General features: G+C 42.9%; 2 protein-coding genes across 2 annotated transcripts; one reads left to right on the top strand and one right to left on the bottom strand.

The window, feature by feature from the left end:
* Window positions 1-16,249: 16,249 nt before the first annotated feature.
* On the bottom strand, window positions 16,250-30,117 carry MTPAP (mitochondrial poly(A) polymerase). The gene is made up of 9 exons (XM_065832345.2): window positions 29,905-30,117; window positions 27,251-27,423; window positions 26,461-26,694; window positions 25,918-26,142; window positions 22,433-22,644; window positions 20,291-20,517; window positions 18,996-19,088; window positions 18,817-18,890; window positions 16,250-17,125 (listed from the first exon to the last, which is right to left on the bottom strand). The coding sequence occupies exons 1-9, from the start codon at window positions 30,077-30,079 to the stop codon at window positions 16,787-16,789; spliced, it is 1,752 nt and encodes a 583-aa protein (XP_065688417.1). The 5' UTR covers window positions 30,080-30,117; the 3' UTR covers window positions 16,250-16,786.
* Window positions 30,118-30,135: 18 nt separating this feature from the next.
* On the top strand, window positions 30,136-51,611 carry MAP3K8 (mitogen-activated protein kinase kinase kinase 8). The gene is given in 13 exon segments (XM_065831622.2): window positions 30,136-30,971; window positions 31,368-31,559; window positions 32,147-32,260; window positions 32,262-32,488; window positions 32,491-32,519; window positions 35,204-35,328; window positions 36,190-36,550; window positions 39,304-39,468; window positions 40,982-41,243; window positions 43,720-43,826; window positions 47,702-47,854; window positions 48,476-48,722; window positions 50,229-51,611. Coding segments are annotated over 12 exon segments (1,998 nt in total). The 5' UTR covers window positions 30,136-30,971; window positions 31,368-31,485; the 3' UTR covers window positions 50,363-51,611.
* Window positions 51,612-60,948: the final 9,337 nt, after the last annotated feature.

Genomic DNA, 60,948 nt, shown 5'->3' with positions numbered 1-60,948 from the left:
TTCACACGAATGGTGTATGATGACTGTGATTTGTGCTGTACCGTTCTGTAAGTGAAGGGATTGTGTGGATAGAAGATCCAACAGGGCAGAGCTGAGAGAACATGAGTTATCATGCAACAATTTGGTTTTGGTGGTGGAACCACCAGAGGGTGACACGGGTCTGAAGACAGAGTCCATAATGAAGCAAACACAGTGTTACTTGGCTCCTGGTGCAGCCAGGTAAGGTGTCCAGTCTGACCTTTCCTCCATCCCCCCAAAGCAAATAAACAATCTGTCACATCTCCTTGGAGAAACATGGAAAAAAAAATACTAGAATCATAGAATCAATTCGGTTGGAAGAGACCCTCAGGATCATTGAGTACAACCATAACCTAACTCTAGCACTAAACCATGTCCCTAAGAACCTCATTGAAATGCCTTTTAAACACCTCTAGGGATGGTGACTCCACCACTTCCCCGGGCAGCCTGTTCCAATGCCTGACAACCCTTTCTGTGAAGATTTTTTTCCTAATATCCAATCTAAACCTCCCCTGGCACAACTTGGGGAGGTTTAGATTGGATATTAGGAAAAAATTGATATATGTGTCTGTAGATATATGTGTCTACTGATATGTGTGTCTACAGATCCACACAAATATGCCACTTTTCCAGACACCTTCCAGTTCAATTTTTACTTCTCTTACATGGCAGCAAGAATGTTGGGAGCCAAAAGCCTCTAAGAACTGGGCTGCAAAAAGCAGCACGTACCACCATGTCTCTGCACTTACATTTCCAATATCCACCATGGAAAAGGACAGCAGTGGTGCAACTGTCACTGCTCATCAGCATCCCAGCACCAGGGAGAGCCAAAGAGCACTGAAATTTACTCTGATCATCTCTCCCCATTGAGTGTGGTCACAGAAAGTCAGACATGATCAACCTCAGAGCACAAGTGACTGCTGCGGCGCTTCTTCGTCACGTCAGAGGCAAAGCAGAGGCTGTGCACGGATCTGGCTCATTCCCCCCAGCAGCATCCCAGCTCACAGTGGTGGGGCTGCCCTGCCCATGGCTTTTCCTGGAGTAGACAACTGCATCGTTGGTTTAGTTTCCACCCCACCAGTGTCCTCCACATCAGTTTCTGGCACTCTGCTGGGCAGTCTACATAGGGGCTGGCCTTGGCAGTGGGATTAACCCACTGGATTCTGTAGAAATCACTCTTTGGTCATATGCAGATTAATAGAGAATGACACCATGCAATTAATTTTCTGTTAAATGCAGAAAAAACAGCATATAGAATGCATCTCATTTCTAGTCAAGCCTATATGTAGGACTTTCTCTCCAAGTTGAAACTGCATGCTCTAGAACATGGAATTTAATTGAAATATTTTAAGAATCTCAAAACTGACAGGGGCATGGGCTTGGAATCAGAGACCTGCGCTTCTGCCTGTTTAGGATTCAGTATGCCCGTCGTGTTGGCTCTGTACTTGATTTTAGATGTTGGAGATGAAGCCTGGGTCTCCATGCTCACTGTCAAGGTATCTCACAGGGTGGGGGTATATGTTCCTAAATTTTTTCTTTTTCTTTTTCTTTTTCTTTTTCTTTTTCTTTCTCTTTTTCTTTTTCTTTTTCTTTTTCTTTTTCTTTTTCTTTTTCTTTTTCTTTTTCTTTTTCTTTTTCTTTTTCTTTTTCTTTTTTCTTTTTCTTTTCCTTTTCCTTTTCCTTTTTCTTTTTCTTCCTTTTTTTTTTTTTTTTTTTTTTATGTCCCAGAGCAGTGGGTAATATTTTCTTGGACAGAAAATACTTCCATTGAGGAGTGTCTGAAATCCAATTGTCACGCCATGTCTGAAACTACGGAAGGATCCAGTCTCACTGAAAGAGCTGAGAAGCAAAAAAGTGTCAGCACAGGGCAGAGAGGCAGCTCTTGGCACACAGACAAGGTGGGAAGATGGGGAGCAGGCTGAGGCCAAGGCAGGTTGCTGGGGTGATGTGGACACATGTGGAGAGAAACAAGGCAGGAGACTCGTCCTTTCCACCAGCTGGCTGAGGGGCTCTGCAGACAGGCAGGCAAAGGCCAGGCCAATATTTCTGAAAAAGCTGCAATGGTGTATTAATGCAGAGAGTGTTCTTCTGCTTGAGGAGGCAAACATAAAAGGCAGACAAGCACTTTGGAAAAAACCCTGTCATTTCAAAGCACGCCTGCTCTGCGGAAACGTGAGGACTGGCACGCTTGACAGCAACCACTGGGAACTCTTCCCTGAGCCTGCTCGAGGCTTGTCAGGAGCACCATCAACTTGTGCTGGGCTCACTGTGGTGGGGCAGGTGGGCTCCTGTGCCACACTGTGCCACCACAAGCCTGGGACAGCCCAGGTGAGGGTCCCCAGCCCCAGCAGGGAGCGAGGCGGAGGAGCAGCTCAGCATCCTCTGCCACCCTCTGACAGCTGTACAGTTAAAAGCTGCTCTTTCGTGCCATTAGAACCTTTAAACATCATAAATCTTTCAGGAAAATTCTGAAGTATTCTAAAGCACACCCTGGGTAGACAGTTAAATTTGTAAGTTTAAGCAGAATCTTTTCACCTTTTCACTGCAAAGATGCAGCAATGGTACCCCTTGCTGGGGATGTCATGATGTCAGTGCTGGGGCTAGGATGGAGTATGTTGACCAGAACTCTCCTCCTCTGCACAACAAACCCGAAATTTTCAAGTATACATCACAGGGGTTTAAGCACACAACCCTTGTGCCCCTGAGAGCGGGAAATGCGAGCCCATGGACATGCTGTAAAGCCCATCTCCTCCTGTAGGCACTGAGGGAGGAGGAAGATTTAGAAACAGGGTGCTGGAGGCAAGTGGGAGGAAAAGGGAGGGGAGGCAGGTAGAGGTTATAATTAGACAGAAACACTGCTGCTGAGATCATTCTTTGTGGAGATGACTACAGAACTGAATAATAAAACCAAACCAACTAAACAAACAAAAAAAACCTCCAAACCAACCAAACAAAAAAAATGCTGTGAGCACTGCAGAGAATTAACAGGGAAGTGCATCCTTGATATAGGATATTATAGACTTTCCTGAGACTGGGAGAATATCTGAAGTGGATCAGGTTAGGGAACATTTAAGCAAATTGGACATGGGCCCATGGACACATGCCCATGGGACCTCACGGGATGGACCCACGAGTGCTGAGGGGCTGGCCAATGTCATTGAGAGGCCAGTCTCTATAATCTTTGAAAAATCATGGCAATCAGTAAAGGTTCATGAAGACTGGAAGAAAGGAAATGTTGCTGCTTCTTCAGGAAGGGCAAGAAAAATGTTTGGGGAACTTTGGCAAAGAAGGTCAGTGGTGCCCTGGTCTGCATTAGACAAAGCATTGCTGTCAGCTTGAGGGAGGTGATCCTGCCCCTCTCCTTGGCACTGGTGAGACCACACCTGGAGGGCTGGGTCCTGTTCTGTGTATAAATACCTGATGGGATGCTTTAAGGGAGATGTAGCCAAACTCTTTTCAGTGGTGCCCAGTGATGGGACCACGGGCAATGGGCACAAACTGAAATGCAAGAAATTCTACTTACGTATAAGAAAAAACTGCTTTATTGTGAGGGTGGTAAAACACTGGAGCAGGTTGCCCAAAGAGGTAAGCAGAAGCGCCATCCTTGGAGACGTTCAGCATTAAAAGGACACGGTCCTGGGCAACCTGCTCTAGCTGACCCTGCTTTGAATAGGGCTTGGATTGGATGATGTCCAGAGGTCCCTGCCAACCTCATCCAGTCCATATTTCAAATTGCTATGATCTTTGTCTCTTCGTCTGACCATTGGTACAAGGATTCACTTTTTTTAGTGAATGACAGATAAGCTTTTTGTTGGTAAGAAGCATCTGATATACCAGACTTTATCAGCTCTCAGCCCAAATGGAAAAATCTATAGATCTTCACGGGCAGTAAACAACACAGCTACTACATGTACCCCACAGAGCTTGAGAGAATTGTCCTGGAATAATAAGAATTTTATAGGAAAATGCCACAGAACAAATGGCATTATTATTCTGCTTCACACTTACAAGAGTATGAAAAACCTTCTGGGAAGACTCTTTAAAATTCAATTTTAAAGAAATCTGTGGAGGTATGGGAAAGGTTTCCCAGCTCACTTGGCACTTGAGCAAAGCCCTTTCTAATCAATAGCCTCCTACTTCAGCATCAGGAGACAAGGCCAGGCAGGTTGGTTCAGAGCTTTGCAAGGAGTGCTTTGGTGCCCTGGACGTGTTCTTCTGTAGAAGCAGCTATTCCACATTAAAAATACATATTTTTTACACAGTCTCACTCTGAGACAAGAAAGCTGAGCCAAGGGAGGGCCAGTGCTGTGAGGTCTGTGGCAGGCAGAACAGATGCGTAATTTCATCCTGAAAGAAACCACCTCCTTCTACGAGTTGCCTCTGTTATCCCTCCAACCACTATTGGTGGCATTTGCCTTTCTGGAAAGTGAGCACCACACACAGAAGAAGTAATTTATCTTCTCCATTTAGGAAATGTTTTTGCTGGCAGAGCCAGACACCTTCTTCACTTTACAAAGTTTTCCAAGCAATGTGGTAGAACATTTCTAAACACACACCAGTGAAGCCCATCAACACAGTTGTTGCTTGGCTGGGAGCACAGGCCCTGGCAGGGAGATGTGCTTGGTGTCACCAGCCACTTGCACCTCAGCTGGTACCCTGCTGGGTACCCTGACAGGGGGACAACCTGCACCTCGTGGTGCCATGTGTGACTTCATGGAGCCATGAGGAGGCTTGGCTGTGGTTCAGCTAAGCAGTAAATGTTTTTTGTCAGGGAATAACACTACGAAGTTTAGTCTCCTGTGTTGCACTGAGTCATCCAAAATTATGATGTAGAGCATCTCACCACCCACTGAGTTGCTACTCCTGGGAGCAGACCACCCAATCTGTCTTTTTCAGTGTATCACAGGCTACTGTGAGGCCAAGTTCTCATGTCATCCCTATGCACTACAGGACAGAGATCTTTCCAACCCATCACCTTTGCCATCATCAAGGACTGGTTATGGTTTAACTCTGTGCAGATATAAGTTTTTTTTCTATTAATACTAGGGTTAAATTCAGAATCAAGACAAGAGGTGGTGGTTTTCCATCTTCTGACTGTCAGGATCTGCTCTTTTCCCTGATGTTGAACGTGCAGAAGACGGACAACATCTGTGTAGGACATGAACTTAACACCAGAAAGGTGTGATGCAGCAGTTCAGCACTGAATAAGCTGGCAGGTGAAAGAAAAAGTAGATAGAGAGCAGGAATTATTTATCTCAATAAAGAACCTACCCAGGACCTTTCCCAGCACAAGGGAGAGAGAAGATTAAGGTTCAGAGGTAGGTGTGAGCAGGCCAGAGGAGGAGGGCACAGCATGCAGCCCAACGCTGACTTGTGTGCTTTTAGCATCATGAAAAGCATGAAGCAGAAGGCAGAGCTCTGGGGGGTCACAGGGCAGCGCTTGCCCTGAGCTGCTGCTGGGCATCCGAGTACCAGGGTACAGATGCAGCAATTGCTTGAAATGGCACTGGTTCATGCACACAGGGCAGAGCAGCAACGGTACCAAGAAGGAGCGAACTGCTGAGGAGCCTGAGGATCGCACTCCAGGGCAGCAGGGCTCCAGCTTGCAAAGCAGACGTGTCTCAGATGGGTGATGGATAAATGGCCTGTGTTTATCCAGAGTGAAGCTAATTACTTACAAAGGTTAAGCTTCACATTTACATACCACTGTCTCACAAACGGCTGCTTCAGGTCTCACCTCATCAAAAAATGAGCCTCTCTGAAAGGCAGAGGGGGTTTCTCTTGTGGGCTATCCCATGGCACATTCACCAACCAACCATTTTCCCTGATGGAAAATATTCTCTTGTTTTGAACTGAAGTGGATGATAAGAAAGTTAAATCACTGCAACCTGTTTCAAAATCCAGGTGCTTGTGGCAGGTTGATCCTCAACCCAAGTCCATCGGCTGTGCTTAGTTACAGCTGTATGGCTCTCTTAGGCATCGTGTAGTATGGAGTCACTTGTGCTAACACCAAAATTCAACCTGCCTTTGTTCACTGGTTTTGAAATACAACCAAAAATTCTCCAGACTGTTTAAATGCCTTAAAAGGAAGAAAACGGATTAGAACACTTTTCACACTGTCCACGTAGAAAGGAACTTCTTCTTCCAGTATCATACAAAAGAATATGTGCTTTGCGTTGTATCCCTAACAGGGTTGAGCAGCACAGGAACACTCCCACAGACTTTGCAGAGGAGATGGGCAAAGGAGGGAATCAAGCCCTTTCCATGCTAACCGAAGTATTCACTTCCCTGGGCCAGAATTTCCATTTCCAGGGAGAAATGGAACACTTTCCCCAGGGTTTCGGAATTGGAGAAAAATCCAGGAGCATCACAGCAATCAGAGTTTCCTCTCACCCTTATTGGAAAGTTGGGGCTGATTTTCTCTGCCAACAGACAGCGGAGCAGCAGCTCCCCCACCCCCGGGGACCTTGGGTGATTTGGGGAATGCTGCTGCTCAGGAGGTTCCCCGGGGCGGGGCAGCAGGGAGGATGCTGAGACATGGTACATACCCTAAAAACTTTCTGATACAGCACAAGACATTTTAAAATACTCCAAACAGAGCTGCAACTTGTTTGAGCATCGAAGCATAATTGCTCCCAGCTCCAAAGTCACGTTGGATGAGGACAGAACTTTCCACATCATCTCTTCTACAGCTAGAAAACCAAAAGCTACAAGGTCTGTGCTCTTACACAAGAAGGACTCGCTTATGCATGGGGATTTCCCAACGAGGAGTGCAGCTCGCTGAGCCCAGCCCTGCGAGAAGCTCCTTGCGTCATGGGATGCCGTGTGGGCACCAGCCACCGTACAGCGATGGTGGGGGCGGTTGCCTTGGGAATAAAGCCCACGTCAGACTGTTCCGAATTAAAACATAAAAAGAACATAAATTATTAGAAACTGTTCTGATATTTACTGCTGACAGGCTGGAGAAGCTCATAAAAGTGAAAGAAAACCGAGCTTGTAGCTTCCTGTGCTTGTTAAATAGACACAGGAGGAGACAAACTGCAGGTTTTGCCTGGGACGCTTTTATGGCCCGTCTGCCAGGGGAGGTCACTGCATGGCCATGCAGATGCCTGTGCCCATGCAGGAGTAAATGCAGGAGCAGGAACGAAGGGAGAGCAGCTCCCTCCGTGGCAGCCGCAGCTGCAAGGGTGCGCAAAGCTCATCTGAACGGGTGTGCAAAACGCATCTGAAAGCGTGTGCAGATCTGATTTGAAGGGGTGTGTAAAACTTAGCTGAAGGGTGTGCAAAATGCATTCGAAAGTGTGTTGAGCAGCTGCAGCTGGAACCGCTCAGGAAGGCGCTGCACAAGCTCTGTTCCAGCAGCACGGGTAAATCGAAGTCTCCTACATTTTCTTGCCGTAGCCTGTGCTGAGCCACCAGAGCACATGTATTTTGCTGTTGACAGTTTTCACTAGAGGATGAAGTGGTGGAGCCACAGGCACTCCCTCATATTGCAAGAATAGCATGGGCTTAGACTATAACAGAATTTAATCAAAATATTTTTACTTTTACTGATTATGGGTAAATTCCTCTAGTCTACTTCCGTTGATTATCTATGCCAAAAAAGTGAGATTGAATTTGCCTTTTATCAGCCAGGTAAATAACACTAAGAAAAGGCTTTCAGTGGTATTACAGGACTATTGTCACAGCTGACCCACATTAATAGTTTAACAGCCTTGAGCTTGCTCTTGATTCAACATCTGGCCTTGCTAGGGAGGAAAGCACTGTTCCCTCTGAGTTGTAACAGTGGTTTTGTAAATCTCAATATGTTTTGTCTGGTATAAAGAGGAGCTTGTTTCTGAAAAGGGTACCAGCAGGATAGGCTGTTATAGCTCAACAAGAAGCTTTCACATAGATGTATATGAAATGCCCTAGAATGGTGAGGGAGGTACAAAAAGACTTTCATGAACAACTGAGAAATCCAGCCTTGAGCTTTTGAGCATCTTCTCAGCTGCATCGTTGGTGCCAATGGAGAAAATCAAGGCAGGGGGGCTCATTTATCTTAATTTTTATAGGAATCAGACCAAAGCAAATGCCTTTTAAAAGTAGCTTTATTTAAATTAGTGCATTAAATAGATGCATATAAAAACAGCCTAATATAACAATAACTATTATACCATCCAATCTAAATATGACCTTTAAGCCTGACAGTAAAAGTGTGTGTGGTAAAGTTTTATAAAAATGCTGTCATGTTCCTCCTTATTCTGATGTTATAGATATTTAAATCAGAAGATTAGAGTGTCGCTCGGGATCGATACTCCTTTTTTTCTACTGCTTTCAGCAAAAAACAGTAGTGGTAGTGTTAAACAAGGTTATAATATCTTGTTTAATTAAAAACATCACCATTATTTGAACATTTGGAATAGTCAGCTATGCTTTTAACACAGAATCAACTGAGCTATTTGTTGGATCAGTTGGATCAAGCTTCCAGACGACTTCCCATTCTTCCAGATACACACTGGCTCATTTACAGAAACAAAGACGGGGCTGGACGGGACGACTGGCTCACCAGACCTACTGGCCATTCATCACAGCGCGATGCTTCAACAGAGGACACGCTCTGTCTCTTCTTCCCAGCATAAACTGCTGTGTAATTGATTTTTCAGTGATTTTTCAAAGATGCCGAAAAGATTCAGGATTCGACACTGGAGCCCTTTGAAAATTCGAGCTCCATTTACATACAGATGCTGCTCTGTGTCAGAACACGGTGTTCTCTGTGTTTGCATGCATTTCACGTAAGAGTGTGGTAGCAGAAATCAAAATCCCTTTCCATTATTATTCTTTACGCCTTTTTTCATAATGAAGAACAATCAAGATCCTTAGTCAGTGACTTCTGTTGAAAGCCATTAAGCTACAGATACACAAACACTGACTGGGGTTTCAGGCCTAATAGAAGAGAAATCTGACCTTTAGGCAGGTAGACATTATTTCCCTGGCTTTTGTTTTTTTTTTTTAATTCAGCCTCACCAGCAAGTAAAAAAAAATAGATTAAATCAAATTCTCATTATGAGGCTGCAATAAAAATATCAGAGTTACCACCCACTTCCCTTCTGAATTGTGCTGCAACCTAAAATCTTTGATTGCACATATTAATATTGCAAATTCATTCTCACCTGTCTTGGTATCTTTCCTGTATGAGACAGATTTTCCTAAGATAATTAACCAAAACCCAGAGAAAAGAATTGCTATAAATGGTTATGGCTGATAGAGGGGGGAGAACAATCTCATAAAAGTCCACATTATGCTAATATACATGCCAAGAAAAAGTATGATCATTAGACAACATCATGTCCAGCCATCAGGATTTATTTCCTTCTTTCCAGAGGGGAAAAAAAAAAGGGTACATGATCTGATCTTGGAATGCTGCCTCCCACGGCTTCAAAAATCTATTCAGCTCTCGAGATATGGGACAAAGAGAGTAAATTTCTCCTTGAATGTGTGTGGCTTGGAACCTAAAAAGTGTGAGTTTGGCTATAATGTTTGCCATAACACATTTCTCCCACTGGTATGAGAAGAAGCCAACAGTCATTTTCAATGAGATGCATCATTTGGGAAAGCATTGTTCTCCCCAAAACTGAGAGACACAATATGTGCCCAAGCTTCTCCCAGCTCCAGAGTAGTATCAGCTGTGGTGCTGCTGTTTATGTAGATAATGGTAACTGAGGCCCAGAGGGACAAACCTGGGAACTAGAGCCTGAGGTGTTTGCATGGGCACACGCAGAGACACAACGTGCTCTGAGGGGTGGGTGATACCATCCAAACCCACCAAACAAAAGCAGCCCCAGTGCCCCTTGGAGCATTCACATTGGGAAAGAGATAAAACTTGGTTCTTCATGTTCAATAACCATAGGCTTTCCTGGAAGGAAGAGACATCAGGGGAGAGCTGGTAGACTCCCAGAAGAAATGTCGTTATGATGTGCAATGAGGTGTCCAATAAAATCGTATAACGTGTTACACAAAATTATGTCCCCTCCTGCCAGTTTGCAAAGCCCAGGTTGACTGAATAGGCAAACCGCAATCTGACAGGTGAGCAAGTTTCTGAAGCGCTACTGCAGACATTAAAAGGCACAGGGCTACAAAACAATCCCAAGCTAACCAAGTTACTGCCAACTTCCCCTGACTCTTAAGTACATGAAATAACTACATGAACATAAACTGCTGTCAGGAACTCATGCTGGAACAGCATGACTGAGTATTTCTAAGGGCCTTCTCCTTGACACAGACCCAGACTTTAATTGCAGTGCTTGAGTAAAGAGTAAATGAGCTGTTTAATCTGAAAAATTAAATATCCTTGTATACAGACAGTATCCAGCTATGCCAGCTAGACAGCAAGTATTTCACAGCAAACTGTTTATAGCCTACCTCTGCCAGGGGAACAATTTTAGTATCAGAATAGGGTTTTTCCTGTCATGCTTCCCATTCCCAGACTTCTTTGTGAAGTCTGCAAACAGAGATGCCAACATACCCCATTCTGACCTACATAGCAAACAATTGGACTTGTGTTCCTGCTGCGTTATCACCAACATGAATCATTGTCGTGTCTCCTCTACGACCTGGCAAGATGAGGAGTTTTCTGCTGGGAATTGTCAGTTGAATCCCGCACCTACTGCTCTCATGACACCAACTGCATATTTTGTGCTTATCGCAGAAAAGAAAAACACCCAGCAGAAAAAGGCTCAGCTTTAAATCTTGCTCTTTGCCAGGACAAACATGGGAGCAAGTGAAGCACAACTCGGACAGCTCTAGCTTATTAAACTCCAGGGAAGAATAAAAATGGCTTCATCAATCTTTTTTAAAAAATAGAATGAAGATGCTAGATAAAAATGTGCACCCCCCAACAACATAAACTACATAAATCTGAGGAACAGAAATAGCTGTGCTATAACATCATTATTGACTCTTTCTGCACATGAGAGGAATTTTAGTGTTGTGTCTTGCTGTTACTGGAGTCAAGAGAGAAAAAACTTGCTGGGAAGGGGGAATGGGGATCACCAACCATTCTTTGCCTTCTCAGGCTTCCCAAGTCCCTGGGTCAGCTCGGCAATGAAAGGTCCCCACTGAATCAGAAAGATTAACTCCAAGGGAAGGTGTCCCTATTGGGAGCGAGCAGCTGGCAGTAGTTAATATTTATAGTCTTGGGCTGCAATGGTGGGTGAGGTAAAAAAAATGTAGGAGATTTGGACTAGGTGTCTTTGAATCAAGTCTACATTAACCTATGTGATCTGAAGCTTCTCTCTTACCAGCATTTGGAGCATAAAATCCTATCACTTATGCCTAACTGCCACATACTTGTAACCCTATACATGTGGGATAAAATTAAATCAAGACAAACTGAGATGCTCATATTCTCCCTTTATAATTTATAAAGATAAAATGCAGGTTTTTTGCCAGGGCAGGGTTTGGGAACTTTAGATATCCTGCTAGAAAGAAAATTATTCTCTCCCCATTAAGAGATATCTTTCAGAGCTTGTCAGACATCCAAAATATTATTTCTGCTCTCTTCATTAGAAACCATGTTTTGTAAGCAACAGAGACATACCCTTCACAGACCACCAGTTACTTAAACAAATTATTAATCATAAAGCAATGTTGGAATGCAAGAAATGCTACATCTCCAAGCACGACTCAACAGCAGTTGGTTTGACCTTTGTTTTGTTTGGAGAATCCCCAAGGTTACAAACCTCTGTTGGGTGAATTGAAGCTGGCTGACAGGTTGGCTTTCTCAGGGTTTTGTTTTCTTGGTTTTTTTGGTGGGCTCTTCAGACATAGTAGACACTGAGAGGTGCCGAAATCAACAGTTCAAAAACATTGCTCTGCAAAATCCATCCTTGTTTCATTATGCAACAAACCTCTGCCCACATCTGAGGAAGGAAAGCACCACATATTTTATTCTTTATCTCATCAAAGACTTCAACAGCGTGATGGAACAGCAATGTACTGAATAAATACAGAGGGGATCTTTTACTTTATTATTTATCTTCTAGAATAAATATAAAGTTAACTGCTGCAAAACATTTCAAAGACTGAAAATATTGCCTACAGTAAAAAAAGGAACTGAAGTCATACAACTGAAGTGGGAGAAGTGTGAAAGTCTGTTGCTATCTGTAAGTATTTGCAATTTTGGGATAAATGAAAATGATAATATTCCACATTCCTAAGCCAACTGCAATGCAAACCCTCTTAAACATGGATTTTAGCGCAGAACTGTAATAGCTGAAGTCTTTAGTGTCTCAACAAAACAGATCATGGTCATTTCAGATGAGCCCTTACTGTGCAAGCTCAGATATCCAGCAACTGCAGCAAACCCTCTTTTGACAGGTGTCCAAAGAGAACGTGCAAAAGGTAGAAGTATGAATCACCTAAAGAGCCACAGAACAGTTCTCTATATTGTGTTTTCAGAGACACAAAAATCTCTGAATCTCCTATCACGATGGAGTTAGTAATGCTTCTTTTTTTATTTACTCCAGCTGCTAAATATTCACCCTCCCATGTCTTGGATATTGTAATTTCCATTCAGTATGCTCTCCCAAATCCCATCCTTCTATAAATGTAGTGCACCACTGGAGGATTACAGAAAATTAAGGGAGGAAAATTGGTTCAAAGAGGCAAAGCAGTGTTCCTTGTTATTGCTGCATTGTTACATGTATTACTTTATACTACATAATTTTTTTTTTTGTAACTAATCTATTATTAATTACCATTTACCTAATTACTTGAAATATGAAGCCTTCATGTATTTGCCCAGTTCCTTCTCTCACCATAAAAATCTCTAGCAATAGCTCCTACAGAAGGACTTTAGAAAACCAAACTGAAGATGTAAATATTCAGAAATAATTTAAATTATACTGTTTTTCAACCTCAGATCCCAGTTTCCAACATATGCACCTTTTCTCTGCAGGAAACCAGAGTTTTGCCTATGCCCAACATGAGAAAAAGCAATAGAGAATTATGGCAATTGTTCCATCCTGTGGAGTCAGCAACACAAAAGGGAGGCTATGCCTTGGTAATTCATGGGCCTTTTACCTCCCCTGTTGGGCTGTGGGGATAATACCTAGAAGACATATTCTGGGAGTTGTTCCATGCAAGATTCCTGTACAGGGCTGCACTGTTTACACTGACCACAAATCTGTGTGCATAAGAGAGCTCAGCATGGGAACAAAAACCTATTTCTGAAGTCTTTCTGTGAAACAAATTGAACGTTTTTCCCCATAACAACAGGGGAAAACAGAAATAATTTTGAACAGTAAATCTTTTCTCAAAAAATTTGCAGAGAAGTCCTGCTTTCTAGCACTACTGTGTTAAACAAGTCCCATAAATGAGCAGACTTCCTAAACATACATGCTCTGTATAGGTAAGGCCATCAAGTCCAGTTAATTGATCTCTCTACAAGCCATGGAAAAGGCAGTGTGGAGAGCATCTGCTACCAGCCAAGAAGTCTCAGTTTTGTGACTGTGTTTTAGCCGCGAGCATCATAAACAGATGCTCACCCAGCAGTTGACTGTAGACCAAGGCTGCCCAGGAATCTGCAGAGGAAAGATGGAGCAGGGGCAGTTGCAACAGAACCCATTCCTGCAACTCCTGTGAGCACCAAACATCTAGGAAAAAAAAAACAACCCTGTCAACAAATGTTAACTTGAAGTTAATGTCCCAAAGAACATTTTCTCAGGGCAAAAGAACGTTTAGATATTTTCAGTTTCCCTAACCAGTAAGAGCCAGGGAATGTGAGACTGCACTAAAAAGTATTCCCAGCAAGGGGAAGGGGCAGAGGGGCAAAAATCTGTTTAATTCACTGATGTTCCTTATATGTGGCCTCCCCAACAGTCCTACCCTACAATATAGCATATCATCGCCAAGTTTTGAGAACTAAAACTTACTGCCTCCCTCTTGCCAAGACATTGTTTACATATCTTCAGACCATATGGACAAGTTCTCAAATCCAGACCATCACCATAGTCCTTTCTTGACAAATAGCCAACCCTTGTTTTTACTGACAGAATTGCTTCTAGCCACCTTTCATGCAATAAGACTGCTGCCCTCAGGAACTTATAATCACACCATCTCTCTTGATTTGCTAAGTACACTCCCTCAAATCTCGGTCCTCCGCTGTCTGGTTCTCTTCCCACAGGTGGCCCCAGTTCCACCAGTGTCACACAGCTCTTCTCACAGTCATAGCTCACGCTCTAGGGAAGCTTGCAGTCCACTCTCCCTCCCAGCTACCAGCCTTCCCTACAAAAGCTGCTGGTTGGGCTTATTTAGATCACTAGAGCAGCTGCTCCTCCAAGTCTCCAGGCTTCACCCCACAGCTGGCTTCCAGCTCCCTGGACTTGCAGACATCTGAAACGATCACCTGTGTATTTCCATTGCTGCAATGCTGCTTTTGGCTTCTTTCTGTTCTTTTCAGAAATGGGCCTGCAGCCATGGCAAGAGTTCAGAATTATTCCCAAAAGAGACAGGCAGTCTAAACAGAGAAGTGATGCTGAAAGGTGCTGCACAGACACAACCCATGTTCTGCTCAGCCTTTGAAGGACTAGGCAGCTTGAACGCCTGTACGCATTTACAAATGAAGCACGTGCTTCAGCACAGCTCAACTGTATAAGCAAAATGCAAAGTTTACTGCTATTTGACTAAAAGCATCCTGTGTATACATGTTGAAATTCTTATAAAATCTTTCCTACCTGTGACGGAGTGAACCACTGTGAATATAATGCGAGTAGGAATACGCTGCCACAGTTTTGCTGTGTGCTTCTGGCCCCAATAAACCATTTCCTTATTATTGCACTGCAGTATTGCCCATTTTGTTTAGCTGGAAAAGAAGAAAACTCAGAAATACTCGAGTACTGCCCCAATCTTCAAAAAGCTTCAAAGTATATTGCTGGGGAAAACAGAAAGCAAATTCTGTCAAGATTAAGGTAAAAATATGCTCCTTATAGCATCAGTGCCAAGCTTGCTATCAAAGGCTTTGGGTCAGCACCAAAACCAAGTTACAAGAAACTTCATACCAGCCTCCAAAAAGAAGCTCACACACTAGCACCAGGATTTAGGTAGAAAATAAAGTTTGAAATTCAAGGCTCAATCTTGAAGAAGTTAATACAAGAATTAATTCCTGTGACCAAGATAATGAATATGTTAATCATTATTTGAGAAAACATTCATGAATCAGAAATGGACACGTATTATTTTAAACTCCAAATAAACTAATACGGAATCGATCTGCAAGGTCCTTCTGCCACTCAAGGTCTAACCATTTAGTTAGAAAGTGCTTTTCCTTGCCCAGTTTTTACAAGTACTTTGGAAGTATGCATTAAAGCCCACAGTATCTCCAACAAATAATACTTGAGGGAAAAGAGAAAACCATTAGAAAGTCTACGCATAACCATAGACCCCTGCAACATTAAAGAATCTAAAAATCCTGAAAATGAAACAGTAATCATAAACATTGATGCTACATCTGTATGATAATCTGAGATAACGGAAATTCTGTACAAGAAATTACTGTAATAATAAAGACTACAGCATGTAGAGTGGTTATCACTGTTGCCATTTAATTTTAATGCATGAGTGGCTTTTGGGTAGAATATTCACAATTTTACCTGGAAAAATCTATCTGACATTCGTGTGCTTTCCACTTCCCTTCCGACTTCCTTCCTGCCCTCCCCTCTCCCCCTTCCTCTCAAAACACTCTTTTGTGGCAGATGGACAGAGAACTCAACGCTTTAAGTCAGCAAGAAGCACTGACTCTCACTGACTCAACTGATCTTGAAGGGGAACAGTCATCGTTGTGCTGAATATCTGAAGAACAGGGCAAGAATGGGAAGAGGACTCCAGTACGATATACGATTCCTTAAGGACCTCTGCAGACGACAGATCACTCTGCAAGAGACAGCATGAGGAAGGCTTTGGTGTCACCTAGTACGCACCAACTTTGAGGGAAGTGATGAGGCAAGAAGAGCACGCAAAAACCCCTGCCTGAACCTGAAATACAGGTTTAAAGTGAAGTTGAAGGCCAAATGAAGAACACGAGTGCACAGGCAAGCAGGGGTGGGAACCAGTCCTATGGGTACAGAAAACAAAGGAGAGTTGACTGAAGAAACTTGAGATCAGGTGGCAAACGCAAGAGCAAAACCACTTTTCCAACACAAAACAGTTGCACTACACTTGGAAAGAGATACTTTATGAAACTGCAAAACCCTACTATCTACTTCCATTCTCTTTATTTTGTCTTGGCATTATCTACATGAACGGAAAACAATTGCAAAAATAGATCATGCATTTTGGTTTTATGGGCTTCCAGAACATGATTGGAATGGAAGCAAAGGTTCTAACACATTCATCTTATTTCAAACTGTGGTTTCACTGAAAGTTGGTTGTTTCTTGAGCTTTTATTTAGCACATAATTTATATTTTAGCCAACAGAATTCCCAAAGGCTTTTTCCCATGCTGCTTCTGTATTTCTTATTTTTTTAAGACCACCCAACTGAAGGCTACTTCCAAAACGCACCTGTAAAACTTGCATTTGAATGCTCTTCATTCATAAAACAGATGTAAAAATGAAGAGTAAGGAGAAAAATGTACAGAAAGCAAGCAGACCTGTACAAGAAGCATCACGATGGAAAACAGAGGTCATTTATCTCTCCATTTCATCATAATTGAAACACTAAAAGTAATGTTCTTAGTACTGTGTGTCACATTCAATTCCTAAAACAGAATATTGTGTTTCTGTGCTGAAAAGTCACTTTCCCACTGCTTTTTGTAGACTGTTTGCACTGTTCAACTTCAAAGAGTCCAAGAGGCTTCTGATTGTTTCACTTCCTATTCCTTTCATCCTATTCTTCGTCTTGCTGGCATTACTTTTTCCAAATGGTATCAGTAGAGCTGCCAGTCCCCAAGGCTCCTTTTTGATCGTTTGCTGAGTTTTATCTTCATTCTGTAAAATCCAGGCACTTTCTCTGGCCACAGCTACAAATTTCTCCAGCTGTGGCTGATTAACATTCTTGCTGATATTAAGGTCTTGTTCAAAGGGATTCCAGATATAAAGAGGAGACGACTCAGGTTTATTTACTTCCTTTCCCTGCAGACAGTGCAAAGAAAAAGCCAAAGTTGCATACATGCATTATAGGGTGACCAAATAACAAATCATTTGAGTTATTACATTAGCAGTAAAAGTATTTTGACCTAGTAGAGAACTTTTTGCAAAAACAACAGTCATTATCAATCAAGTTAATTTTCCCGTCAACCTGACTGTATGACTCCTGTTTGCTGCGGTGGTTTCCCTTACCACATTCAGCTTACATTTTCTTCAAGGCAGAGAACACACAACTACAGCTTAGCCTGTCTTTTTGGCCTTTTTCCACAAACCTCAGACCTCACTCCTACTCCTATCTCCATTTGTGTATGGCCAGAACAAGCATGTCATATTAACCTGCATGTAAGCCCAGTTTGATAAACTACTACATGCACTTAAACTGTTCAAACCATTCCCCTCACAGTGCTCATTAAGAGGTAGCATAACAAAACAAGATTACTGCCTTGGCTGAAATTCCTCCCAGTTCAGTCTGTCTTTTAAGTACATAGCTATTCAGGTCATGGTCCACTTTCGGGCACTTGCTAGAGTATAATGCAAGCTGTTGACAACTATGTATTTACTATTTAAATGCACTTCCATGTCAGTCCTTATCAGTGGTACTTAGCTGAGCTGCTTTGTATCACAGAACCTCTTCACATCTTCCACCACAAGCTCTAGCAGGAACCTACCGGCTACTGCTGGTCCAGGAAGTGTCCACATACATGCTACATGTGCTTGCCCCATGGCCAGAGGACTCACTGATTAAACAGGAAAACATCAGCAGTACAGATATTTCCCCTGACTAGCTCAGGCTCCAGCACATGTATTATTTTTGCTTGTCTTTTGTAAGTCTTAATGGCAAACAAAAGTTCTCCAGCTTAATGAATCAGTTTCTAGGATGAACCCACAGCAGCAAAAAGAGCTCCTATGGCTCCATGGTGCCAAGTAGGAAATAGAACACAAACGAGAGTGTCTGCACAGCAACACGGCACTGACAACCCCATCCTGTCAACAGTCCAGCAGGAACAGGTGTGAGTTAAGGTAGTTACATCTATATATATATTTCTATTATACAGACACGTCAATAAATAGCATGACTTAAACATATAACGTAAAACAAAGCGATAGCACAGAACGATGACATTATCTGTCATGCTTACTGAGTTGTAAGTACGCTTGCTGTAGGCTGATACGAACTGCAGCAGGACACTCAAGTGCCAAAAGCAAGTTTCAGAACTTAGTTGGAAGTTTTAATGCAGACACTGTTTGGGTCTGCACTCCCAACTTTAATGCAAAGCCCGTTCATACAGAAGGTTTGTCACAGACTTTTGCTATGACATATATCATGACATTTTAAGTTTTCCTCTCACAGAAGCAAAACAGCTTCTACTTTTAAAAATTGCCACTTTTTTTCAGGATTTTCAAGAAAAACATACAAGCTTAACATGAGTTTGTGTTTTCCATCATATCCAAGTAATGATACTGTAAATGTTCTTAACAGTGCTGTAAATGATTAGGCTGTGAGAGGAAAACTCTCTTCCGTAACAGAAATGGGTCAGTTTCTGGATGCAACCAATTTAAGTGTACATCGCATGTACAATTAACGATGACAGAAATTGTTGCTTAGCATTTGCAGTTTGTCAAAAAGCAAACAGATAAATTCAATTCATAATGATGAGAAATTAAGACTCATTTACCTTTCGAAGATTTAAGGAATTCCTTCTGAAATCAAAGTTTCCAAAATATTCAAAAAAGTCACCCAACAATACATCTAAGGGAAAGGAAAACAATAGCTATCAGTAACATCAAGGAAAAGTTTATATTCAATATGCTCATGAAAATATAAAAGAAAAAAAGTTGATTAAGATTTACCTACCAAGTGTTTCTGTGTTTTTTGTAGGTTTTATCTTGCTTAAATCGGTAACAAATGAGCAATCATATCCTCCAATTACATGTTTGTCCTTTTCATCTGGAATAAAAACCGCAGGCATATTTTGAAGTGATAAACAACAAAACACCGTTGCATATAATGAAATTCAGAAAACAGACATGACTGAATTCAATAATGCTATCATATTAAGTAAATCAAATTAGGAGTTCACAACTGAAATTCCACTCAAATTAAGTGGCTAAAGGTTTTAAAAAAAAGTCTATGGACAGGTAAAGCAAAAGAAGCATGAGTAAATGGTGTATTTTCAAAAGCCTACAGGAATAAGGTTTATGACATCTTTGTATCTCTGAAGTTACTTACTTTCAATAACAAGCCAGATATCTCTGCATACAGAGCTTTATTATATGCTAAACAACACAAATCTCTGAGGTTAATACCTATAAGAAGGTTTCCAAAAAATCAGACTCAAAGTGTCCACTGTGTTTTTCTGAAAAACTTAAAGAGAGTTAAGAATATTCTTGTAAAATTTCAGGGCAGATATTTTGTTTAATGTATAAAAATTCTGTAGAATTCTGATAGAAATGTTTAAAATGATATTAAAGTAACTGAGCACAGACCTTTTTCTCCACTCAAAGCTTCCAAGGATGCATGTCAATAAGCAGAAGGCATGAGTGAGGAATCAAGAACTTGGGGTGTCAGTTTCTATGCTTTCATAAGATTTACTGAAGATAATACACCCTGAAAGCTATGTACAAAAGAGCCAGAACAGCTTGTTTGCAAAGATAAAAGAATTATTTGCAGATGGCCTGAACCGTCTGTCTGAAGGATATTACAAATCATAAGGAAAAATAAAGCCCTTCTTTTAAACATTTGGTATCTATAAAACAATACACACATCATATCAATCCGCACGAAATCCTTAACCACTGCAGAGACATTTAAGACTCTACAAGTCTTCTAAAAAAAACAAACAAAAAAAAACCAAAAAACGGTTGAGCAAATAAATGACTTTTAATTACCTGAGGCATAGAACAAACCTACCCCCTCTAAACAGAATTTAGTATTGTATTGAAAACTGGTTTTTTTTCTTTAAAACCACATTATTTTCACAAAAAAAAAAAAAGAAAAACAAGTAAAACCCATATATTCCATCAAACTTCAGGCACACATAATATGCATTGGTATTGGAGACCATAAAGAGATTTCTTGGGTTTATTCATCATTTTGGAGGAAACAAATGTGAAAGTCACTTCAATAAACACATGAAGAGCTGCCCTTACCTGCCAGTTCTTTAAGCTGGTCTAGTGTTGGAATGATGGGTGGTGATCTCCTTTGCAGAAAGAACATGACCATCATGGTCAGAGAGAAATTTGTAATCCAGGTACCAGGAACACTATTTGTAAGTCCATGAACACGGGCCCAACATCGTACACTGAACACCAGCGCCCTTACACGGGGATCCAGACAGCCATAGATATACAAGAGTTCTGAACTTTTTATAGCAATGCTGAAGAAGAAATGAAAAGTAAAAGACATGTAAATGCAGTGCTTGTTGTTCAGCCCTAAAGCATCAGTTTTAAGAGAAAATGGTATATAAAAAACAAAACAAAACAAAACAACAAAACCCAAACAACTTCTGTGCATTTTAAAAAGTAGAAGAGAATGCCTTAAGTTGTCCAGGTTGAAATCCCTGGTAGTTTTCCATAGTAAGAAGGATACAGTTATAGGTAAATAATAATACTGCATTTGCACTGTTTCCTTGTTCCACATCACAGTGGGAGGAAAAACAATCAACCAACCAAACCAACGCCATCAGGTGTGAGGCTATGCAGAATCAAGGTGAAAAACATCATTTAGCCACAACTTCCTGAGGTACTTTAGATAACATCCCTATCCTAGTATATAACAACAACAAAATTTAGAACTTGTTTTGCAACTTTAAAAAGTAATAAAATACATGAAGTACAGACACATAAGGAAATCTGCAAAACAAGTCAGTTTGGTAACTTTCAAATTACTAATGTTTGGTCCTGCTGAAAAAAACACACAATCTGGAAGGCTAAAGGTTTTCAGATGGATCAGTTCTTGATCTGCACCATCATATGGTTGTGTAAACACTCATGTCGTGTACAAATGAGAGGGCAAAAAAAAAGCTGAAAAAAAAATGGAAGCATGGTATGAGAGCAAAACTTACTTTGGTGTCAGTTTTAGTCTAATGTGCTTGTTGAACTACAGCTGCAGGAGTTTTTACTCTCAGTCTTGTACTGAATTCTTCTAAAAATCCACCATGGCATTTCAGGGAAGTTTACCACGTCAAAGTTTGTAACACCTGGACTTCTAAAATTTCAGCTGTGAAGTGCTTCCTTGTGTGCAGAGGTTTGTTATTACACCAAATGACAACAAGACAACACATACAGTCCCAAACAGCCAAACCATCAGCAGAGAACTACAAGGAATTTTGCACAGAACTGCATGCTGACTTTCACTGTGGCTGCATATACAAAATAACTTTATGTTCAGTACTGCTTTAACAACTGCTGATTATTCTGAAAGAGAACTTTGGGTAATTTACAAAATTCAGTCTAGGATCTGATTTTATCTGATGTAGACAAATCAGAAAATCTGCACTGAAAGTCAGATCAATGGTATTCTGAAATAATAATTCATATTTTACTCTTCCCTAACAGCAATGAAAAGGGTTAATAACTCATTTTCTATTATGTATTCTTATGCCAGGGCTACGGATGTATACTGGATTGACGTAGGTATTTCTTAATAAAGCGACTACAAAACAAAGCATATGCTTTACTATTAACTAAATGACAGCAAGCTGGAAGTGGAAAAGCAGATGCAAAGAGAGGTATTTCTAAGAAGCCTGCTCCCTCTATTGGGCACTGCTGCTAAAGGTCCTAAGCGACGGGAACACTTCAGATTCTGTTTTCTGATGCAGTGAGTTAATTCAGTATTCAAGATACCTTGCCAGCAAACAGGTGTACACAGGCCCTTAAGAATTAAAAAGGACACCAAAATTCCTAGAAGCTCAGTCACTAAAAATTAACATAGTGGAGCTGCTTAATCTGAAAAGCAATCAAAAGAAGGCTGCGCATTGCCCATATACAGAAACGGAAGTAATGACTAACGAACGCTGCCTTCTTTCAATTCCTTATAAGCCAAACTTATTATATAGAGTGGTTTTCAAGTCTTCAGCTTCAGCTAGCAAGTATTTCTTCTGCTGGAAAAAGACATCTTAAGCACATTAAAACCTAAGCTCTAGAAGCAAAAAACCATCCTTTTTACTTTCAGAGCCAACATTCACATTTGTTAAGAACATAGAAAGGAGCAGATTAAACAGTCTTCATCACAGGTTTTCAGAACATAAGTACATTAGTATTCTCCCCAAGGTTTTTAAAACCAGGTCTCACCTGTTGCTGACTGACAGATCACACTGGAATCCTGTTGCTTGATGGGAAAATTTCACCAGCGGGCAGCGAGCATTGAGTATCTTCTGTATGCCTATACATCCAGGACCAAAATTATCAAGGCAGTCACCGATCACAGAAAGAATTTTCTGAGTTGCTAATCTTTCAGACGGTAATCTTTTCATCTGATATTCCATTTCAAAGGGACCTTTTTTCTAACAGAATTTTAAAAGTAAACTGTTAGTTCTGTAACTAAAGAGACATTTAGGAATACTTCTGAAAGACTACAGCAATTTGCAAAGGAGTTTGTACAATTAGAGACTGAAAGACAAGAATTATTCAAATCAGCCCGCAGAACTTAAAAGAGGTAAAAACATATTGCTTTCTCTTTTATATTATTTTTCAGTGATTTAGTTCTTACAGGTTAATAGTTACCAACTTACTGTCAAGTTAATTGTTCAGATGAGGGTATAATACTACACCTCATCATTGCCTAAAACAAGTAATTCTGGAATCCCCAAGAGAGCACACATGCTCTGACTGAAAAGAGGAGCACGCAATTAAATAAAGAACGGGAAAAACACAACCAAACTACCATTAATTTAAAAAAATCAGTAATTCCATTTCAAATCTTCAAAGAACAATGTGTTATTAGTGAATCAAGTATCAATGTAAAGGAAAATGTCTTTTTCATTTAAAAAAAATAGCATGCATATTACTTAACCCTTCAAAATGAAGGTAAAATTCTGCAAACTTAAAATAATCCTTAAAATCACATACAGTTTTTCTGACAAATAAAAAAAACGTGAAGATGTATTCTGACATCTAATTTTCCTGTAGGTCTTTGTATTTTGAATTGTCGTATTTGTAGTTTATACCTCAATAAAATAACTTTATACCTATGAAATCTCTTCTCTTTTAGTCTTCCTCTGTTTTTAAGCCTCAGCTAATTCTACTTGCTAATCCAACACTTGGCACTGACTTATCCTCCCCCTTGGAATATGTCATGGGTGAACACATACTATACACACAGCATTACACAGTGACCTAACTAGTACTCTAAGACACACAGACAGGTGAAACAATTCAGAAGTTATGGACCTTGCAACCTTTCCCAGAAATTCACTTCAGGTGCTGAACTGCAGTCACTCTGGCAATCCCTGAGGTGACTGTTCCTGCTCTCCCCTTGCCAACTGTTCTCCAGCCAGCACGTGTTTGGACATACCAGGACAGAGGTCCCAATGCCATATGGCTGTGTAGCTGCATGTTACAGCAGAGCTGGCTCAAAGCTGAAGGAGCCTCTAACTATCAATATTGAGGCAGGTAACACAAAGGAAAAAAATGTGGATTTGGCCAACATGTAGGTGTGCTGGTGTTCGGACCTTTGTGCCAAAAATCACAACATGCCTTCTCAGACAGCATCTCAATATCTCTCAAAAGCTGAATGAAGACTTTTTTGTAATGATAAAACAGACACTTAATAATTGGCAGGATCTTCATACATAGCTTTGGTGCCAGCTGAGTGGGATGAAGTACTGATACACTTGACCCAACCCTGTGGTTCTCCCCCTATTCTTGCCATGTTGCTGAAAACAGCAAATATAAATAAACAGCAGATATAAATAAACTTTCTACTTTTTCTGTATCTATCACCTTACAACTACAGCTACCTCCCCTTGTCTTACCTTGTTCTAAGGTAGTTAACTTATGTACACTAGTAATACAATTTGCCTGGGAGAATATCATTATCCCTATAAATCACACTGCCAACTATATGAGACTTTTGCCTTCCTTAGCATCATTGTCTGTTGCCTATCACAGGAGATACACCCAACATCTTATTTTCCTACTGTATTGGGTTTATGTGGCAAGGTTTTAGTAGTGGGGGGGATGCAGAGGTAGCTTCTGCAAGAAAACATCAGAAGCTGGTCCTCACACTGGACAATTTCAGTTGGTACCCCATGGGAAGCACCCACATAGGAGCAGCTCTTGAAGAGCTGCAGCCCATAGCAGGGACCCCATGCTGGAGCAGGGGAACAGCATGAGGAGGAAGAAGCAGCAGAGATAAAGTGTTATGAACTGATCACAACCCCCATTCCTCAACCCCCTGTGCCTCTTCGGGGGAGGAGGTAGAAGCGATGGGAGTGGAGTTGAGCTTGGGAAGATGGGGTGGTGCTGGGAAGGTGCATTTTTTTTTAAGTGATCTCCCTGTCTTTATCTCTATCCACAAGCTTTTTCACCTTATTTTCTCCCCTTATCCTGCTGAGGAGAGGGGAGTGAGAGAGCAACTGAGTGGGCAGCTGGAGGCCAGCCAGTGTTAATCCACCACACCTACAAAGCACAAAGCTTTCTAGGTGCTGGCACCTCAGTCTCCCGTTTTGACAATGCCTGAACAAAGACACAAGAGTTGCATTAATGATTTTTACACTCTTTACAGGACCACGCTCTAATGTACCTTATTGTTGTAAATACCTTCACATCAATGCTGATGTGGCCATGTTTTAATGCTACAAAATTTCCACAAGACCAAGATGATCATTGTCTTTAGTGCATAAAGACTGTGCTTGCATGCAAGACAAAAGCCTCATTGCACCACACAGAGTGTAAGTGTGCCATACCGCCTATTAACCTATCATGTAACGTGAAGACACACATGCAGACAGCATCCCTGCTGGCTTTTGCTGCAGCATCCCCACAATTATAAGTCCGTCAACCATCTACAAGTAATCACAACCGCTAGTAACCCCATCCATCACCAAATAGCTCTTCAGTTCAAAATAGAACTTCTGTTTCTACAGTGTGAATACCAGAGAAAACAGCTAGTTACAAGGCATGCTATGAAAATAGACATTTTATATTTGAAAGATTTTTCCCTCAAAATTTAAGAGACAACTTTACTGTTTAAATGTAAAGGGTTACTACATGATCCTACTCTTCAGCTGACGTATTTGCTTCCATTGTGTTTGATCACTGCAATACTAAAAACTGTGTAAGTTTGAAGGGGTATCTCTTTAAAAATAAAGCATATGGAAATATAAAAATTGTACAGAAAAGCTGAGCAAATTTCAATCTTCAAAAGCTTAAGCCCATTGTAATTTTATGTTTTTAATGGAAAACAAAGCTAGTTTTCCCCACACTATCTGTCGTCATACAAATAAAAAGTTTTCAAAACTCCAGAATCACCTAACTTAAGGTCTGACATTGCTGAAGTCAATTTCAGAGCATGAGGGCTTTTTTTCACAGTGAAACTCACCATGACAGTACAAAGTCTACATAAACCCAAATAATTTTCTTCCTATTGCAAGAAAGATCTCTTTTATCCAGGTTTTTGAAAGTCTTCAAGTCCAAACACTCAAACTTGTTCACAATCTATAGTATGAACTCATGTAAAGCCTAAATATAAAAAACCTGATTCCTGTATGTAAAACAGCACACGAGTGCTCTGGTGAAGAAGTCCAACAGACTGAAGACGCACAGCATAATCTTACCATTTTTGTAGCATGCTTTTGTGTATCACAGAAGTCCAGAAACATGTCCACATCGCACCCCAGTTTGCCAAAGGTGTTGACTGAAGAGCCAAACGGCTTAACCGTGCTGTCTGGAAAATATGCACGTGCAAAATCCCGAACCAGAGAACAAGCCAGATATCGGAGCTTGATATTTTCTTCTGTAAGCTGATACTCATTCAGTAGCATGTACATCTGACTGCTTATCTAATTAAGAAAATAAACATTGTAAAAATACAGTGATCCATCTTCTATCCACTAACATATTTTCATTTACTTAATATCACTGCAACTAGAAGATTTTTTTTCAATCTCAGGCAGGTTTACTTCATACAGAAAAAATATTTTGACAATTAAAATGAGTAATTTTTTGTTTCCATGTAGGAGAATCATTCACACAGAATTCTAACAGGAGTTGCTTTTTTTTTTTAATGAAGTGCTTTATAAGTTGTGCATGATCACTTGCAAATCTGAAATGGATATGGTTCATTCTTAATTGAGAGAGATCTAGAAACCTCTACTTACACTGTCTGCATGACAAAGCTTTGGAATAAGGTCTTTCACTGGAATGTGAAACTGAGGAGAGAGGTGAACTGGTGTGCCTCCAGCAGCTTGACTCACTGGGTTTTTCAGCGTGAAAGTAAAAAGTCTAGATTTAAATGGGACAACGTGATGCTCTGCAGCACTTGGGACTCCAACAGCATCCTGCAATGAGTCTATACTGTTCTTTTCTGAAAATTCTATTAAAGCATGGATACCCTAAAACATTAAGAATGGAAATAGAAAGCGTTAGATAAATGCATACAAGCCCTGAACTGGTTGCACTGATATTATTCAGATGTTCCTGGGAATACCGAGACAGTTTAATACGGCAGTCCTGAAGCTGAATGCTAGCTTCTGTATCTCAACACTTTTTAGATACTTTTTCACAAGAGGCCAAAAATATTTAAGATATGCTATTTTTGGCAGTAAGCACTAAACATAAAAGTTGTAAAATCTATCTTCATAACTGTAACGCTCAAGAAACACATAAAAATTTAGCTCTATTGTTAGAACAATGAACAGTGCCATGTAAAAGTTTCAAAGATTTACTGCAAAACTAGTTGCCAGCTATCTCTTAGATGAGGTGTTTTTTAGTTCACTTATGAATAAAATTCTGTTGCTCAGCAGCTTGTAAAAATTAACAAAGATAAAAACTAATTTAATATACTAATTATATATAATTTGCTAAACTTGCATGTATAAGACCTTAACCAAATACTGCTACTTCTTTTTGTCTAAGTCTAGATTTTAGTTTACATTATTAATTACTTACACGATTTTCAAAAAAGAAATGACTCTTAATGTTTCCATGACTGGATAAATACTGCAATAGCTTTTTTTCATTGAGCTTTTGTGGGCACTTAATTAAAACGGTCCGTTCTGCTTGCTCCGATCGTTCTGTTTGAACCTCAGTGAATGTCTTCTTTCTGGTACTGACTTCAGCATCTGTGAGAAGAAATGAACATCAAGGTTTTTCTATATTAACAGAAAGATTTAAAACTGATTTTAGTACACTTAATCTCTTCTCCTGTATTAAATAATTGAACAAAGGTTTGCCCTTACTCTCTAAAAGGGTTACAGCAAAAGAAAAAACAATCAAGAACGAATGAAAGACACAAACATAAGTGTATTTCACTCATAAAGCCATACATTTGTAAGAACAAGGAATAGGAAATGCAGGAAGAAAATAATACTGATTTCCCCTGATGCCACACGAGGCTTGATAAAAGGAATCTTTGCTTTTCTTTGATTTGCTGTTCACCATCAAAAAACATCACACAGTCAGACTCTACATACAAGTCTGGAAATACCAGCTATGATACGAGGCAGAGCTAGACATGTGACAAGCTGCAGAGAAAAAAAAAAAATCGCTCTCAGCTACCACAAAACCAGCACTCTCACCTTCGGAACAATTCAACACTTGCTTATTTTCACAACTCATCACCTTCTTTTACAGTAAACGCCTACTCAAAATTTTCATTTAATACTATACTTTCAGCTACTCTACTATAATAAACCCACAGATCAGTCATATCTCACCACACTACTGGCAATCTATATTGTTGCTGACACCCATAGAACTGACATGGAAAAGAGAAATGCTGGAACATGCAGAAACACAGAAACTTTTTTCTTGATTGTGTACAGCCAAGAGGACCATGTCCTGAATTTGAAATGGTAATCACCTCCCTGCACAACTCTCAAACTAATCCACTGATCGCATCACCAGAGCCTGTGAAGCTGCTCCCTGTTAATATTGCCATTCTTATTTCAGACTGTGAAGCTGGAGAACATACAGTTATTTCTCTGCAGCTATCATCTGCTCCAGAAGGATTCAACATAGAGCTCTTTATTCTATGGTTTTGATTTTGAGGAACCCAAGGCATATGGTGGTCTGAAGAAAAACTTAACTATTATTTAAAGACACTTGTTAGCATTTATTATTTTCAAAAAATCTTTCATTTTACAAGTTCACTGTACTCTCATACAGGCTTGTAAGTAATAAATACCCTAAATATTTTTAATAGCTTTATTTTATACAGGATTTTTCATCAGAAGACCAAAGCAGCACTTTACAGAGATGATGATCATCCTAATTGCCATGGGGTGAGAGAAGTGTGAAGTGAATGAGATGCAGAAAGGACAAGCCTCATGGACCAATGACACAATCAGGAAATGAATTCAGATCTTAGTGGCACAGCTTCACCATGATTTTACACAGGTACACACCAGGACTACTGCTGGTAGAAATGGCTCCATCCACCACATGGTACTCATACATACTCTTAACGCTGCCCTCTACATGTTGATAGTAATGTGTTTACATTGTCATGAAGCAAACCAGGTGATACTAACGACCCAATTTATACAGCAAAACAGGAATGACTAACTGAAATCTGTAATAATTCCTTAATACTGCTGCATATTTATTAGTACAAGAGTGTGAACAGCAGAAAACTGTTGGTTTTGTGAAACTGTGACAATATAGCCTGATCTTCTCAAGAAAAGCTTGCTACCTAATGTTCTTCAAGCTCTGAAGCACAAACATAAGCAGCAGCACAGGCCTCAGGCTCACAAACGCATTAGCTGCGAGTTACACGGCACACCCAGATCACAGCACATGGGTGATGGACCATGCTCACCAGTTCCTGGCTTCTGCTGAAGACACGGCATCAATCTAACAGCTTTTTATGGGGGTCCCTCAGCATAACCACAGAATCACAAAATGTTAGGGATTGGAAAAGACCTCAAAAGACCATCTAGATCAATCTCCCTGCTGGAGCAGGAACACCCAGATGATGTTACACAGGAATGTGTCCAGGCAGGTTTGAATGTCTCCAGAGAAGGAGATTCCACAACCTCCTTGGGCAGCCTGTTCCAGGGCTCTGGCACCCTCACTGCGAAGAAGTTTCTCCTCATATTTAAGTGGAACCTCCTGTGTTCCAGTTTGTATCCATTGCCCCTTGTCCTACTGCTGGTTGTCACTGAGAAGAGCCTGGCTCCATCCTCATGGCACTCACCCTTTACATATTTATAAACATTAATGAGGTCACTCCTCAGTCTCCTTCAAGCTAAAGAGACCCAGCTCCCTCAACCTTTCCTCCTAGCGGAGATGCTCCACTCCACATAATTACTGTCACTTCGTTTGCCTCTGGCTGATCTCTACATTACTGGTCCCCTGGGCTGCCCGCGGGCGCTGTGCCCGTCGGTGTCCCCGGCAGGGGCTCCCCGAGCCCTGAGGGACCCTCACGTCCGGGACGCCGGTAACGCCCAGGCGGCTCTCCCGGAGCAGAACCGCTGGCGGCAAGCGCGACAGGCGGCCGCTCCGCCCCCCGGGCCCCGCCTGACCGTGATCACCGCCCCGGGAGAAACAGCCAGGCCGCCCCGGCCCCACGCGGCAGCCAGGCCCTCAGGGGAACCCCCTACCTTCACGCGCCTCCTCGGCGCCGGCTGCCTGCGGCGCCCTCTGCACCGCGGCGCCGGAGGAGCCGAGCCGGGCCTGCCCGCGGGCCGCGCAGCCGCCGCCCGCCGCCGCCGGGCCGGCGAGGGGCAGGCGGCCCCGCAGCAGAGACAGCGTCCGCCCGCCCGCGCGGTGCGCCATTGCCGGGCCGCGCAGCGCCGGCCACAGCCTCTGCGCAGGCGCCGTGCACCGTGTTCGACGGCGGCCGGTGAGGTTCAGCCTTCCTCTGCCTGGGGCAGAGTTTGCCGGATCTCTCGGCTGTCCTCAGGTCGCCAGCGCGGCGTTTGCCGGGCTGGGAAAGGCTGGTGGTGCCCCTGGGGCGTATGAGAGCGGGCAAACCCAACCGGCCAGCCAAGGGTGCGGGTGCAGGCAGCCGTCTGTTCTGGGCAGAGGGAACAAACCGAGCTGCCCAGGCGAGGCCCCGGGTGTGCGGGGCCGGCAGCTGCCTGCCCGGTGCAAGGAAGCGCGGAGCGGCCTGGCCCTGTTGCATGTCCGTCTCCCAGGCCTGCGGCTGCCCTTCTGTGAGCCCCGCCGGCTGAGGGCAGGAGGGTCAGGGTGCGTGTGGAACCTGGAGGGTAATAAAGGTGTGGCAGGTCCCGCACCAGGGAGACACAAGCAGGGTCACTGTGGAGACGATGTTCCGCGGCGGCTAGGCACAGAGCTGCAGGGCACCTGGGAACTTGTCATTGTCCGGCTGTGTGTTTCCCTGGATAGGGAATGGAGAAGGCGTCATTTTCTTTAGTATTTAAAACCAGTAATTCACGTAAAAAATGTGGGTACATCTGTAGTGTATGTTAGGGGCCATGTGGCTGCTTGGTGTGTTAGTAGGTCTTCACTGCCAAGCTACACACTTAGTAGCCTCTGGGTGAGTCGGGGTTTTTAGACAATTATTGCAACTTTATTATCCTTGTTTTGTATCCCAGAATGATCCAGAAGACAGAGAGTAGATTGCTTTTAAAATACTACATTTCAGTTTATGTTGTATGTACACATGCCAGGGAGCAGAAACTTGTGTTTTCTCTGTCTCTTCATGGTAAGTATGCAAGTTTCTTCTGGAATCCTATGACTTATCCTTCTTAAATTCATTGATGTGGGGAGAAACTCCTCTTTTTCCCTTTGAAGCTGGTCTAAAAGAGGAAAATGGTTTCATTAAAATTAGTTGTGGGTTTAGGAAAAACTAATAACCCAAGCCAGTTCCTGAAAGAGGATACCTAAGGTATCCTGGCATGAGAGCTGCTATACATTAAGGAGGTGTTACTCAGCCTTAACCTCCCACTTTCGAGGTGCTGCCAATTCCACCCTCTCCTAGGCCTGGCCTCTCTCCTTTTTACCTCTTCTCCTGTATCCTACCTTCTTCCTAAATCCCCTTTTTCTTCCTCAGGTTTTTCTTCCTTTAATAATCTTAAACTTTTTTGCATTTTTTTTACAGGTGTTTCTTAGCAAATGAACCAAATAGTGCAATTGAACAAGGTGAAGCTCAGTGAAGAGGACACATATTTCTTTACGAAGGTTTTGTAATGTCATCTGTGTATTTTTGAGAAGAAGTCATGTGTGATCGGAGGTTAACCCTGCTAGCAGAGTTCCATGTACTAAGTTACGATGCTAAGGAAAACAAAATCAGGTAGTGAGTCTTTCTGAATCCCTGCACATTTCACGCCATCATTTGTGCGATGCTTTGGACAATTTTGAACGTAGGCAGCAAACATATAACTATTAAACAGGGAAGTCAATGTGTTTGGATAATGTAAACACAAGAGGAATTGTGTGTTCTGGTAATGAACACTGAGGCCTAAGGCAAGTCCTGAAACTTCATAATGAAAGTTTTACCATTGACTTCAGTAAGCAAATAGTTATTATAGGGAAGATAATAAACAGACAGTACAACTTGTGTCTCTTGAGATCTGGAGACAGGCTGGAGCCATTAGCTCTTAGTGCCGCAGGAACTGGTTTTGGTTATCCAAGACGTGCCATTTCTCTTCTTAAAATCTAATTCACTGAAGTGGAGCTATTGGGCAGCACAGTCCTGCAGAAGTTACTGCCTTTTGGCTGTGAAATAAAATGTAGTCCTGCCCAATTTTAGTGCTTAGCAAACTCATGCTATTGTAACCCAGAGTATTTTGATCCTACTGCCACTAACAAATCCTTCACATTGTTGTCCTAAATTCCCCCGGAGTTTCAGCTGAAGTTTTGTTCTGATAATGTGCGCAGGAAGCTGCTTGGCTCCCCTCTGGCTGCGGATGCTGCCCACGGAGACACGAGGGGCTGCGGGAAGGGGTTCACCGATGCCACGAGCCAGCGACACGCAGTTGCCGTCGGGAGGTGCCAGGTCAGAGGACAGAGGCAGAGCTGGGGCTGCGCTTGGCCCGGGGCAGCCCGACACCGGCTCCCACCTTCCGGGAAACCGAAACAGAAACCTCGGCGGGAGCCGCCCCGGTCCCCCGCCCCCGGCGAGGGGCGGGCAGCGCCACCTGCGCCCTTCCCCGCCTCCGGGAGTTTCCCGCAGCTCCCGGCCGGGCGGCCCCGGCGGTGGCTGCGTGCGGACGGACGGACGGGCTGCACGGCCTCTCCTGGCGTCCTGCGGGTAAGCGGGGCCGGGCGGGGAGGGCGCTGGGGGGCAGCACGGCTGCCCGAGGGGGCGGCGGGGGACGGAGGTGCCGGGGCTGCAGCTGAGCGGGCTCCGGCCGCCCTCAACCCCGGCCCGTCTATCCCCACCTGCGCTGGCCCCGGGGGGCTGCGGGGCAGAGGGGACACGAAACACCCCTCAGCTGCGCTCCGGGGTGGCTTGTTCTGTTCCCCAAGTGGAAATCTGACGTGATGGAGAGATTGAAATTGTTGCAGTTTCTTGTCCCTTAACAGCAGAACTTTTTTTTTTTTTTCAGAGCAACTGTGCTTTTCAAGATCTGTCAATAACTTTTGTTCAAAGCAAATAAGGATTATTACTATTTTTTTTTAAATCGCTGACGGAAAATTACTTTCCACTTAGACCCTGAAAATTATTCCCTAAAAACAGCACAATGAATCTTTATTATGGGGGAGTGATTGTGTTGAGCCATTCTGTGCAGTTTTTGGTTAGTTTAGTTCTTTAAAAAAAAAAATAAAATTGTAGTTTTGTTTGTTTGTTTTGTTTTGTTGATCCTTGACACACAAATCCCACAGGGGCTCACAAGTCTGGTATCCAGTTGCTCTTATTTTGTTAAGGTGGATATAAGGATGCTCTCCAGCAGCACACTTCTCAGAAAAAGAAGTTTAAAGAAAAGCTATTTGTGATGAATAGAGAAATAAACTCTTGGCTTGCAAATTACTCATGTGATGATGTTGAAATAATGGCAGAACTGAAGAGTCTTGTGCTTTAGCAGCTGTTTTAAGTGCTTACATTTAGTTTTACTTTCCCACCATAGGTAACCGGTTTTTAAACTGAGAATATAAGTAAAACATACTTAGTGATGTAATTTCTTCATTTAACTGAATTGTATAATATGATTTAGAACATTACTTAGGTGCCTACCACAGATACTAGTAGAGGTTTTTAGGGAAGAAAAGGGATTCCCTATTGTTAACTGGACACCTTTTTTGCCAGTGGTGGAAATATAATATATAATTTGCTGTGTAATTTTAAAAATCAGCTTTAAAGAGACTAGATGCTGCTCATTATTTGAACATTTAGTGTTTAGAATTTGCTAGATGTAGGGAAAAATGAAGGGTCTGCAGCTTTCCTCAAGCACTGACAGCACAGAACTGAGAATATGCCGGTTATAGGCACTTTTTCTTGTCATTCAGAGCTTTTTGATAGTAGTGAAACTGTTGAGGGTGTTGTTAGTATTGTCCTGTAGTTTCGGAACATTTTGAGGAACAGAGCAGAGCTGGTACTTACAGAAAGCTGCATTTGGTCTAAACTGTACTGTTGCTTTATGCATTAAAACATTAGCAGAGAGCAAATTAGTTTAATCGTGGTACGAACTTGTCTCTATCCACAGAAGACTAGAGCATCTGGAGGCTTGTGTTTTTCTTCAGAAAGTCCCTGAGGACTAGTTTCTGACTTTACCTGACTTCTCACATACAGTCTCTCAGTTCCTTTTATGACTGGACTGTTTCTTTTCTCTCTACCCCTCTTAATTCAGCACCAGAAAAAGCAACGAATAAAAGTCTTGCTGTGGGGAAACATAGACGTTTCCTTTATAATGAAGAGTAAACAATTTTAACAGCCTTTAGCTTGGGCATAGAACAGGAAGGTGGGATGCTAGGGGTTAGAAAACACCCTCAGCATCTTGTAAATCTTGTGTAGGTTGGAAAAACCTGACCTCTCAGCACCCAGGTACAGAGTCTGGGTGCTCCCTGCTTGAGTAGTGCTGACGACCACACAGTTCCTACTTGCCTGCCCTAATGCTAGGGGTGCTCTCAGGTTGATTGAGGCTGGGTGAACTGGTGTAGAATGCTCGTGAAAGTCACTGTGTCCATCCTAGGGGGATGGGGGGAGATGGTGCTGCTCCGCCACTGTCACCCAGGGTTTGAAAAGGGCACCGCAGTCTGTCCCCTCGCCTTTTCCTGTGCTGCAGCTGCTGAGCTGTCCTGTCCTGCCTTTCGAATTCGCAGCATGTGGGCTGAGTTTCTTTGCCCAGTGAGCCACGTCATTTTACTCGGTTTTGTTCAGCGCTAGAGCTGACGTAAATACTCCAGCCCATGAGAAATATGTGCCATAAAGCTTCCACGTCTGTGTGGGGAGGGTAAGAAAGATCATGATCATAACCAAAAACTGTACCTGGGTAAACGGCATTGCTTCATGGCCTCAGGGAACTGAGTCTGCTGCTTGTCCTTGAGATAGATCGTGCTTGCTTCTTTTCTTCTTTCTTTTTTATGTATCTTTTGGTCTGATTGTTATCTTTTGCCCAAAATAGATAGTTGCAGTGGATTATGGAAAAGGGAAGTGAGAGCTGTCTAAATAAGGGCATACTCAGTTCTGCGAGGGGAAAAGGAGATCCTTCTACCTTCTTTGCTATTAAAAAGTATGAGGCAGAAGAAAGAAAACCTGGGACCTAACCATGGAAAACTTATTTTTCACTACTACTTGGAAGTCTGAATGATCAACTGTCATCTTTTTTTCTTTGCCAAAAAAAAAAACCTGTTATCTCAGCCTTGTGGTTACTAGTGGTTTGGTTTGTATTTTTTTTTTTCCATGAAGCCTGTGAAGCAAATGATCATATGAGTATAAACCAGTCTTTCTGCTTGAGCTGGTCTGCCACTGCTTTATTTGTTTTGCTTTTTTAATAGACTGCTACAGAACGGTGTGAAATTGTCATCAGTGGTAAATACGGGTTCAAGAAACATGACGTCTTTAGGGATTATACTGAGACGTTTTTGATGGTTTTGTGTGATGCAACTAGGATAAATACAAGGTAAGTGCTCCTAGACATTTACATGTTGAAAACTATTTGTGTGAGTATTTTAGTGACTGACCATGCACATGCATTAACTGGAATAGAGTAACTCTCTCTGGCTTAAAGTAGGAACCTGGGATGGGAAAGGGCTGCTTGGGATGTCAAATCCAGTTTCTATTAGTGAAAGTCCATTTCAGCAAAATGGTCAAGATTGATCTTAAAAAGTTATTGTTAGGAATAGTGAGGGTAGAACAAACTGCTAAAAACTGCTTCAAAAGCTTATTGCTTTTATGATAGCTTAGTTTCTGACTTCTGAAACTGGTGACAATTTCAGTTCAAATCTAGTTCTGGTCAGTTATTTGCAAAAAACAGATGGGTTGTGTATCTCACGTGGTGACTTACTTATGCTTTATGCAATTATATTAACAGATGCTTATTAGTAGTGGAATGATCTTGCTCCATGACCTTCTTTCTGGACACATCACATAAATTGCTCATAAAAACCTGGGGATAAAGTAATTTAGTATGTTTATAGCTCTTTGTCATTTATTTCCAGATAATGAATTCCATCATTTGTCTTGAGGGTGCTCCTTCATTTTTACATATCCAGCAAAATATAACTAGTTTGTGCTTCCATACCGTCCCCATTCCTCTAGCAAAAACCATTGTCAAAGTAAAATCCATGAATGAATGACAGGGGAGGTTTCTTTTCACTCAGTCTTCCAGTTATGATCGTAATACAAATTAATGATTTAAAATGTAACTGTACAATCATGAATTGTCTATCACCCTGATCCCTTCTTTTCATTCTTACTTTGCTAGAACAAATTTAGGTGAAAAGATTCTTCAGGTTTGTTTGTCTCTTTTTTTTTTTTTCAGGAGTGGTTTTGCAAAGTGGACAGTAATGGAGTATATGAGCACGGGTAGTGATAACAAAGAGGAGATTGACTTGTTGCTAACTAATTTAAATATGTCTGAGGTGATAGACATCATGGAGAACCTTTATCCAGGTGGAGACCTTGAAGTCTACGAAGACAGCTTAATTACAATGTGTGAAGAGGCAAATCAAAATGAAGAACGTGCGGAATCTTTACTCTTTTGTGAAAGGGAGGTTTCTTTTATGTCCTCTGTCAAATATGGGACTGTCGAAGACCTTCTTGCTTTTGCAAATCAGGTGTCTAACACTGCAAAACCATTTAAAGGATGCAGACAGCAAGAATCTGGAATCCTCTTGAATATGGTATGTCTCTTTTATTTTTACTTGAAAATTTGTAGACCTTAGGAGTTGGAAGTTATTAATGACTTTAATTAAAGATCACCCCCAGTCCCAGGAGTAACAGCCAGGCTCTTGTTCCCTGTGCAATCCTGGAACTGGAGGGGTTCTCTGAGGTCATCAACTCTAGTCCCTGCAGTATCCAGCAGCTATGGAGAAAGGGCTTTTGTTCAGAAAGATCCACTCTATGTTGCCTGTTGGTATCCCTGGAGATTAGAAAACATTTCCCAACACTGAATGCAAACTTGAGACATGGAGTAAAAAACAAAAGGCACAACTATGATGGCTTACAGGTTTGGGAGACAGGCTTTTCCACTGTCTTGTGTTCAGGCAGTAAAAAGAGTTTATTATGCAAAATTCTCAAATAAAGGTCTAGGATCTATTTTGCTATAGTTACTGAATTCACTGTAACTGCATGAAATGTGAAAAGTAGTAATGTAAGGAGAAAAAAAGTATAGTATCAACTGTGACTTTCAGAATTGCAATATTTTGTAATATCACACTGCTAAATTCAAGTATAGATGTGTTGTTCTGAGATACATTTGTTTTTTCCTAGAATTATTGGTGTTCTACAAGCATCTGTAGGTATTAGTTTTATTTGACTTGTAGTTAAAATCAGTTGCTCTGGAAACAACCAACTGTGAAATGGAAGTTTGTTCATATATGTTTGTGTTGCTGCTTTATTTTCTTAAGATGTTCCACATCTATCATCTTAAATATCTTGCATGTAATAGGTTTTATATGTGAACATTGATTGCTGGAGGCTTAACTGGTTACTCAGGTGTGAAATAGCACAGGGTATTGTTTTATTCTGATTTGGAGGGAGCATTGCAGTATAGCAAAAGTCACTTTTTAAACTCTGACATTGAAATTACATTTACTAATATTAAATGTTTCCTATACTTAGGGTAGACACTGTTCTTACATACTCATGGCTGTTTTGCTTGTGTATTATTTCTATAGATGCATACAATTGGTATGAACCAGGTACTATTAGGTGCATGTGATCCTATTAAGCAACTGAGGATTGGAGATGGGGCATTACCTGTACATGCATTTCAGCATGTGCAACTACACTGTAAATATCTACAGCATTTTAGTTAGGAGCAGGAGTGTTTCTGATTGCTTGGTGACCCTCTCTGACTGCACCAGGGCTTATGTCACGAAGGGTTTTGGAGTGCTGGATCTGCAAGCTGGGATTCCTTGAAACTAAACTGGAGGATGCATTGCAGCCACAAAAGAGGATTCACGGCACAGGACCAGGCTAGGAACTAGTCCTGAAAGCCTCCTGAAAACGTGAATAGCGTGGCGATTGTTGCTCTCTTGCTCTGCAAATCCATTCCACTTGAGTCTGTGTTACTCTCCAGGACAGGTGCAACCCACATGGATTAGTTAGTCTCAGCCCCTTGACATGCTGAAGTGCGTAGGTGAGATGTACGGATTGCTACAGGCTTTATTCTGGTGCTGATAAGTAAAGGGGAGGCTCATTCTGCATATTCTAAGCAAAATACTTTTTATTAAAACACACACACCCCCTAACAGTGAAGAACTTACTCTCCTCAAAATTAAGAACTTTGAATAATAAACTTTATTTCATGTAGATACTAGTCAAAAATGACAGTTTTAGCAGTCAAGAAGGTACTTTGCTAATTGAAAAGCATGTAGTTAAAGCACAGAAGGACTATGTGCATTACATCTTAAAAAGAAATATAAACCAAATAATCTTCCTAATATGCTGTTATCTTAAAAAGGGTAGCTGAAGAGCTGGGTACGTGAGGCCATGTGACAGCTACGAAGTGATAAATATCCTTGATCTGCTTTTACGTATCTTCAAAAGTAGCAGTAAACAGGCTAATGATATTCCAGATGCTGACAATAGTGTATATCCCTGAATTAATTAGAAGCATGTTCACAGGAAACATAACTTACTCTTTAGCTGAGAGAATATTAAGAGACTGAAGAAATAAAATCAAACCTCAAGCAGTACTCACATGGCTGTAGTTGGGAGTTTGGTGTCACTCTGTCATGTGCAGAGTTGGGCAGCTGTTCCGCAGGTAGATTTAGAACAAGATACTGACTTAGATGTTCTGAATTGCTTCTTGGAGGAGCCCTCCTCACCTTGTTGACAGTATAGAGAACCAAAGCTCCCAATGTTACCCACCTAAAGCAGACACCGTGACTCACGCTTGTTTTTTGAACTAGAAGAATGTGGCTGATAAAATCATGGCAGGCTTCTTCGGCCTTTTACTAAGCAGCAGAAACTCTGATACAAGATAAAAAAAAATCAAAACGTGTTCCTCTAGCAGTACATGTGATATTAGGAAATGCTGAAACTGTTGCTCACATTCTATAAGATAGCATGTGAGTAACAGGTATGTGGCATAACAAGTTAGCAGATTACAGGAAGGGCAAACGTGCAGGTGAATTTAATAAGAAGAGGTGGGTAACTTCATTAACCCAGCTGCTGTTGTTGTTGTTTCAAGACAATTAATTGCAACTTACACTTCATAAGTTAGTCACTGGAGAGAAACGTGGATGCCTGGGCTGTGAATGAATGCCACGCCTCGCATGCTGTTCTCATTTGGTGTTTCTAAATAAAGACTGCTGGACAGATCACGTGTATCAGGCACATACATAAGCAATGTATTTTATTTTTTTTTGGCTTGAAGTAGTTTTAACTTCATTGTGATTTTTTTTTTTTTTTTCAATTAACTCCACAGATCACACCCAAGAATGGGCGCTATCAAATTGACTCGGATGTGCTCCTGTTTCCGTGGAAGCTGACTTACAGGAACATTGGCTCTGATTTTATTCCTCGTGGAGCTTTTGGGAAGGTGTACCTAGCCCAAGATAGAGAAACCAAGAAACGAATGGCATGCAAACTGGTATGTTAGTTCAGTAGTTTAATCTCTGAGCAAATATTGTATGACGTAATATATACACTGTACTTTCAAATATGACTGCATCAAATTCCACTGTTAGGCTGGTGATGGTCTTGGTTTTCTCGGCTTACACAAGGTAGGAAAAATGCGTGGTTTTAACTGTTAACTTGTTTTAATTTTTTGGGGTCTGGGACTGCAAAAGTTTCTGCATTTTGAAAGTATGTGGAAGTGTGTGTAACTGCCATGTGGGCAGGCCTGTGGCGGAGCGGGGGTAGAAGAATTTCTACTTCTCCTGATGTGCTCATGGTGGTAAGATATCAGCATGAGGTCACATCCCTGATGAAGGCAAGAGCAAAACGCTGTGGCTGCAGATGATGTTAGCATCTCATCCTTTAACTGGGGTCTTTAGACTTAAGTTTTCTTTACTCCAGTGCCGTTAATGTCCCTGAGAGCTCAGCTTATGTGCAACTCTAATTGTGTTTTGGGCATTGACTGAGTTTAAGGTTGCGGTGTCTTAAGAAAACTGTTGAGCATTGCCCTATTTTTATGCAAGCCAACATTTTCTTTCAACTTCACCATTCAGCATGCTATTCTGAATTGAGCAGTAAATATTTAGGGCCAGTTAAAGCTCAACTGAGGCATTGCTTGATGTCCCCCAGCTCGTGAATAAGTACCTGTAATACTTCTGTGTGAGAAGAAGTTGGGGAGGCAGCTGTATGTCCTTCCCTTGCAGCCAGTGTATCTACATGGGGATAGATTTAGTTTACTGTTTCTGCATAAACTACTGTAGAATTAAAGCATCCTAATGTTTCTGAAAATACAACCAGTATTTCTCATTGCGATAAAAATATTATTTGGTTCACAGCCACAAGTCTGAGAGAAAGAGAGTAAAAAGAGTGGCAGTAGCCTTTCTATGTGTAAGCAAACACTGCTTTTATTGTCTTAGCAATCTGCAGTCAGTACTTTTTAAAGAAATAGTGCTGCCAGGTGCTCACTTTAAAGCAAGTTTAATTTCTTGTAAGCCATAAAACAGTGCTGATAGGGATTGAATTGAGGTCAGTAATGGTCCTGAGCATGGTTAGTCTGCAGAGTGTGCTGTGTGTTGCAAGCACTGATCCACGTGTGAAACAGGTGTGTAGTTCTGGTAGAGCTGAGGAGACTGCACAAAGCTAGTGGAAAAAGCAGAGGGATTTTTATCTCCTTCACCAGGAAGTTTGCATAGAGCTTTTGCATAACTACTGGACTTTGACGGGAATAGCTCTTGCTACATTGCTTTTTCTGGAAGATTGTGCTTTTTATTTGGGCACGATTCCAGAAACTCTCTCAAGTTTAAACAAGTGGTGTGTCAAGTGGAAATGAAGAACAAGTCACAGAATCAAAATAAAGCTCTGTATTTTAACAAGTGGATAGGAGTGCTTTGTTTCCTTCTTCCATTTAAATCTATAAGATAACTAATGTTAGTATGGATAACCTGTTTTTTGAACTGCTTTTCTGTGGTCTTGTTTCAATGTCTTAGGTCCCAGTGGAGCAGTTCAAACCATCGGATGTTGAAATACAGGCATGTTTCCGTCATGAAAACATTGCTGAATTATACGGTGCTATTCTGTGGGATGAGACAATCCATCTCTTTATGGAAGCTGGAGAGGGAGGATCTGTGATGGAAAAGCTGGAGAGTTGTGGTCCTATGAGAGAATTTGAAATCATTTGGGTGACAAAGCATATTCTGAAAGGACTTGACTTTCTCCACTCCAAGAGGATTATCCACCACGATATCAAACGTATGTGTGTGTGATTCCTTGGGGTGGTTTCTGGTCCAGGCTGGGCTGGGGTTCTGGTGGGGAGCCTGGGGCTGAGCCTGGGATGTGTGGCCTCCCATCTCTGGGAGGGAGGGATGGATAGCGCTCAACAAGTGGCAAGGTCAGGTTCTGGAGGTAAGAGCTGTTTATACAGTTTATTAATTCACTTCAGCGGAGAGGATGATTCGAAAGTCATAGTTTGTTTGGCTTTCTTGAGCAATTCAATTTGAAATAAAAGCCTAAAGAAAATGAGTAAAACTATGAGTCTGTGTTAAGCCAGAAGTTTCCTTCTTTCTATATAAATTCATCCTAAGTGCTTCCATGCCCACCTTATGCTTGCACCTTCTTCTAGGTTTTATGTTTCTGCGTGGCTGTTCCTCAGTTTGAGCCACTTTGGAACTAAATACATAATTTGTACTGTGTTTTTCTTTCAACAGTTACGGCAAATTTTAGTACATATTTGCTTTTAAAAAGTCCTGGGTATTTGCATGTATAAATAATCAAGCCATTTTGATATTAAATCTAACTTTAATGCATTAATATTAAATGGTTTAAAATGTTAATGCATTACATTAAGTTTAATATTAAATACTGTTTCCCCCAGCACCTCCTCCTGCTGCAGACAGATAAATTCTGCCTTTCTAGTAACAGTGCCTCTAATGGAGATATTTATCTTCTTGAGTTAATTTTTTGCTAAACTTGAGGGTTTAAAATAGAAATACTCAAACTGAAGTGTTGTAATAAATAGTTGACAAAAGATGATTATCAGGAGTTGCTAAATTTTGATCTCAGTTTGGCGTTGTTTTTACTAAATGTGGATCAGTACTTTAGTTGTAAGTCTTTGAGATTCTTACAACTATTAAACTGCTTAATTTTCCCTTGTCCTTTCTTGCTTGTAGTGTCTTGCCCGTGGATTTGTTGTAATTGACAGTAACAATGACGTTAATTAAGAGGCTTAAAAACCAAGCCAGTCAAAACCCAACCTACTACATCTAGATAGCGGATAGGAGAACCAGCTCATTGTGAATGTGGTGGCTGTGAGTGTGTTTTGCTTTTTCCAGCATTTTTCTATGTTACTAGATGCAGGGCAGGAGCTGAGGTGGCTGCCTGGGGCTGGTGGCCTCCAGGGTTGATGTTTTCCCTTGCCATGCAGAATCTATAGAAAAGACTGTTTCCAAAACATGTCCGATTTCTTCCTCACTGCACCAACCGCTATTGAGCCTCTGTCCATCTGATGCAGGAGGAGATGGGGATTTTACTGAAAGACTCCCTTGAGCCAGGAAAGGGAGGAGGAGGATTTTCTGTTGGCTCTTAGGAGCAGTTCAGTGCTGCCACTCATTTTAAACCCTGTTTGGAAATCGGTTAAATCATAAGGTGGGAGGAACACTAGTCCAAACCCAGCCGAAGCTGGGGCTTGGTGCAGTCCCAAACAGGCAGCAGAGCTTGCTGTTCTGTGGCAGTGTGGACCTCTGCACTGTCCTTTATGTGGTGTTTAAAATCTATATCTTCAAAGGTATCCCTGAAATTACAGATTTATTTACGTAGTTTTGTAGCACTGACAAGAAGGCAGCTGTGTGCAGGTTTGCCTCAGGAACTGGTACTGTGGAAATCAAACCTGTGTCTCCCACTGGATGGTCATGGTGGGCACTGTCAAGACTGAAAATGACCCACAGTTTCCTTTGGGAGAAAATGTGTTTCTGTTTTCTGAGTTGGAGACTTCATTTGTCCATGTCTTCTGAAACAGCAAACAAGAATTTCTCAAGGCTTAAATAGAGTGCTACCTTCATAAATACAACTGCAAAGACAGTCTTTGAGTACCAAGTTGTGCCTTGGGCAGAATTTTATGAAGGAAAGTGAATTAAGCTCCTAGATACTGCTGCAATCCTGTGGGAGTTTAGAACTCTTCACCTTTTATTACTTTTGCAGCCGTAGTCTGACTGTTGTCATCACACTGAGCCACTCTTGCTGACCAGTGCAGGACACTGGTGCAACTGCTGTGGAGGGGCCTCGGTTACACTCTACTTCTCTCTTCATTTAAATCATTAGAGAAACCCCTTGGTGACCAACAGTTATGTTGTTTGCAGACAGACCTGCACAGCATGCCCTTCGCCTTGGAGACCATCAATCTTCAAGCCTCACTGTACTGAGGTGCCTGCCAGTCTTCTACCTTCCTCCCTTACCCTCAGGCATTTTCTCTTCTTTTTTTTTTTTAAGCTAGGAAAATGACCAAACATTGACTATTCTCTTGCGTAAACCACTCCAGTTTTATTTTTAAGATAAGTTTTAAAATTGGATCTAATCACCAACAGACCTGTTTTAGCTAGGAGGACTATGTCAGCTATAGAGACTGGTTGTGCTAATCTGTTTCAGGCTAACATCCAAATGAAACAGACATTGTAAAAGAAATGCCTCCAACATGATAGAAACTTAAATGCTGTCATTTGTGTTTTTCTTTTAGCAAGCAACATTGTCTTTATGTCAACTAAGGCTGTTCTGGTGGATTTTGGCCTAAGTGTTCAAATGACTGAAGACATTTACTATCCCAAAGACCTTAGAGGAACCGAGGTAAGAAGCTGAAGTGACAAAAGCCCTCAGTGTTATTCTGATGGTTGTGATGCTTAGGCTGAAATTTGGAGCTTGAGAGTAGAACCTTGGGCAAAAAAGTTTTATAAAACTTACCAAAAAGTTGCAAACAAGCATTAATATAATCTCAATTAGATTTTTATTTTCAACTTGATGAATGGAGAATCAGGTGTTATACTTCAAAAGCCATGTCACCTCCTCTGCAGTCCTGTTTGTTAGTGACTGTTAAATCTGAAGTCAGAGAAACTGGGGTTCACTGAAGTCAAGAAACAGTGCTCTGAGGAGGGTTGTTTGCAGTGAATCAGCTGCTGGTCAGGGACACTTCAGACTGGAATTTGGTTCTTTGCTCTAGCAAAGATTTTTTTCTGAGATACGAGCTACGGACTGGGGTGACCTGCTCAACACAGCAGTTTGATTCCTCCTGTGAAACTGCAGAAACTACAGACCTTTGGATTTCGTCCCTTAGTATTTCTAAGCTCTGTTCCCCATCCCCACGTAACCCTCTTGTCCTTTGGAGGTTATGTATGGCATGGCTGATGATTATCTGGTAAACTACTTAGGCATTACAGGGACGGAGGTGAGTGTCTTCAGTGACTTTGGCTCTGAACATGCACAGAGGTCCTGCATGTCACTTGGGCTACACCCACGCTGAGGTGTTTCCAGGGCTGGAGCTTTAGCAAACAGCCAAGCAGCAACAATTAGCTTGGGTAGCTGCTGCCAATGTGGCTTTGCATGCTCTCTGCTGCTGGAGGAGGTTCTTTACAGGAAACACTTCAGCCCAAATGTTGGTGCTTAGCATTTGGACAGTCTTCCACAGCATAGGCATGTGTTTAGAGGACATACTTCTGTAACTGACAAAGAGCATTTCACTCTTTGGAGGAATGCAATAAACCAACATTTCACAGAAGGCCAGACTTGTTTATTTGTTTTCAAGATATTTGGGAAAATACTTGAAGATTTGTTTTCGCTGTCTTTCTAGTCAGGGGAATTAAGAGCTTAAAATGCTTACTGTGCTGGAGGCAACATGCTTTCTGGCATTTGATGTACCTGATTTGTGGGTTTATTTATTTTGATTTGGTTTGTTTGAGGGATTTTTGTGTGCTGTGTTAATGAGAATAAGAAAAATTGTGGGAATGGGCTGGAAGCCCGTGTGGGGTATTTCCCAAGAATGGAGATGTATGTAAACAGGAAATTTCCAGGTTTGTGGACTGGACTAGTGCTGATCTGCTCGTGGCTGTTGGAGAACAGGCCAAGTTCATGTTAGTAAGAACAACTGCAAAAAACACTTAGTTCTTCATTTAGTAGGAAGAAAATTGTCCCACACTACTGAGCGCCTGCAGTCACGTCCTCAGAAAACCGATAATCCCCACAGCCCTGAAACATGGTGGTGCTTGGTGTTTGCTGTCTCAGGGAACAGGTAGCCTGTCCTTGGAACTGGCAATCCTGCCGTTCTGCTGCAGCATTGCAGGCCAAAAGTAAGGTTGCAGAGGGAGCGCTGGAAAAGAAGGCTTTCAAATAGCAGTCAAAGCCTTATAGGAATGTCGTGAATGCTGGTCTATAGATTTTCCTGCTCACAGTCTTCCTCCAAGGCATATTCTTCTCCACCCTGCCCATGTTCAGCTTTGTGGGTTACATAATTCAGTCACTCCCAAGTGCCCTCCATAGTCTTTGATAGCACTGGCTTTCTTGACGTTTTTCAAAGTAAGATCTTGACCCTTCAGAGTCTGAAAGTACTGTATCTTATTTGTTTAAATAATCACAATTCTGGGCAGAATGATTGAAAGATAGCTAAATTTTGTTTAGTTGGTGTAGCATGAAAAGCCTGGGTTTTCTGAACAGTGTGTGTACGACACACAGAGCACAATACACCATGGTTGTGATGAAACTACTCTGCAGGAAATACTTTTTCTAGGCATTTGCTACATTTTCTGTTAGGCTTCTGTCACCTGGTTAAAATGTTAACTTCAATTAAAACGATTTGAGGGGAGGAAAAAGTTACCTGCTAAGGTTTATGGAATGTGGAAGGTGTGACTTATTTGTAGCAATGCTAAACTAAAACTAGCACAGCACAAAGAAGGGGACAGGTTTTAACTGGGTTGTGTCTCTGGTCTGACTGGCAGACAAGTGCCAGCCCAGCAGCAGGAAAGAGTGGGAATGGGAAGGTAACTGGGGCTTTAGCTGCCTCATTTGGTGGCAACAGAGACTTAGGCCAGTCTAAATCAGTTTGAAATTACAGCTTTGGTGCACATCTCATTTTTAATGTTTTGTCCCTGTGCAATCGAGATGCACCTTGACCATACTTTGACTTTAACTGCGGACAGGTTCTTGCTCCAGCTTCCTTTTTTTTCTCAAGAATATAGCTGCTTTTTGTTTATATAGATTTCACTTGAGTTGCACTGTATTTCCTAATGACGTTTTTTTAACAAAAGTAGAAATTCTGTTCTTTGCTCCTAATGAGACTTAGAGGTGGCGAGTGCAGGCACACTTACTCTAATCTTAGCCACGAGGAAATCAATGGATAGGAGTATGTGGCAACTGTAGACACCTGCTGAACCTTTGCACGCACTTCTGATCTGAAGCACTGTTTGCAGATATGGTATGTGATTTACTGGGAAATATTCCTTGGAATTTGTATGAGCCCTACAGTCGTTCTCAGTGTGTGGTAATAAGTAGTCAAACTATGCAGAGATTACTTAACTTCCTGCTCCTGTGTCAGTTCATGGCTTTTAATGTGATTCTTTGTGGCAGGATGACTTGAAATAATTGAATTCTTCTTGGCTACTTTAGAGGGAAGTTGGATGAGGGAAAAGTAGAAACAAGAAGCAAGCAGGGTAGCTTGTTAACTAAGTGTGTTGTGGGCTGTGCCCACGTTGTGTTGAAAACAGCTCCCTCAGTCGGTGGTGGCAGAGCCGTGTGGGCAGCTCCTGCCCGGCAAAGGCTGTGGCTCCTGCGCCCTGGCCCTCTGGGTCTCCTCCAGCTGCACTCAGAGCTGGCAAGAGCTTCCCACCAGATCCTTCTTCAGAATCTTGCCAAGTGCAAATGTGAAGTGTTTGGATGGATACTGTATTTTGGATTAGAAGAGATTAGAATTTTTGGCTTAAAAAAAAAGGATGGAAGAGGGATGCTTGCCTTAATAGCTGCTCTGGGGGTAACCTGGTGGAAAGGGTACCCAGCAGGACTTAAGAGACCTGGCTTGTAATTTGTGCATTACCTTAGACCTCGCTTGTTATTCACCATCCCATTTCTTAGGGTAATGCCCCAACATGCAGATTATCGGATAACGGGGTGAGAGGAGAAGAGTAAGGAAGACAGGAGGGTGTCTATCTCCCAGTTCTGCCCAGTGGAGCATCCAATGCCACAGGGTTTGAGGACTGGACCCCCAGCCGAATGGCTTGCAGTGAGTTCACCCTCTCTCCTTAGCCTGGTGCACACCCATGTTACTCAAGCAGAATGGAGCAGTCCCAGCAGCACCCAGCAAAACAAACTGGCGATTCAGGCACCTCTTTTTGCTGTGGAGGGAAGAGGTTCCTGCTACCCAGCTGAACGAAGCAGAGTCACGGCTTGAAGCTCAGCCTCTCACAGCTCAACCAAATCCCCTAGCCATTGAGCCGTGCCTGTCTGGTGAGGGCAAACCTGGAGTATGAGTTTGTCCAGGTGCCAGACTAGAAAATCCCTGTGGTTGTGGGAATGCACAGAACAAAAAGTGTTTTCCCCAGCTGGTGCTTGGTCTTTAGGCTGCAGGTACTAGTGGGGTGCATGCTTTCAGAGAGAAGTTTCCCAGATCACAAAATGTCACAATTGGTCTTTGCTTGTTTTATTCCCATATTGATTAATCTTTTTTTGACTGTTCTTCACAGATTTACATGAGCCCTGAAGTTATCCTCTGCAGAGGCCATACAACAAAAGCAGACATCTACAGCATGGGAGCTACTATTATTCATATGCAAACTGGTATCCCACCCTGGGTGAACAGATATCCTCGTTCTGCATATCCGTCCTACCTTTATATTGTAAGTGTCTTTCCTTAGCAAAGCTGTAGTTTGGTTTCAGTTGAAAGGTTTCCTGTACTTTTGTTGGGAAAGCTCCAGTCATATAAAAACTATCATAATATTTGTCAGAGAGATGGTATCATTCTTTTTGCTGCAGTGGAGGGAGGGAAGAAGTGGGTTTTGATCCCTTAGGGGAGGACAGAGGCTGAGATGGAGTCCTCTGTGGTTTGTGTTACAACTTACAGACCTTGGGTTTACTGCAAGGGTGGAGTTCAACAGTCTGAAACTTCAATGAAGCAAGCCCATCTGTGTTCAGCTTGTCTGTTCTGGTTAGAAGTTGCAGCTTAACTGGAGCCTGGCAAATATGATTCTCTGGTTCATCCCATGTAGTACAGAAACCTGGTGAATTTGCATTGCATCAGATTTTAGGGTTGCTTGGAGTTTTAAAATTTATTATAAAATCTCCTTTTTAAAAGAGGTGGATTTTGTGCAGTTGCATCTTCTGTTCTGATTGATCAGCCCAGCTTAGGAAGGTGATGAGCTGTAAGTGGGGAATTCCCAGACCACTCATGTGGTTATCTGTGACTTCCTCTTCCATGGTTTCTGGAATAACTGTTTCAATTGTCTTTTTTATTTCAACAGATACATAAGCAAGCTCCTCCCTTAGAGGACATTGCTGAAGACTGCAGCACTTCCATGAGAGAATTGCTAGAAGCAGCTCTAGAAAGGAATCCTAATCATAGGCTGTCTGCAGCAGACTTACTGAAACATGAAGCCTTACACCCACCCCCAGAGGAACAGCCACGGTGCCAGAGTTTGGACTCTGCATTGTTTGAAAGGAAAAGACTCCTCGCAAGGAAGGAGCTGCAGTTGCCAGAAAACATTACAGGTAATGCTATCAAGTTTACTTACTTTGCACTGTGCAGACTTGGTGTCAAAACTTGATTTGACTGAGTGTTTATAAACAAATGAAACTCAAGAAGCATCTGGAAAGAGACCAATAAAAATCCCAATCAGATGAGATCAGGCCCAGAGCTTATTAAGTGTTATGTAAAACACCCATTGACTTCAACAGGGGAGGAACTTAGCCTGAATTCTGCAGCTCTGGGAGGGCTCATGAAAAAGCTCTGGCAGTCATTCAGGGCAGTTCCTCTTGAAGTATAGGTTGCTGTTCAAAATTGCCTTACTTTACCACAGCACTAGAGATGTTTTATTGATACTAGTGATTTGTTAAAAACAACAACAAGTCCAACAACCACCACCACCAAATCCAACACCTTTTGCCTCCTTAAAGAAAAAGACACAAAAAACCATAAATGTAATGTTACCGAGTGTCAACAGTACAAGCCCTTTGTTTTAAAACCATAAATGACTGTAGGATAGAACACGGCTCCCATTGTGCATTAATAAGTGATTTATGAAGGATAACACATGGACCAGTTAGAAAACTCAGTGTGTCCTTGATAATATTAAGCACAAGGGAGATATAGTGCCAGCAACCTGCTAACAGACTTTGAAATGCTTTTCTTCTATTTCTAAAATATGTGAGGTGGGTCCTGCCAAAGGCATTTAAAAACTGATCCCAGACAAGTGATGATTGTGGTAGGTATTTGAAAAGATATCTATGCAAAGTTTTGGGTGCTATAATGCATAATTGTTTCAACAAATCCACTTAACATTTAAATCAGTCACAGCCTTTGCATCCAGAATGGCATTGCTCCTTCTGAATTTTGCCTTGTGGGTGTCCTTTGACCAGCCCAGGCCATCTGAATCAATTCTTTTGAAGATGAAAAAATGTTGGACCATCAAAGAGGAACTTTAGTTTAGGTGCTTGAGATTCCATGACAATCATTATACAAGTACTCATGGGAGTTCTGCTGTTGCACACCAGGTCTGGTTTCTTCAGACCTTGATTTAAAATGAAATAAGTCTGAGGGTGATGGTCCCATATTTGTTCTGTGTTGTCACACCCAGTGACACAAAGAGGATGTCATCTGTTTAGATTAAAATTCCCCTGCAGTGAGGGGAATTCTCAGCTGGCAGAAAGCAGCTGTTTGGTTAGGTTTTTTTCCTTGCACCAAACTCTCCTTTGGTACTGTGGCTCAGGGGATGAGGAAGCTCTGCCTAGCTGTCCCAGCTGATAGAGGTTGAACACACTTGCTGTTTGCAGTAGCAAACTGCTTACCATTCTTTTCCCTAGAGTTGTGGTTTGATTTAGTATATTTTATTTTATATCAGGTTGATGTTATGTTGTCCTTAAAAATGAAGCTTTCTAAACCACAGATAAATACAATCAAATATTAGGCCAATTATTCCAGTAATGTCTGCAACTGTGAAACTGAACTAATGTAGCAATTTGTGCAATAAGGACATGTTTTGTCTCTTTTCTCTTTAGATTCCTCATTGTGTACTGGGAGCATGGAAGAGTCAGACCTGCTGAAGAGGCAAAGATCACTCTACATAGACTTTGGAGCTCTAGCTGGTTACTTCAATATTGTTAGGGGACCACCAGCCTTAGAATACGACTGACTCAGTAACATTGTGTTTCAGCAGGCCAGAAACGGACCTCTACCTCTTAAAACTTTATTTTTAAGACGATTTTCAAATTTGTACATAAAAATATTGCCATAGTAGGCTGTAAAATGTGAATAGTGTTTCACTGTACAGATGGTTAAGCTAAACCCTTAGGGGCTCTGATAAGCTGATCCCAAGCAACGATATTCATGCGCCTGCTGGTTGACCAACAAGAAGATGGCAAAAAGAACACTGCTGGGAACATCTTAATCCAGGATATCCTCCTGTGCTGGGTCTTGCACTTTTATAAAACTTGTAATAAATGCTTGCAAATACTGCCATAAAAAAAAAAAAAAAAGTTGAGTATGTGGGCTGTAAGAGTTAGTCTCTCTAAGCTGTCCTTAAAAAACCCTTCCAAAACAAAAAGTCTTTGATTTAACTAAAGACCAGTTCAGTCTTGTTCTGTCTTTGAGACCTGGCGAGACTGTGGTCGTTCTTAACAGAAATCAGGGCCTCCCTTAAGCTGAGCTAATTTCTATCAGCTATCTCTGGAGCCAAAGCATCCCTTGGTTACAGATGTGTTTTAACTTTGCATTTTCCCTGGGCTGTCAGAGCTAAGCAGGGTGCTGTTACCCCTCTCTGTGGGCGTAGGGACTCCTTTACTGGCCGTATTGGTGACCTTTGGGAACAGTTCAGCAAGCCTGCCCTGACAAAGCACAGCAGTGACTCTGCTTCCTATGTTGCAGCTACTGCAAGGGTATCTTGGGTGGTTTTCAAGGGCAGAACAAATGTTATTCCATGTTGGTATCAGTGGGCAGGCTCCAGACTCTTGCTTTTAAATACTTTAAAATTGTACACGTGTATAATTACTGCGAGTGCTATGGTTTGGAAAGCGTGTCATTAATGACAAGCTGTGTTTATGTTCCTATGGAAATAGAATTCTGTTGTTCTTGCTGTGCCTCATACATTTGAAACATGATGTTTTGGATGATAGTAAAACTATGTAAACTGCATAGTTCTGTACATCCCATCGGATGAGAACGTAAACTTTTATAAAACTCTCTTTGATGCTTAGGATGACCCTTCATAAGCATTTGTGTTAAAATGGCATACTATGTATGTTGTACACTGAATCTTTTCTGAAGCACAGTCTCTTTTTCATATGTCTAATATTTAATGCTGTTCCTAACACGTGACCTTAAAAAGATGATTTCTAGTTTGATACTGATATGGTCAATTGAATAAATCCAGCTCAGTGCCTTGAGATGTGGTCACTCTGTTTTTTCATCTTGCAAAACAGTGTGGGGCTGTGACTGTATTTGGGTCAATCTCCCTTACCATGGCCCAGGTATGCTACACAAATCATTTGATTTATTGGGGAGTTGAGTCAAGGTCATTGCTGATGGATTTTGGACTTTGGTAACAGACGATGAGCGTCTCTGACAAAATCTCATTCTCAGACCCCAACACGCCTCAACTGTGTGGATGTTGCACATGGTTGTACACAACACACAGCACTTCAGGCCTGATGTTAATTGCTGAAAAAATCCTGCTGGGAATAACCCACCTGCTCCAGTACTTCGTGCAAAATCTCTAGATAACTGGCTGCTTTGGTGAGAGCTGTGTAGGGGAGGCCTCTTCATATCGATACTGGCTTTAGTGATCAGGATTTTCAGGGATCAGAATTTCAGTGTGACTGACTTAAAGAAAATGTGTCCTAATGGTCTGGATGCTCTCCTTTGCATTGAGAGACCTGGGTTCAATTTTTTGTCTTCTGCTGAAGGCTCTAGGTCTTCAATGAAATATGCAGAATTAGTAGGAAGCTGCTTTTCAGGTAACTGGAGGTGGGCTTAAAATCTCTTCCTCAGTTTCCCTTCTATAAAATTAAGGTATTTATCCCCACCAAATAGTGACTAGATGTTACACAAATACCTATCAAGTGCCTACATGAAGTCCATGTAGGAATTGTAGACTGCTACTGCTTGAAAAATGTTACACTGATTTTACTTTTCTTTTTTTTCTTCAGTGCCATCCTCCTCTTCTCCACCCAGTTAAATGATTTAACGTGGAAATCTTTATATGATGATAGGCTCACTTTATATGACGATACGGCTGTTATGTATCTTCACGCTACACAAGTAATAAGTGAACTGGTTGTCTAAAGTAATTATGGAGAATGTATTGGCAGACGAAGACGATAAGGTTCGGCTGAGTGAACCAATAGCTCTGTATAGGTACATCCACAGGCCTGAACAAGATGGCGCTTTGTGGTAAATATCACTTCAGAGGACCGGTACGCAGTCAACAAAGAGCTGTTCAGGTGCACCAAACACCAGGCGTTGCCACCAGCTCTGTGAGATTTCTAATAGCTGAGGACTGTTTTCCAGGGGAGCCTCAGGCTGCAGCTCAGCGGGGGTTTCTCTCTGGAGCAACACATCATATCCCAAGCACACCACATCCCTCACGCCTATCCCACAGCAGCTCACCCCTGCACTGTGCAGGTTCACCGGTTTGTGGCACCGCCTGGGAAATTAGGTCAGGGGAATGAACTGGGTTAGAAATAACCTGGGAGGGGAGAGATTGTTTCTCTAATCTGGTTGCCTGAGCAGCTGTGCACTTGGAGCAATCAAGACTGGAGGTGAGGGGGAGGGAAAGAGAAGGGATGGTGGGAAAACCCTGCCAGCACAGGCCCCAGAGGGATGGCTGGTCTGTGCTGAGCTGTGGGATTTTGCAAACGGTTTGCCTCCGTGTTGATTTCTGGTGTGCGGTTTCGTTTTCTCTTGGGGGAATGCTGATTGCTATGGAAAGTGCAAGTGTGCGGAGAAACGCACTGTTTGCAGTAGCTGATGAAATTGGAGAGCCAGAGGTACCTTCTATCCTCCTGGCCTTAGCAGGTTTCTTGTGCTCAGATCAGCCTGTGGCCCTGAGCCTGAGCCCACCACTGTGCTTCTCTGCAGGGCTCCTTGGTGTGAGCAGCCTGTGGCAGGTTTAGAGATAATTTGAAGACATGCTGAGCTCCTCATGCTGTTTGTGAAGGAAGATCAGGTTTAGGTCATGCCTTTGAAACAACATGGGGGAAAAGAGCAAAGTCAAAGTCCGTTTTTTTTCCATTTGCTTGTAGCTGCTGCATCTTTGCGCTCCCTGGCCCCCTTTTTTTCTCCCACACCTCACTTGCTGCCTGGTTTTTGCAGGTTTCTTAACTCCTTCTAAAATCAGGCCCTCATTCTTCTAATCCTGTAAAAATGTCAGTGGGTAGAAGAGACTTGGAAGACAAACTGAAAGTAGAAATAAGTATTTGCTTGCCTGTGAGTCAAATGATCTTCCATGTTAACCGAAGCGGAGGTTTGAAAGAGCCTGCAGTAGAAGTACAGAGCAGTTTGCCATGCCCTTGGCTGAGCACTAGCCCCTTCATTGGGACCTTGAGGAAACCAAAGTGTTGCTCTTCTGCCTAAATGGCAGAAGCAAAGAGGCAGCTGGGGAAGGGACACTGGAGGTCTGACCACTTAGAGCCGCTGAGAAGACCGAATGGAATGGTTGGGAAGGGCTGGGGAGTAGGATCTGCATGGTTCTGTGCATGGTCAAAACTGGAAAGGTGTGTACAGCTGGGAACAGTTTTCCTTGGGGCTGCCAGTGGCTTCCAAGGCAGGCTCAGGTATTGCAGGCAAGGGCTTTGCTTCCTATGCTTTGCTTTGTATCCCATGCCCAGGCAGAAAGGACTTTGTACATTCCCAGTAAATGAGCTCCAAAGCACTATCTGAAGCCTGAGCATCCATTTCTTACAGGGTAGGCCCAGTGAGGTCCATGTCTAAAACTGTCACCATCCTAAGCTAATCATTTGGGTAATGGGAAAACAAGTCATTTACAAACAGTGTGTGCTGGCCAAACTCAGCAACGCCCCAAAAAAGTCCAGCCGGACCTTGGGAGTGGCTCACTAGGTCCCATGGGCACACTCGTGCTGCTTCAGGCTGGCCACCAGCAACAGCCTTGCCGACTGATACTGGGGCAGGGTGACTCACTGGGGAGGAGGCGAGCTGCTGCCACAGCCACGAGCCTTTGCTCACCTGCACCCCACACCTCCCGTGCGAGGCAGCCCCACGTGCCACCTGAGCAGTGGTGTGACACGGCTGCAGGGTCAGTCTGAGCTGTGTCCAGGAGAAGGTGGGTTTGTCTGGAGAGAGGCTGTCAGAGGGAGGAGAGGCAGGGGTGCTTCAGAGTGAATTGTGAGAGACAAGACAGCTGTGCATAGCTGATACCTGTCAAAGCTGCATGCAACAGCAGCATCACAGTCACCCATAAATGTGGTCTCCAGTGTGAATCTTGTTCCAACAGGAGCCAGGCACCATGGGGACCAAGGCTGTGCTTTATGGCATGCAAGAGGTGGCAACACCAGATCACCAGGGATGCTGGCAAAGGCTCCCACAAAGGGATGTGCTCAAAAAATTGTCCAACCTCCCCATGCAAGGATTTATGGTCTAACTGGCTCCCTGCTTGCCCTGCAGACCTGCTGTGGAGGGACATGTATGCTGCAACCATGTGGGTTTGAGTGTAGGTGGTTTTGAAAGAACAGAAAACCTGGTTTCACTGTCTCAGCCAGAGTTAGCCAAAAACTGTTTTCATGTATGCACTAGGTTATTTTCAGGGAAAGATGAAGCATTTTCTGTGTATGGAAAGATTTTTTTAAGTAAGCAAGGAGTACCCTTTGAAGTTAAGTTGGCTCTTCTACAGAAATATTAAAACATCTTTGGCTGCAGCACATCAATAACTCATCTTGCCAAAAGAGCCACATTTGAGGGAAGGAAAATGACACAAATAATGTTGAAAATGTTCAGGAAGGTCTGTCTCAGTTTCTACACTGCTTCATGCCACTGCTACCCCAGCTAGGTTTTGTTTTCCAGCCTTGCAGCAAGACTCTGATATTAACTGTGGCATCTTCTTTTAGCCTCCTCTGCAGTGTTTGTGAAGAAGTGCAGATTTGAGCAGAAGTCAGAAATCACCCGGAAGGAGGAGGCCTCCAGGTGTGTCTCTGAGTGTGCATATCTTAAAGTGAAATGTGGTATTTTCTCCTGCACCCCATGGAATTTGTAAATGGGACCAAAAGATTCCTTTTTTCCATGATGAAGGGGCAGGCGTGACTTCCAGGACTAATTTGTCGGATGGACACTTGGGCAGCATTGCACATTCAGGCACCTGAAGCCAGAATTCATGCTCAGCAGTGGGTCCATGCACACTTCGAGTTCTGGCACACTGGAGGACAGGAGAGACCATCCAGAAAATCCCTCCATAAGCAGATCTTGGGCAAGAGCCGCTTTTTACACATGCCTCCAGATCCCTTGTGAGGATATATGGGAGATGAAACCAGGAAGCCCTGCTGGAGATGATCAGCAACAGAGGCCTTTCATCCCTCAGCTGCCTGAGGAAAGAAGGAAAATTCTGGATTTAGTCAAGGAAATGTGGTGCTCCTTGCAAACTTCATCTAACTCCAGCTGTTGTAAACTGGAATTTGCCTTCTCTTTAACATTTTGCATGCCACCTTTCATATTCAGTAGATACTATTCTTCTAGATTTTGCGATAGTGACGATTACAGTACTTCATTGTGCCTTTTTAATCAGGAGAGGTCTTATTTATATTTAGGAAGGAGTTTTAGTGAACTGGATAGTGCTGCTATGTGAAATGTCATCATGGCAGAGCGAAGCTTCTCGCAGGAGCAATTAGTACCAGAAGCCATGAAGACAGATCATCTTCTCACAAATAATATTGTTGGTGTTGTATTTGCAGATGTTGTTTCAGGGAACATCACCCATGCCCCTGAAAGATTATGAAATGAGGTGAGGTTAGACACCAGGGAAACATGTCCAGCTATTAAATATTGGCCTGTTGAGGATGACTCATTTTTGTCACCCTCCCCGCTGGGTGCTCCTCTCCCAAGTCCCATGAGGCTGTGACTATTCAGCTGAAGTCATGCACTCGCAACGACATAACAGTTTCAGGCCGGAGTTTGAAAATGTGAGCAATGAACCAAGCACATAAGATTGCATGCACAATTTCACGTCTAATTTATGAGGTCAATTGCCTTAAGTTTGTAAATTGGCATTTTTACAGATACAGGGACATGTTTTCAAAGCTTGAATGGGACAAACCAAATAGCCATGTGACTTTGCAGTGTCCCCTGCAAGGAGAAGGGTTTGGACTAGAGCTGTCTCCTGCTCCATGTGGACCTGAACCTTGAGGGGTGCCAGGCAGCAAGAGAGAACTGAGCCACGCTGCAGCCTGTTGCCCTCTGACCCGCAGTTTGGGTGGAGAGCAGAGGCTGGCACACAAAAAGACAACCACAAAAAGGCGAACCTTGTCTCCCTGCAGCATCTGCCTGCACCCCTACCTCTCTGCTGTCCTGCAGCAACGGGACTCTTCCTCTTCCTCTGCTTGCTCACCTCACCTCCCTTCCCAGCCTTGCAAGGTATCACGAATGGCTTTTATAATTTCTACCTCCTAACGACACAGTGTCTTTTAGTTCCTGTCACTACAGCTGTCCCAGGTTATTCCTCATTCCTGGGGGAAACTGCAGAAGAAAGCCTTGTTTCCCCCATCCAGGTAACTTTGGATGTGCTGCCGGGCACTGTTCCCTCCTGCGTCCTCCCTGCCTGATTCAGTCATCTGTCCGCTCTCCTCTAGGATCACTGAGAGAGAGACTACTGTGTCTTTCTGAGCAGAAAAGCCCACCTAAGCACTAATGCTGTGATGTGAGGGTTACTATCTTCTCTCCTGACGGCCCCTGCAAGGGGAGGTTTTATTGGGAGAGGACCCAGGCAGAAAGCCTGTAAGGGTACAAGCCATTAGCAGGAGATAATACTTAGCATAGCTGCACAGTCACCAAAACATGCTGAAGAGCAGAGCTGGCCTGTACACTGCACTTGCTCCAAGCCAGCCTGCTGGCAGTGCTGGGCTGGCTCAGATGTCAGGAACTTTGGGAAGATGATGGCTGTGGGAATGGGCCCTGTGTTGCACACCAGCTGGTGCTGAGCATGGCACCCAGTGTGTCTCCTGCAGGAGCACCAGCCTACTGCTGTAATACAGAGTGGAAAGATTAAAGATTATTTCCACTTTCCCAATGACGTCAATGCCTCCACTTCATCTCCTCTCAGGACATGAGACAGTAAATCCAAAGCTGTTCCACTGCCAACTCATGAGTCAAAGCCACAGGGTGATGCATGCACCAACAAGGCACCAGGGCTGCAGAAGCTGACCAGAGACATGGGATGTAGTTCTACCCTATTAATATGCTTAGTGCATTTATCCATAACATGCACGCAAGTTTCTCTTTTCTTCAAAGTGAGTGCCTTCCAGGCCTTTACCTAGCACACACCTGTCTGTTTTGCAGGACACTAGCTAAAAGCTCGCTCTCTGCACCTTGCTGAGCAGCCTGGTGTTTCCGAGTTTAAATCACTGCTCTCCTGTAAGTAAAAGAACAGAGCGGTTTGTGCCACCATGCCCTCAGGTACCCTAAGACACTTGCAGCTTTGCTCGGCTGATGCTTTAATGCCCCTTGCCATGTGCCTGCCCAAGTCCCATGCAGGCTGTATGGAGCAACCCAGCTAGCAAAACAGGAGAGCTGCCAGCACTCAGCAAGCCTGCCCCAGCCCCAGCCACCACAGCCAAGCTGTCTCCTGTCACTCAGACACTTGAGCTCTGAGCTACTTATTTATGAAAGGGTCCTTCTAACTACCTCCGGTAGCATAGTCCCAGACATGCACTTCAGAAACCCCATACGAAGTATGTCTGTCTTGTATCTGCTGGGACAACAGGCAGTCACGTATATTTAAGGAGCTACATTACTGTTAGTGATGAGCTTAACATAGCTCTTCATCCCAGGGTGGTGCACGCAGGATTATTCCCAACCTCCACAACTCCCACGGACTCAGTCCTGGTGTGTAGCTGACTCCTGGTGTCACGCTGCTGACTGTGTGGGCATGCTGCCAGGGACAAGATCTTCCTGTATTTGTCCCAGTTAGTAATGATTTCTCAGCCATGTGCGTTGGAGCCCTCAGCTTATTTCCTTGATGTTGAGAGCCAAGCACAGTATAATGTTTATTTATCTGTTCCTGAAACTTGTCTCACCTTTCACAGGGTGTGGGAAGGAAAGGCTCACATCTGGAGAGCAGTGTGTCCACACGCCCCGTGCGAGGCAGAGCTCACAGCCGCCTCGCTCCCGGAGAGGAATGTCGTGGCCCCCGGGATCGGGGAAGGGAATGCGGCTCCCCCTGGTTAGGGCTTGGCCTTTTGGCAATGGCATGCTCGCTGTCTTGTGCCTTCCTCTGCTGTGGTTCCCCAGCCCTCGAGGTGCTTTCCACAGTGAGGTTTTGTGGAGTCCCTGTGGGGACGGTGGAGATGCCCCAGGGATCAGACATTGCTGCAGACCAGCACGGGCAGAAGGGAAAGCTCTAGTGTGGGCCAAAATGAACAGAGCAAATGCATGAGGTAGGGAGAAGAAATGGTTCAGAAACCTTACAACTGAAAGAGGTAGTTATCATCTTGTCTAACTCTTTGCATAACACAAGCTAAGGGACGCCCCACAGAAACTCCACCAGCTCCTCTGTCCTGCCCTGCTCCCTGGAGCAGAAAGGCTGAAGACAAGCTGATGAAGTGCTTCAGAAATATGAGAAGACTCGAGTGCCACAGCTGTGTGATACCATCTACGAAAAGTCGCCTCACAGACATGAGTTATGTGGATTTCTGCTGCAAGCGGAGGGTGCAGTAGGGCTACTGAGTGGAGCTGGCAGTGTGTGCTATGGGAGTGTCCCCAGGCTGGGGCACCTGCAGCAGAGGGTCCTCTCCTGTCTCTGCTGGTGGCAGTGGGAAGCGCTATATTGGAAGGACACGGGAGCTGGCTACTGTCTCTGGCCCATCCTGTGCTCCCCGCACGATGGGAGCCACCCCAGGAGGCACATCCTTGCCTACGCCTCCACCTGCTGATCCAGTGCCTTCACGCCTTTGCAATCCCAGACCCATTCCACTCGCCTCCTCGTCCTGCACAGATCAACGAGCCCCAGGCTTTTTCCCCTTCCCTCCTGGGCTGCTGCTTGGTGCCCCGATGGTCTTTGGTGCCCTCCTGGAAGCCGGCGGGTGCTGCATGTGCTCGCTGAGTCACCTTCAGAGCACCCATGGGCACCGTTGGTATTCCCCTGACCACCTCCCCCCGTGACTCACCCACCAGCCCTCCAGCCATCTCCGGACAACACAAGTCTGTGTGCAGGCGGGGAATGTGAGATGACCCCCCTAGGTGGGGCTCTGCTTCCATTTTGCACCTCATTGACAACTTTATTGGAAAAGTCTGTCTTAGGCTGATGTTTCCTTATGCACTAGATCAGTGCAGAAATTAGCTGGCAGTGGGGAAAGTTTACTTTAAAAAACACTTTCAGACTTCACCTGTATGCAGAGAAAAGCTCTTTTTCCGTTACATTTTCAGGTGCCTTTCTGTACTCCAGTAAGTCTAGAGTAGTTTTATTTTCAGCCCTTGAAGGGGATTTCCTGAGAGCTTAAAAGGAGGAAGGTGTCTGGAGCCAGATCCTAAAAAGGACACAGGAACTGAAGTCTAGCACCTGATCAGCTGATGGCAGCCCTTGATCATGTCTAAAGGCTCTCTATTTATTTTTTCTTTATTCCCAGACTTCCCTAGAAACTGGAGGAAAACTAGAACTAAGGAGAAACTAAGAGGATGTAGTAAAAATATTGCCATGGAAAATGTCTGTCCAATTGTGCTGGTTTTCGCAACACCCCCAGGCACTGGTGCATCATGCAGCAGACCTTGCACAAAAGAGGAAGAGTTCCTTCTCCATTTAACCCACACTTTGCTGTTTGTTTTGATGTCCTTTAACTGATTTGGCTTGCCCCATGACTGCTCTCACTTTCCTCTTGCACTCTGAAATTTCCAAGGCATGACCTCAGCTGCCCAGTCACTTTTCCAAGCCTCTGTAGGCTCTTGCTTACACCTGAAACCCTTACTCAGCTACTAACTCACCCCATTAGGGATAGAGCTTTTCCACACCTTCCTTCACTTGAGGAGTGTTTCTAGAAACAACTTCTGCATCTTCTTCTCTGTGGAGGTTTGGATAATGTATAGCCCATCAGCTTGTCAGCTCTTACACTTGGACAGGGAATTGACCTGCCAGCCAAAAGCCCATTTCCCTGCTGCTCTGGCTACCAAAGCTTTGTGGTTTTTCTCTGTCATACAACCAGACACCTCTTGGGCATGTGACAGCTGCCCATCCTACACCTGGCAGACATGGGCAGGTGTGCCACGGTTGTGTGGTGGGCACATGTCTGGTTTGGGAATGGGGAGGGATGTCACATGCTGGCCCTGCACCTTGGCACATCAACCCTACATGGAAAAATCTGCTGGCCTCTGAAATTCTCATTGGTACCCACTCTCTAATGACACTTGAAGAGTGCTATCACAAGTGCAAATTTCACCTTAGGGAATATACGTCAGATTTCTAAAACTGTCCAGCTAGTCCTTCTTTCTTGCTCCTGAGGTGAAGAAAGCTTTCCGCCACCTCCACAATACTATTCTGTTTCCTGATCGCTATTGACGCTACAACCCTGAGTG

Source organism: Patagioenas fasciata, chromosome 2 (assembly GCF_037038585.1).
Source record: "Patagioenas fasciata isolate bPatFas1 chromosome 2, bPatFas1.hap1, whole genome shotgun sequence".
Classification (NCBI taxonomy): Eukaryota; Metazoa; Chordata; class Aves; order Columbiformes; family Columbidae; genus Patagioenas; species Patagioenas fasciata.
Note: the sequence above shows the minus strand (reverse complement) of the source record. Positions and strands in the feature narration are given on the sequence as shown.

What these genes read in the sequence shown, in the direction of transcription:
- MTPAP (XM_065832345.2), bottom strand. Translation starts at nt 30,079, where the DNA reads ATGGCGCACCGCGCGGGCGGGCGGACGCTGTCTCTGCTGCGGGGCCGC. An exon ending in AGCTTTGTCATGCAGACAGT is followed by an intron (nt 26,143 to 26,460) that starts GTAAGTAGAGGT and finishes TTTCTTAATTAG; the next exon opens with ATAAGCAGTCAGATGTACAT. An exon ending in CCAGCTTAAAGAACTGGCAG is followed by an intron (nt 19,089 to 20,290) that starts GTAAGGGCAGCT and finishes TTTTTATTCCAG; the next exon opens with ATGAAAAGGACAAACATGTA.